We start from the raw sequence: 71,467 nt of genomic DNA, 5'->3' as shown, positions 1-71,467 counted from the left end.
GATAATTTAGTGAGAGATCATCTTATAATGCTACCGTCAATCAAAGCAAGATAAGATGCATAAAAGATAAACATCACATGCAATCAATATAAGTGATATGATATGGCCATCATCATCTTGTGCCTGTGATCTCCATCTCCGAAGCACCGTCATGATCACCATCGTCACCGGCGCGACACCTTGATCTCCATCGTAGCATCGTTGTCGTCTCGCCAATCTTATGCTTCCACGACTATCGCTACCGCTTAGTGATAAAGTAAAGCATTACATCGCGATTGCATTGCATACAATAAAGCGACAACCATATGGCTCCTGCCAGTTGCTGATAACTCGGTTACAAAACATGATCATCTCATACAATAAAATTCAGCATCATGTCTTGACCATATCACATCACAACATGCCCTGCAAAAACAAGTTAGACGTCCTCTACTTTGTTGTTGCAAGTTTTACGTGGCTGCTACGGGCTTAAGCAAGAACCAATCTCACCTACGCATCAAAACCACAACGATAGTTTGTCAATTTGACTCCGTTTTAACCTTCGCAAGGACCGGGCGTAGCCACACTCGGTTCAACTAAAGTTGGAGAGACTGTCGCCCGCAAGCCACCTATGTGCAAAGCACGTCGGGAGAACCGGTCTCGCGTAAGCGTACGCGTAATGTCGGTCCGGGTCGTCTCGTCCAACAATACCGCCGAACCAAAGTATGACATGCTGGTAGGCAGTATGACTTATATCGTCCACAACTCACTTGTGTTCTACTCGTGCATATAACATCAAACATAAAACCTAGGCTCGGATGCCACTGTTGGGTTTCATAGTAATTTCAAAAAATTGCCTACGCACACGCAAGATCATGGTGATGCATAGCAACGAGAGGGGAGAGTATGATCTACGTACCCTTGTAGATCGCAACGGAAGCGTTGACACAACGTAGAGGAAGTAGTCGTACGTCTTCTTCCCGATCCGACCGATCCAAGCACCGTTACTCCGGCACCTCCGAGTTCTTAGCACACGTACAGCTCGATGACGCTCCCCGGGCTCCGATCCAACAAAGCTTCGGGGATGAGTTCCGTCAGCACGACGGCGTGATGACGATGATGATGTTCTACCGACGCAGGGCTTCGCCTAAGCACTACAACGATATGATCGAGGTGGAATATGGTGGCAGGGGGCACCGCACACGGCTAAGGAACGATCACGAGGATCAACTTGTGTGTTCTAGGGTGCCCCCCTGCCTCCTAAGTCATGAAGAAAGCAATAGCAACATACTAAACGATCGGGTGCTAAGCTAATGGAATGGGTCATGTCAATCAGATCATTCAACTAATGATGTGACCTCATTAATCAAATAACAACTCTTTGTTCATGGTTAGGAAACATAACCATCTTTGATTAACGAGCTAGTCAAGTAGAGGCATACTAGCGACACTCTGTTTGTCTATGTATTCACACATGTATTATGTTTCCGGTTAATACAATTCTAGCATGAATAATAAACATTTATCATGATATAAGGAAATAAATAATGACTTTATTATTGCCTCTAGGGCATATTTCCTTCAGTTCGTAAGTACGGCAAGCACATGTTCTCACACAATACGAAGTTCTGCTGCGTCAAGCAGCCGCCTGGCGGTCAGAAGGATGCCTACTACGCCCTCCATCACATGCGGGCGATCGTAAGGGACCATCATCAACTTCTGCTACCAGATAATCTCAAAGATTGGGCCGCGAGCTTGTCGGCAGTCCAGGACGCGGACCTCAGACAAGAATTATTTCGCATCCAGTCGGAGTTTGCGGACATCATCCATCAAGATGTCCTTCATACCTCGGGGCAGTTCTTCCTCAGATATCAACCGTCCAATAGTGAGATAGATGAAATGCTACAAATGCATGGTGAGAACGACCGCGATTTCATGACCATCACGACAGACGGCGGCTTCATCCACGTTCCTGTCCAATGAGTCGAGTCGAAAGTAGTGATGTGTAGTTCTGAAACATTGATTGGCTCATGTTGTAATTATACTTTAATGAATTCGTATGTCTCTTTGGTTTGGACAGACGTTCAACTTAGATGTAATCGATGCTATTTATTAGTAGGACCATGAATCGTGCTATTAATGTCTTGCTTTTCTCTTCCAATCCTTTTGTTGCATACATACATATTGCTTATGTATTGTCTGTTGTTTGGCTTGTGCATAGAGATGCCGTCGTATGTCGTGTACAAGGGTAAGGTTCCCGGAGTCTATGACAACTGGGAGGAGTGCCGGAGACAGGTTCACCGTTTCAGCGGTAACAGTTACAAAGGGTACACCACTAGGGCGGAGGCCGAATGTAGATACGCCCGCTATCTAGAGGGAGAGAGGAGGGGGCGTTGGAGGAACCGGATGAAGACCAGTTTGATCGCGATGATGCTCATCGTGATGACCACAGCTCTCTTCTATGTGATGGTAGTTTAGATGATTGATATCGACTTGTAATGTGAAGGCGAACTCGATACTCATGGTCTTGAGACTTGTAATGTTTTATCTTTGTTCGGTCTTTTGAATTCGGAGACTAATATGATGAATTGTATTCGGAGACTAATCTTCTATTGTATTCGATGAATCTGATGTTGCTGTGTGCTGCTGTCTATATTCTGTCCAATAATATATTTTGTAACCTGTGCAAAAATCAAAAAAGCAAAAAATAAAAATAAAACCTAATATTCATACTAATGGCGCACCACACAAGACACTAATGGCGCACTGTGATCATCACACTAATGGCGCATTAACTGCTGGTGCGCCATTAGAATGCCAAAGCACATGGGTACATATGGCCCCCTGGGAGGCATTCTAATGGCGCACTGCAGGGTATACTAATGGTGCACTACGTGGTGCGCCATTAGAACACCAGATACTAATGGCGCACCGGTGGTGCGCCATTAGAATTTAATTCTAATGGCGTGATGCCAGTGGCGCACCGGTAGTGCGCCATTAGAAGGCAAATTCGGTGCGCCACTAGCATGCCTTTTCCTAGTAGTGTGCCCGTCTACACCGGCTTAGAACGCCACGGCCGGTTCATCTGTCTATGCCGCCTCTGATGTTACGGTCCTCTTTATCGTCCGTCTCTCGCGGCCTGGTCTACATCAACACACTAGGCCGCACCTGTCTGCATGAGCTGTTTATTGAGTATGAGCAAATCACTGCTTGGGAAACCATTTTTCTTCCAACAAATTGGAGGCAAATTATCATGTATTATCAGCCGCCGTCTGCACTGGATAGCTCAATGGGCAGGCGCACAAATCGCCGCCACTACAGTTTGGTTAAGCTTCAAAACAATCAGTTGGAGGGAACCATTGGCCGAGTTGCTGACACGGCTCATACGGGATCATTTATAACCCGCCGCAGTCACCTCAACCTTCTGTGGATTCACATCGCGTTATCAACGCCAATGATATACACCTTCTGCTATGGTCAAATATGGAGAATCTCAAGCCAACTCTTTGAGTCATCTTGAGACTCGGGGGCTACAATGGTATGGCTCGGCAAAATTAGCCGGTTTCAATGAATTCAAGAACTACGGGTCCTTGAAGGGAAGATAACCCGGCCCCGGAGGCTACTCTTTATTGGCGAATATTTAAAGGCCGTCAGAAAAATTTCTGGCTCAAAATGAAGATTCCAGTTTAAAATATAGCTCAAGAGACATCTCTCTCCCGCAAAGCTTTGAAGCTATCAAATCCGGTTCAAAATCCGGCTCAAGGTAAATTTGTCTTTCACAAAGTTTTGAAGTTTTTAAATCCGGTTTAAAGTTCCGGATTCAAAAAGATTTAAATCTCTCGCAAGTTCGAGTTCTCAGAAAAATTAAAGGTTGCCAAAAGAACTTGCTGCCATGATGCGCGGTTCAAACTTGGATATCCTGCCTTACGGCTTATCTTATTATGATCACTTGGGGGCTTCCTGCTCATCGAGCATAGCTATCAATACCCTCTTGATCGGCGCAATGCCAAAATTTATATGGTCACTTGGGGGCTTCCTGTTCAAACATAGGTCGTATTCGAACCAAAGAGAACATAGCTGTCGATACCCTTTTGATTGGCAAACTGCCGAACCTACTTGGGGGCTTCTTGATCGTATCCGAATCATAGCTCAACCCCTTTGGGAATCGACGTGGATCGTATTCGAATCAGCGTCGTTAAACAACTCTCAAGGTCATTTGGGGGCTTCCTGTTCAAACATAGGTCGTATTCGAACCAAAGAGAGCATAGCTGTCGATACCCTCTTGATCGGCATCGCCAAAGCCACTGGGGGCTATATGATCGTATTCGAATCTTAGCTTAACCCCTTTGGAACGGTTTACCGATCGTATCCGAATCGAAAGCCTCAAAAAGTTTTATTCTGTCTCTGGTAAAGTTTATTGCAACCACAATTACTTAACTTGAGACCTTTTTGGGATTATATCTCAAATATTTATAAGTGTTTTATGCTTAACCCGGCTTGACTTTTGACTATAAGTCGCCATTTTATGACAATCATCATCTATGTGGAAGCATTGGCTTCTAAGAATTGGATTATCACCCTTACTGCACAGGTTATGTAAGCCGGCAGTACAAATTCAATATCACAGTAGTTATATGTGAGATATTATGACCCGCCCTGGTTTTGACGCTAAGTCGCCAGGGCATATGTTGTTTAAACTCTCTGCAGGATTTGCAGAAATATGACATGTAAATGATTAAGTTCAAGCTCATTACCAAAGTTGATGCTTCAAAATGATTATCCGTTCTGGATTTTTCTCAAAAGGCTATAAGCCGCCGGGTCATGAAAATTCCGGTTTACAATGAAGGCGTATTGAATCGCCATCGGCCAAGAGCCGCCGGGTATTTAAAATCCGGATTTACTTGTCAACAGATAAGGTATTTGAATTCTTTAAATAGCCAACATGGCTGGATTTTCAATGATGATATTGAATGATTGAGGTTTTCATACCGGATTATATTATTCAAATTTTGAATAGCCAACATGGCTGGATTTCTATTATGATTATCAATAACCAATATTATGATTGAGGTTTTCAAAGTCGCTTTAGCGCCACAGCTATTATCTTTATCAATGGGCATGATTTATTTTACAATGGAGGAAATAGTCCCGAGTCGCTGCAGGCTTACGACCCGGCACTTGGGGGCTACATTATTCAAGTTGAGGTTACATCAAATATGCAAGTCTCATGTCGCTGCAAGCATGCACCATGACACTTGGGGGCTAATGCAAAGTCATTTTTATTGGCCTTATTGAAGACCCGACTCATCCCATTGTAATGAGCCGGCCCTTGGGGGCTACCAATTGCTCCTATTAAAATTCAAGATACACAAGCCTTATTCCATTATATATTGAAGGATCCACTGCTCAGTTGGTAAAGCATAAAGCTCTTAACCTTGTGGACGTGGGTTCAAGCCCCAGGATGGGGGTTACATCATATGATATTATTTTCAGTGAAAAGTCCCAGCTTAGTATTATCTTACTAAGCTGGCCCTTGGGGGCTACACGTTACTGCTCAAATTTACATCATCATATTTACAAAGTCCCTGCTCATTATTACATAATGACCCGACACTTGGGGGCTAATGCATATTGCTCTTTGCTTAAGACAATTCTAGGATGACCCGGCTACACTACTATGACTATAGCCGACTCATGGGGGCTACACAACTGGATTTCATTTAAAGCCATGGTGATAAGTCCCGGCTTATTCATGCTGATTAAACCGACCCTTGGGGGCTACAGGTATTATGGATATAAGGGAGAAATATCTTCAAATTTTCAGTTTGAGTAAATCAGATTGACCCGGTGTCTGCAAAAATCATAAACCGGCGTCGGCGACAATTATGACTCGGCATCATCTATTTATAACCCGGCAATTTTGGTAATCATAAACCGGCAAGTTTTATATCTCAAGTCGGCTGAATATAAGTTGAATATTTGAAGACCAATATTTTTGTCAAGTCAGAGCATTGAAGGCCAACTCAAATGGATGCTTTATTTACAATATTTCTTCTACAAGCAAATTGACTACGAAGTTGGTCCATTGACCCGGGTTTTCCAGAAGGAGGAGATGACAAGGACTTAAGGATGATCAAGTGCCGGCTTACAAGAATATTTAACCTGGAGTGCAACCTGTCAATTTGTTCTTGTGTTTATGTTGCAGATCAGTTTAACATGGATAAATCCAAATTAAACTTGGGGGCTAATGTCGGGGATATACCCCGCGGTATGACCGAGCCAGATGTATAACCCGGCCGGACTTGGCGACTCACTAATGACCCGCCCTGACTGGACGACTCACTAAGTGACCCGCCCGAGCCTGGCGACTTATGGGTGACCTGGCAAGCGGATCAAAGGAGCGACAAGACCCGGGGGCCCAAGAGGCTCAAGGCCCAGAAGGCCGGCTACGTTATGGTAGGCCGGCTTAAGAGGAAAGGCGTGAGGAATATCTCCTTTACGAGGAAGCAAGACTCGGACTTGTAATCAACTTGTAAGAGAAGATAGACTAATCCTAGTCCTACTAGGACTCCACATGTAACCCGCCCCTCTAACTTATATAAGGAGGGGCAGGGCTCCCCAAAGAGGGACAAGCAACAAGAAACAATATCTAGGGCTAGACACAAAGAGGAGAGCCGGCTTACGGCGACTCCCTCATGATCATAATGAGACCTAGCCACAAACAACACATAGGGTTATTACTGGATGATGTTTACCGGGGTCCGAAGCTGTCTAAATCCTCGTCTTGTGTGTTGTGTCTTTCGATTCCGCTCAACCCCTTCAAGCTACCACATAGATGTGTTGGCCTCGCGACTAAGTCCTTACACTAGGACATCTGCCGTGACAATTCCACGACAGTCTACGTACCCTCGTAGACCGGAAGCGGAAGCGTTAGCACAACGCGGTTGATGTAGTCGTACGTCTTCACGACCCGATCGATCAAGCACCGAAACTACGGCACCTCCGAGTTCTAGCACATGTTCAGCTCGATGACGATCCCCGGACTCCGATCCAGCAAAGTGTCGGGGAAGAGTTTCGTCAGCACGACGGCGTGGTGACGATCTTGATGTTCAACTGTCGCGGGGCTTCGCCTAAGCACTACTACAATATTATCGAGGTATATGGTGGAAGGGGGCACCGCACACGGCTAAGAAAACGATCACGAGGATCAACTTGTGTGTTTAGGGGTGCCCCCTGCCCCCGTATATAAAGGAGCAAGGGGAGGAGGCCGGCCGGCCCTATTGGCGCGCCAAGGAGGAGTCCTCCTCCTAGTAGGAGTAGGACTCCTACTAGGAGGGGGAAAGGAAGTGGGGAGGGAGAAGGAAAGGGGGGCGCCGCCCCCCCTCTCCTAGTCCAATTCGGACTAGGGGGGAGGAGGCGCGCGGCCCACCTTGGCTGCCCTTCTCTCTCTCCACTAAGGCCCATATGGCCCATTACTTCTCCCGGGGGGTTCCGGTAACCCTCCGGCACTCCGATTTTCTCCGAAATCACATGGAACACTTCCGGTGTCCGAATATAGCCGTCCAATATATCAATCTTTATGTCTCGACCATTTCGAGACTCCTCGTTATGTCCGTGATCACATCCGGGACTCCGAACTAACTTCGGTACATCAAAAACTCATAAACTTATATAACTGTCATCGAAACCTTAAACGTGCGGACCCTACGGGTTTGAGAACAATGTAGACATGACCGAGACATGTCTCTGGTCAATAACCAATAGCGGAACCTGGATGCTCATATTGGCTCCCACATATTCTACGAAGATCTTTATCGGTCAGACCGCATAACAACATACGTTGTTCCCTTTGTCATCGGTATGTTACTTGCCCGAGATTCGATCGTCGGTATCTAAATACCTAGTTCAATCTCGTTACCGGCAAGTCTCTTTACTCGTTACTTAATACATCATCTCGCAACTAACTCATTAGTTGCAATGCTTGCAAGGCTTGTGTGATGTGCATTACCGAGAGGGCCCAGAGATACCTCTCCGACAATCGGAGTGACAAATCCTAATCTCGAAATACGCCGACCCAACATTTACCTTTGGAGACACCTATAGAGCTCCTTTATAATCACCCAGTTACGTTGTGACGTTTGGTAGCACACAAAGTGTTCCTCCGGCAAACGGGAGTTGCATAATCTCATAGTCATAGGAACATGTATAAGTCATGAAGAAAGCAATAGCAACATACTAAACGATCGGGTGCTAAGCTATGGAATGGGTCATGTCAATCACATCATTCTCCTAATAATGTGCTCCCGTTAATCAAATGAAAACACATGTCTATGGTTAGGAAACAAAACCATCTTTAATTAACGAGCTAGTCAAGTAGAGGCATACTAGTGACGTTTAGTTTGTCTATGTATTCACACAAGTATTATGTTTCCGGATAATACAATTCTAGCATGAATAATAAACATTTATCATGAGATAAGGAAATAAAATAATAACATTATTATTGCCTCTAGGGCATATTTCCTTCAGATAGAGCCTATGGCTGAAGCATAGGGAACATCTTTCATTTTCTCTCTATCTTCTGCAGTGGTCGGGCGTTGAGTCTTACTCAATTTCACACCTTGTAACACAGGCAAGAATCCTTTCTTTGCTTGATCCATTTTGAACTTCATCAAAACTTTGTCAAGGTATGTGCTTTGTGAAATTCCAATTAAGCGTCTTGATCTATCTCTATAGATCTTAATGCCCAATATGTAAGCAGCTTCACCGAGGTCTTTCATTGAAAAACTCTTATTCAAGTATCCCTTTATGCTATCCAGAAATTCTATATCATTTCCAATCAGTAATATGTCATCCACATATAATATCAGAAATGCTACAGAGCTCCCACTCACTTTCTTGTAAATACAGGCTTCTCCGAAAGTCTGTATAAAACCAAATGCTTTGATCACACTATCAAATCGTTTATTCCAACTCCGAGAGGCTTGCACCAGTCCATAAATGGATCGCTGGAGCTTGCACACTTTGTTAGCTCCCTTTGGATCAACAAAACCTTCTGGTTGCATAATATACAACTCTTCTTCCAGAAATCCATTCAGGAATGCAGTTTCGACATCCATCTGCCAAATTTCATAATCATAAAATGCGGCAATTGCTAACATGATTCGGACAGACTTAAGCATCGCTACGGGTGAGAAGGTCTCATCGTAGTCAATCCCTTGAACTTGTCGAAAACCTTTTGTGACAAGTCGAGCTTTGTAGACAGTAACATTACCGTCAGCGTCAGTCTTCTTCTTGAAGATCCATTTATTCTCAATTGTTTGCTGATCATTGGGCAAGTCAACCAAAGTCCACACTTTGTTCTCATACATGGATCCCATCTCAGATTTCATGGCTTCAAGCCATTTTGCGGAATCTGGGCTCACCATCGCTTCTTCATAGTTCGTAGGTTCATCATGATCTAGTAGCATGACTTCCAGAACAGGATTACCGTACCACTCTGGTGCGGATCTTACTCTGGTTGATCTACGAGGTTCAGTAGTATCTTGTTCTGAAGTTTCATGATCATCATCATTAGCTTCTTCACTAATTGGTGTAGGTGTCACAGAAACCGATTTCTGTGATATACTACTTTCCAATAAGGGAGCAGGTACAGTTACCTCATCAAGTTCTACTTTCCTCCCACTCACTTCTTTCGAGAGAAACTTCTTCTCTAGAAAGTTTCCGAATTTAGCAACAAAAGTCTTGCCTTCGGATTTGTGATAGAAGGTGTATCCAATAGTTTCCTTTGGATATCCTATGAAGACACATTTCTCCGATTTGGGTTCGAACTTATCAGGTTGAAGCTTTTTCACATAAGCATCGCAACCCCAAACTTTCAGAAACGACAACTTTGGTTTCTTGCCAAACCATAGTTCATAAGGCGTCGTCTCAACGGATTTTTATGGTGTCCTATTTAACGTGAATGCGGCCATCTCTAAAGCATAACCCCAAAACGATAGCGGTAAATCAGTAAGAGACATCATAGATCGCACCATATCTAGTAAAGTACGATTACGACGTTCGGACACACCATTTCGCTGTGGTGTTCCGGGTGGCGTGAGTTGCGAAACTATTCCGCATTGTTTCAAATGTACATCAAACTCGTAACTCAAATATTCGCCTCCACGATCAGATCGTAACAATTTTATTTTCTTGTTACGATGATTTTCAACTTCACTCTGAAATTCTTTGAACTTTTCAAATATTTCAGACTTATGTTTCATTAAGTAGATATACCCATATCTGCTTAAGTCATCTGTGAAGGTGAGAAAATAACGATATCCGCCACGAGCCTCAACATTCATCGGACCACATACATCTGTATGTATGATTTCCAACAAATCTGTTGCTCTCTCCATATTACCGGAGAACGGTGTTTTGCTCATCTTGCCCATAAGGCACGGTTCACAAGTACCAAGTGATTCATAATCAAGTGGTTCCAAAAGTCCATCAGTATGGAGTTTCTTCATGCGCTTTACACCGATATGACCTAAACGGTAGTGCCACAAATAAGTTGCACTATCATTATCAACTCTGCATCTTTTGACTTCAACATTATGAATATGTGTATTACTACTATCGAGATTTAATAAGAATAGACCACTCCTTAAGGGTGCATGACCATAAAAGATATTACTCATATAAATAGAACAACCATTATTCTCTGATTTAAATGAATAACCGTCTCGCATCAAACAACATCCAGATATAATGTTCATGCTCAACGCTGGCACCAAATAACAATTATTTAGGTCTAATACTAATCCCGAAGGTAGATGTAGAGGTAGCGTGCCGACCGCGATCACATCGACTTTGGAACCATTTCCCACGCGCATCGTCGCTCGTCCTTAGCCAATCTTCGCTTAATCCGTAGTCCATGTTTTGAGTTGCAAATATTAGCAACAGAACCAGTATCAAATACCCAGGTGCTACTGCGAGCATTAGTAAGGTACACATCAATAACATGTATATCACATATACCTTTGTTCACCTTGCCATCCTTCTTATCCGCCAAATACTTGGGGCAGTTCCGCTTCCAGTGACCAGTCTGTTTGCAGTAGAAGCACTCAGTTTCAGTCTTAGGTCCAGATTTGGGTTTCTTCTCCTGAGCAGCAACTTGCTTACTATTCTTTTTGAAGTTCCCCTTCTTCTTCCCTTTGCCCTTTTTCTTGAAACTAGTGGTCTTGTTGACCATCAACACTTGATGCTCCTTTTTGATTTCTACCTCCGCAGCTTTCAGCATTGCGAAGAGCTCGGGAATTGTCTTATTCATCCCTTGCATATTATAGTTCATCACGAAGCTCTTATAGCTAGGTGGAAGTGATTGGAGAATTCTGTCAATGACGCAATCATATGGAAGATTAACTCCCAATTGAATCAAGTGATTATTATACCCAGACATTTTGAGTATATGATCACTGACAGAACTGTTCTCCTCCATCTTGCAGCTATAGAACTTATTGGAGACTTCATATCTCTCAATCCAGGCATTTGCTTGAAATATTAACTTCAACTCCTGGAACATCTCATATGCTCCATGACGTTCAAAACGTCGTTGAAGTCCCGATTCTAAGCCATAAAGCATGGCACACTGAACTATCGAGTAGTCATCAGCTTTGCTCTGCCAGACGTTCATAACATCTGGTGTTGCTCCAGCAGCAGGCCTGGCACCCAGCGGTGCTTCCAGGACGTAATTCTTCTGTGCAGCAATGAGGATAATCCTCAAGTTACGGACCCAGTCCGTGTAATTGCTACCATCATCTTTAAACTTTGCTTTCTCAAGGAACGCATTAAAATTCAACGAAACAACAGCACGGGCCATCTAGCTACAATCAAACATAAACAAGCAAGATACTATCAGGTACTAAGTTCATGATAATTTTAAGTTCAATTAATCACATTACTAAAGAACTCCCACTTAGATAAACATCCCTCTAATCCTCTAAGTGATCACGTGATCCAAATCAACTAAACCATGTCCGATCATCACGTGAGATGGAGTAGTTTCATTGGTGAACATCACTATGTTGATCATATCTACTATATGATTCACGCTCGACCTTTCGGTCTCCGTGTTCCGAGTCCATATCTGTATATGCTTGGCTCGTCAAGTATAACCTGAGTATTCCACGTGTGCAACTGTTTTGCACCCGTTGTATTTGAACGTAGAGCCTATCACACCCGATCATCACGTGGTGTCTCAACACGAAAAACTTTCGCAACGGTGCATACTCAGGGAGAACACTTCTTGATAATTAGTGAGAGATCATCTTAAAATGCTACCGTCAAACAAAGCAAGATAAGATGCATAAAAGATAAATATCACATGCAATCAATATAAGTGATATGATATGGCCATCATCATCTTGTGCTTGTGATCTCCATCTTCGAAGCACCGTCATGATCACCATCGTCACCGGCGCGACACCTTGATCACCATCGTAGCATCGTTGTCGTCTCGCCAATCTTATGCTTCCACGACTATCGCTACCGCTTAGTAATAAAGTAAAGCATTACAGCGCAATTGCATTGCATACAATAAAGCGACAACCATATGGCTCCTGCTAGTTGCCGATAGTTCGGTTACAAAACATGATCATCTCATACAATAAAATTTAGCATCATGTCTTGACTATATCACATCACAACATGCCCTGCAAAAAAAAGTTAGACGTCCTCTACTTTGTTGTTGCAAGTTTTACGTGGCTGCTACGGGCTTAAGCAATAACCAATCTTACCTACGCATCAAAACCACAACGATAGTTTGTCAAGTTGGTGCTGTTTTAACCTTCGCAAGGACCGGGCATAGCCACACTCGGTTCAACTAAAGTTGGAGAAACTGACACCCGCCAGCCATTTGTGTGCAAAGCACGTCGGTAGAACTAGTCTCGCGTAAGCCTACGCATAATGTCGGTCCGGGCCGCTTCATCCAACAATACCGTCGAACCAAAGTATGACATGCTGGTAAGCACTATGACTTATATCGCCCACAACTCATTTGTGTTCTACTCGTGCACAACATCAACACATAAAACCTAGGCTCGGATGCCACTGTTTGGGAACGTAGTAATTTCAAAAAATTTCCTACGCACACGCAAGATCATGGTGATGCATAGCAACGAGAGGGGAGAGTGTTGTCTATGTACCCTCGTAGACCGACAGCGGAAGCGTTATGACAACGCGGTTGATGTAGTCGTACGTGTTCACGGCCCGACCGATCAAGCACCGAAACTACGGCACCTCCGAGTTCTAGCACACGTTCAGCTCGATGACGATCCCCGGACTCCGATCCAGCAAAGTGTCGGGGAAGAGTTCCGTCAGCACGACGGCGTGGTGACGATCTTGATGTTCTACTGTCGTAGGGCTTCGCCTAAGCACCACTACAATATTATCGAGGACTATGGTGGAGGGGGGCACCGCACACGGCTAAGAGAACGATCTTGAAGATCAACTTGTGTGTCTAGAGGTGCCCCCTGCCCCCGTATATAAAGGAGCAAGGGGAGGGGTGCGGCCGGCCCTAGGAGGAGGCGCGCCGGAGGGGTCCTAGTTGGATTAGGACTTGGGGGAAGGAGGAGAGGGAAGAAAGGAAAGGGGGGGCGCCACCCCCCCTCCTTGTCCAATTCGGACTTTGGGGGGGGGGGGGGGAGGGGCGCGCGGCAGCCCCTAGGCCTCCTCTCCTCTTCCTCCACTAGGCCCATTAAGGTCCATTAGGTTACCGGGGGGTTCTGGTAACCTCCCGGTACTCCGGTAAAATGCCGATTTCACCCGGAACACTTTCGATGTCCAAACATAGGCTTCCAATATATCAATCTTTATGTCTCGACCATTTTGAGACTCCTCGTCATGTCTGTGATCACATCCGGGACTCCGAACAAACTTCGGTACATCAAAATATATAAACTCATAATGAAACTGTCATCGTAACATTAAGCGTGCGGACCCTACGGGTTCGAGAACAATGTAGACATGATCGAGACATTTCTCCGGTCAATAACCAATAGCGGAACCTGGATGCTCATATTGGCTCCTACATATTCTACGAAGATCTTTTATCGGCCAGACCGCATAACAACATACGTTGTTCCCTTTGTCATCGGTATGTTACTTGCCCGAGATTCGATCATCGGTATCTCAATACCTAGTTCAGTCTTGTTACCGGCAAGTCTCTTTACTCGTTTGGTAATACATCATCTCGCAACTAACTCATTAGTTGCAATGCTTGCAAGGCTTATGTGATGTGCATTACCGAGAGGGCCCAGAGATACCTCTCCGACAATCGGAGTGACAAATCCTAATCTCGAAATATGCCAACCCAACATGTACCTTTGGAGACACCTGTAGAGCTCCTTTATAATCACACAGTTACGTTGTGACGTTTGGTAGCACACAAAATGTTCCTCCGGCAAACGGGAGTTGCATAATCTCATAGTCATAGGAACATGTATAAGTCATGAAGAAAGCAATAGCAACATACTAAACGATCGGGTGCTAAGCTAATGGAATGGGTCATGTCAATCACATCATTCTCCTAATGATGTGATCCCGTTAATCAAATGACAACACATGTCTATGGTTAGGAAACATAACCATCTTCGATTAACGAGCTAGTCAAGTAGAGGCACACTAGTGACGTTTAGTTTATCTATGTATTCACACAAGTATTATGTTTCCGGATAATACAATTCTAGCATGAATAATAAACATTTATCATGATGTAAGGAAATAAATAATAACTTTATTATTGCCTCTAGGGCATATTTCCTTCAATTATATGGTTCAATACATGAGAACAAATAATTGGTGTTTTCATTCATCATCAATACCATTTTCTGTTGCACAATAGCACGTTGAACTTTGCTTTGGTACACCACCACTGAAAAAGTTCAGATATTTTGATACAAATTAAAGGTTGAGATAATAAAGTTCATATTTTTCCACTGAAAAAGTTATCCCTTTTCAATCAAAATGACAATCTAGTTTTTTGTATCTGAATTTTTGTTCAATATGTTTGATCTCCAGGCTATAGTGATAGCCTTTTTAAGTAACTTTAAGATTCTTGTAAATTTTTAGGGGGTGTATAATAGAAGCGAAACTCAAACATGTTTCCAATGGTGATTTTTTTTCATTTATAAAAAATGATTTTACAGGTTTATCTGTTGGAAAACGCCATAATTTACCAATATCGAACATTAACAGAGACTACCTTCCTCTCTGAAAGAAAGAGACTACTAATAACCCCTAAAAAAGGACTAACTAATTAGCACCAGATTAAAAAACAACTTTTTTTAGCATCGATTAAGAAACAACTTTTTTTTTGAGGGGGATTAAGAAACAACTAATTAGCACGCATATCGTACAGGCCGTGATTTCTTCAGTATAACTTTGGGCTGCTCTGTTTCGACTCCACCACATCTCGCATGCGCAGTGAGGAGGGCGAGATCCGAGATGAGTAGCCGCCGCCGCCACGCCCTCTCGCCGGCGGCGGCGCCCTTGGATGATGACGACCTGCTCTCCAAGATCCTCCTCCGCCTCCGCCCACAGCCATCCTCCCTCCCCCGCGCCTCTCTCGTCTGCAGGCGCTGGCACCTCCTCGACTCCGACCCTCGCTTCGCCCGCCGCTTCCGCCTCCACCACCGCCGCAACCCTCCCCTCCTCGGTTTCTTTGATGAAGGCCCTGAAGAGATCTCCTTCGTGCCTACTCTGGAGCCCCCCAATCGTGTCCCGCCCGGGCGCTTCTCTTTGAAGTTCGACGGCGGCGACCGCTACGTGCTCCTCGGATGCCGCCATGGCCTGGTACTGGTCTACCACCCATCTTGGAAACAGATCCTGGTGTGGGACCCTGTCACCGCGGACCAGCACCGCATTGCAGTCCCCCCAGGGTTTGCGAGAGATTATGGGTTCATCCGGATTCCTGCGGCGGTGCTTCGGGCTTCCGGAGACGTTCACTTCCAGGTAGCCTTGACAGTGATAGACAGAGAACACAGGCGAGCTCTCGCCTGTGTTTACTCGTCAGAGACTGGAGAATGGAGTGATATCATCTGGACACGGCTTCCATCCGATGCTTCTGCGAGCACGCTGGTTAATTGATACAGAGAAGCCCGCTGTGCTGTTTGGGAATTCTCTTTACTGGCTGCTTATTGGGAATATGGTTGGATTTCTGGAATTTCATTTGGAGAGGCAGAGCCTAACTATGGTATGGATACCGATGGATTTGTTTACCAAGGGCACTTTTGATATCTGTGCGATGCGGGCAGATGATGGTGGTTTTGGTTTCCTTTTTGTGCTGCACTCAGATGATCACAGTGCCCAATTATGGAAGAGGCAGACTGATTGTCATGGTGTTGCTTCATGGGTGCTAGGAAGAACTATTGAACTGGACAAGCTATTTCCCTTGAATTTAGTGGACAAATGGCCTTTTATTATACGGGGATTTGCTGAGGACAATAATGTGGTGTTTCTATGGACAAGTTGTTTCTTCTTTATGATCCATCTTGGGTCATTGCAGTTCAAGAAACTTAGTGAAGCCGAGTTCATTTTTTATTGTTACCCATTCGAAAGCGTCTACACTGCAGGTAATAACATGCCTTCACATAATGGGTTTAACAAAACCAAGTTAATGTTCAATAATTGGTTGATGGAATTCCGCTCACATCCTTTTGAGTTAGTAAAGTAGTGTCATATCACCAGTTTGTTTTGCTACTTAATGACCTCTTTTACATTATATATTCCTGGTCCGATTCTTGTATGTAATGATTATGATTTATTTTAGTGGTATCTAATTTATTTTATGCTCAGCCAGGCGGTGGGCTGCAATTGGTCTACTGTCAGCTTCATTTCTGTAATTCTTGTTGTTCAAGTCAGAACTAGCAAACTGCCTTTCTTAAGTTCATTATATGAATATTTATACAATAAACCAATGAACACCAAGACTGGCAAATGCTCTCTTTAAAGTTGAAACATGTTTCAATGTTCTATGCATATTAACATATATTCCCTCCATTCCTAAATATTTGTCTTTCTAGATATTTCAACAAGTGACTACATACGGAGCAAAATGAGTGAATCTACACTCTAAAATATGTCTATATACATCCGTATGTGGTAGTCCATTTGAAATATCTAGAAAGACAAATATTTAGGAACAGAGGGAGTAACTGTACTATGGTAGTTTTAGTGCATAGCTACAGCGCAGTTTTTTTTCTCAAGATAAGATGCATGGTAGTTGGAAGTTGAAGACAACTACTCGAGAGACTTGCTTGAACCAACTGAAATGTCAAATAGGTAGGTCAATTGGTACAGTTAGAAGCTTCAAGCTCATTCTATTTGCTTCAGTCAACATTTATTATCCCTGTTAATCTTGCTACTAAATTAAGCCCATATTGATGAATAACCTCTCATTTTATCACTTTTAGGAGATTCCTAGCACAAGTAGCAAATCCATTTGTACCAGGGAAAACAAATAAACTTAGATCATTTATTTTTGGGGGCTAAATTTATCTAAGATGATCTAAACCTGAATGGTCTTGATCACTTTTATTGCTAGTTTTTCAAGTATTGACTTAATTTTTTGAGGCTAAATTTACTTGAAGATAATCTAAATTTGAATAGTCTTGTTCACTTTTGTTGCTAGGATTTATCAGTATGCCTATATTTTATTTATTTCAATGTGGCGTGGAATGAGCTTAATTATACTGGATAACTTGTCTCTTCTGACCAGCTAATAGTCTCGAGTGTGCATCTTCTTCATTTTTAAGATAGTAATCAGCTTATACTTTTTTTTGGAATATTAATCAAATTTGACAGTAGGTGTGGTTTTGTTTATCCATTCCTAATCTGGTATAAAACTGATATTTTTTCCTAAACGACAACTGTGAGTTTTTCTAAACATCTTGTTGATGCCTCATCATATCTATTTGGTTTTTTGTTGGAATGCCATTGGTTGGTTGACCTGATTACTTCTTATGCTTGCAGAAATAGACATTGGTGGTGGACACAATGTGGTTGGTCTTTTGCAGAATACATAAGATGATTATCTGGTTAGGTATGCTGTCGTGGTGTACTGATTGAGCAGGTAAGCATATCTTCCGCATGTATGCTGAGGTATCTGGATTGTTTCATTAATTTATTGCTTCCCCTTTTATTGCCATTTCTCAAGTATCAAATTATAAGCGATTTTGGACTAAAGATTTTGTCGACAATTCTTTGCTTAGCGGTTTCCTGCCTGGCCACCTCCTATAACGTGTCATGGCAGGCTGCATTGTTGACCTTTTCTCTAGGCCCTGCTTTCTCATCCCCTCATGCCTTCATAGCAGCTCTCCATTCTCTTTCCCATAACTCCGCCCTTCTGCCTTCCCTGTTATTTGCTGATGTTCTACTGAATGTGCTCTTTCGTTTACCTTTGCCATCCATCTAGCTGCTTTGCTTTCAGTTACCTTCTCCCCTTCTCCTTAATACTCTCCTGGTTCCTTATGTTAGTGCAGTTTCTCTAGCTCCTCAGATGACTGATGACTTAGGGTCTTCCCCCCTTTTGTGTACATGTTAAGTGATGGCATAATCAAATGCACCCTCTTTCTGCATTTGATTTTTTACTATGAGCTGCTACATGCCTTCGGTTCGTCTTTTGGGATTATGCATCTATCAAGTGTTAGTGTGATGATGTTGTTGCCTTTATGCAAGTAGTTTATAACTGACAATACAGGAACGTTTGCTTCATACTTCCTTCATTTGAACAGTCTTACGATTATGCTGTTTCACATTGCTGCGGAAATGAGGTAGATAGAAGGGTTTGAGGAAGGGGAAAGACAACAGAGACAAGGGGAAAAAGCGTGTGAGTTCATTAATTCGAAGCTAGCTACAACGTTCGCCTCCAGCTTATAACATGAGCTTATAACATGCTGGTACATGGGTCTCAGCCCAACACACACTCAACTGGCCCACGGCCCACTAATTCAAACAGAACTAACAGAACACTAGAACTCTTCACTCTGAATTCCGTGCCTCTTCTTCAGCTTCCTCTTGCCGGGCACACTGCTCGTCAATGCCAGATTGAGGGTACCGACAGTGCCGCCACCCTGAGAACCAGCTTGCCCCAAAGCTGGTGTGTGTGGGAAACGTGGCTTGAGCCATTCATAGTCTTCCTATGTAGCAGCAGAGGCTGGCAGTGATGTCCATGGAAGCAGACAGGCAGCATTCCCTTTCTTGGCCAATCTTTGATCCAAGATCAGTTCTAGTGCCAAATCCTGAGAAAAGAAGTCCACAGTAGTTGGAAGGGAGGAGAATATCGACGTGTGATCAGGCACATGGCTCTTCAGCTGAGATACATGGAAGACCGGGTGTACCATGGCTGAAGTTTATATGTTGCAGGACCAATTCGTTCCTGCACTGTGAAAGGCCCAAAATACTTCAGAGCAAGCTTGTGACAAGGTCGATTAACTAATGTGTTTCGAGCATATACGGTTGTAGTTTTAAGAAAACTGAGTCTCCTACTTGAAATTCACGTTAGTACCTCTTCTGATATGCATAATGTTTCATTATGGTCTGAGCTCTAAGCAAATGCTCCTTCAGCAACTGACAGTGACTCTGATGTTCTGTCAGCCAAGCTTGCACACCAGTATTGGAGGAAGGAATCTCCATTATCCACTGGTAGTGTGCCATAGTTTGGTTCTGTTCCATAGAGTGCTTTGTACGGAGAGCATCCCAATGAGGTGTGATGGTTGGTATTGTACCAAAATTCAGCAAGGGCACTGCACACCTCAATTACATCTCTAGGCACTGGTTAATTCTCTCACTTTGCCTATCTGATTGAGGGCAGTATGTTTGAGGGTGGTAAGCAGTGCTTATATACAACCGAGTATCCCAAAGCTGGTTCTCTCCAAAAGGCACTTGTAAAAATCTTATCTCTGTCAGAAACAACTGTGTTAGGAGGGCCATGCAAACTCACCACATTGTTCAGAACTGCTCTGGCCACAATAGATGCAGTGAAAGGGTGTTTCAGAGGGATAAATTGTGAATACTTGTGAATCTGTTCACCACCACTAAAATGCAGTTATATCCTCAAGATTTTGGCAATCCTTATATGAAATCCATAGTAATGTCAATCCAGGGACTTTGTGGTACACGCAGTGGCTGTAACAGACTAGGAGGCTTACAGTGCTCATGCTTTGCTTGTTGACATATTGTACACTACTGAACAAAGTTTGTAACATCTTGCTTCAGTCTAGACCAAGCAAATAGTTTCTTGAGCCTCTGGTATGTTATTTGAATTCCAGGATGTCAACCAATAGCACTAGAATGAAAGGCTATAATGAGTTTGGTCATGAGTGCCGAGTTATTACCAATCGACATCCAGTCTTCAAAGAAAACTATACCATCCTTTTTTCGAGAAAACAAAGACCTTTGCGTTTCATTTCATTGAAAAGGAAGGGTTTGAGTTACAACCCTCTCAGGAGGCAAACATACAATGCAAAAGCGTGAAATCAGTGAACATCCTAGGTCTGGGGGGTGAGAGCTCTAAGTCCTAGCGGTCGGCTCTAGCTTGGAGGGCCGCCTCGCCCTTGATCTTCGTCATCAGGGTAGTGACCGAGGGGTGGGCTTTGTCAAAGACACAGTCGTTATGGTGCTTCCAAAGCATCCAGGGCATGAGCAGGGTCGTGGAGGTGAGGCCCTTGTGCATGGGCTTGGGCGTGAGTTGCCTCGCGGAGAGCCACCAGGCGTTGATCGAGGGCTTCCTGTCGAACGGGTTGCAGGGTACCATTATCTAGTTCAGTGCCTCGTACCATACCTGCCGAGAGAAGGGGCAGGCGAGGAGATGTTGTATGGTCTTCGGCGCCTGGTTGCAAAGTGGACATCGCGCGGGGTGCTGCAGGCCATGGCAGGCGAGACGATCTGCAGTCCAACACTGATCGAGATGGGCGAGCCGATAAAAGAACCTGACACGCGGCGGTGCCCAGCACTTTCAGGTAAGCTTGTCGCAGGTGGTGGAGCCGTGGAAAGTGGCGAGGTAGGCAGACTGCGCGGTGTAGGTGTCGCTCGAACTCCACATCTAGAGGAGGCAGTCTGGCTTTGTGAAGAGCATTGTATGCTCGATCATGTGCCATAGCTGTAGGTATTGACCTATCTCCTAGATGCCAATGGTGTTGTGAATGTCGTGCGCCCAGCGGTTAGCCTGAAGCCATCCATAGCTTGCGGCGGCGTTTTGGGATGCAGGAGTATAGGAGTGGCATGATCTCAAGGGCTGAACGACCCCCAATCCAATGGTCCTCCTAGAACATGGCATGCTGGCCGTTACCGATCTGCATGGTGGTGGAAGCAAAGAAGAAGGCGCGTTCTTCAGCGAAAAACTGCAGGTCAAGACCACTCCAAGCCCTGGTGTTGTAGGCGCGGCTTAGCCATAGCCAACGCGTGCGGAGCGCGAGGCCGGTGCGCTCAAGGTCGTAGACGCCGAGTACTCCAAGCGAGATTGGCCGTGAGACGCGCCGCCAGTTAACGTGGCAATTGCGACCATTGGCTTCCGTGCGTCCGACCCTGAGAAATCCTCTTTGAATATTTTTCAAGCGCCTTGATGATCTTCTTCGGAGGCGCTAAGAGAAGTAGCTAAAGGATGGGGATTGCGTTCAACATGGCCTTGACGAACGTGAGACGACCGGCCTTTTTCATGAGCTGTGCCTTCCATCGAGGGAGCATAACAGTAGTTTTGTCCACCATGGGTTGAAGTTGAGCTACTGAGGGGCGCCTGATCGTCAATGGAATGCCAAGGTAGGTGATGGGCAAGTCCACAATGAGGCACCCGAGTAGGCCGATTGCGGGCACGGCTTCGTCGGCATCACAGTGAATAAGGGTGTTCAAGCTTTCCAGGAAGTTCTCCTAGAGGCCCGAGGCATGTCCAAAGAGCTGCAGGATAGTAGGATACTCTTCACTGCCAAGATGTCGCCCTATGAGGGGTGGCAGAATAGGATCACGTCATCCACATAGCGAGGCGATGGGGATTAGTCACCAGGGATGTAGCTGTTGTAGGATGCCTAGTTTGGTGGCGCGGCACAGCAGGCAGCCAAGTGTGTCGACCACGGGGAAGAAGAGCTGGGTTGAGAGGGGATCGCCCTTTCTAAGCCTGAATCAGTGCCAAATGGCTGGGCCGGGCTTGTCGTTAAGGAGCACCTTGGTGCTGGCGGATGAGAGAAGAATGGCCAGCCAGTCCAGGAATCGATCACCAAATCCATATTGTCGCAAGACCTTGAAGAGGAATGGCCAATTGACCGAGTCGAAAGCGTATGCCAGGTTGAGCTTTACCAGCACGCGAGGGGTTCCAAGTTGGTGGAGTAGGCGTGCGGACTGCAGCACTAGGACGAAGTTGTCATGCAAGCTGCATCCTGGGATGAACGCGTTCTGGTTTGCACTGACAAGGGCGTTGAGCTTGGGAGCGAGTCGCAACGAAAGAACCTTCGCGAAGATGTTGGCGACGAGGTGGATAAGGCTTATGGGTTTGTAATCACTGAGGCTGCGAGCATCCACGGGCTTAAGCAGCAGCGTGAGGAACGCCTGATTCAGGTAGTTGAAACCCCTGTTGGCGTCAGTAAAACCATGGTATTACTAACCCTGTAAGAAGAGCCTTGACGGCGAAGGCATATATATTTCTCCACCCATGGGAACATCTTGTGAAGACCGTGACGCACCTGTTGGACTATGGACTGGGTCGTCAGGAGACAAGACATGGAAACGAGCTGCCTCATGGGGGCTCTTCACGGGGCCTTCCCGAGAGCCCACGTTGACTCCCCGCTTACTCATTTAGAAGAAGCGGGTCTCAACGTCGGAGGTGGCGCAATGGCCCATACCAAGGGACATTGCTGCCTACGCCAGGAAGGGGACGAAGGGTCAATGACTAGCCCTTGCGCATGGGCTCCAGGAGGATCCGTGCGACCCAAGTTATCCACAACAACTACAGTAAGATTCACCTACCGCTTACGCCGCTATAGTGGCGGTACCTCGCATCGCCTGATGAATACCAAAGGAGGCAGAAAGTATCCAGGGGTGACACACTGCCCCGGAAGGACGTCATCATCACTCGTACGAGCATGCCACGGTCGACCATGCCACCATGGTACAAGCTACACTAGCTACTCCAATGTATATTCAACCAATCAGAACCTCCGACAAGGGCTCCCTCGACACTATAAATAGTGGAGACCAAGGCCTCATAGGAGGTTTTGATCTTTTCACCTTGCAACAGACACATTGTAGCTCTCTACCATTGCAATACAAAACTAAGCAGGAGTAGGTTATTACATCAATAAGGTGGCCCAAACTTGGGTAGTTTTTCGTGTTCATCTGCAGTTCATCCACCGCATTTCATCCATGACTTAAGATTGATGGACGTGTTCAGTCCCTGGCCAAACTCTCAAAGAGTTGTTGCTCACAACTCATATGTAGGTTTTAGAAACCGACAACCCCGACCTCGAAGCGCGAAGAGTTGCTAGAATACGTCAACGGGGTCTTGTTTGACAGTTGGCTAACATGCGTGTAGGAATTCAGCAGTGAAGCCGTCGGAACCTGGCGCCTTGCGTGCGGGCAGCCGCTTGACGGCCTGCCAGATTTCCACGACATCAAAGGGCGCATCGAGGTCGTCTAGGTTTGTAGGCGTGATGAGGGTTGAGAGGTCCAGGGTGCACTCAAGGGGCATGGCGTAGCCAAGCAGGGCGTCGAAGTGCGCGTACGCCGTCGCAACCATGTCGCTTGGGTCTGTGATACCTAATCTTGAACCATTAGGTTGTGCACCATGTTCTTTTGCCGCCAATAGGAGCATTGCCGGTGGTAGAAGGATGTGTTGGCGTCCCATCCTTAAGGGTCGCTAGGCGGGCACGTTGGAGGGTGATGGTGCGCTCCAAGGAAGCAAGGCCCATATAGGAGGCCTTGATCTGACGACGTAGCCAGTCCTCGTGCAGGGATAGATCCTTGCTCTCTTGCTCGGTGTTGAGCCTAAGGAGAAGCTCTCGACAGATCGCCAACATGAATTTTTTGGGATTATGCATCTATCAAGTGTTAGTGTGATGATGTTGTTGCCTTTATGCAAGTAGTTTATAACTAAAAATACATAAATGTTTGCTTCATACTTTCTTCATTTGAACAATCTTATGATTATGTTGTTTCACATTGTTGCGGAAATGGGGTAGGTAGAAGGGTTTGAGGAAGGGGAAAGACAACAGAGACAAGGGAAAAAAGCTTGTGAGTTCATTCATTCAATGCCAGCTACAACGTTCGCCTCTAGCTTATAACATGCTGGTACATGGGTCTCGGCCTAACACTCACTCAACTGGCCCACAGCCCACTAATTCATACAGAACTAACAGAACACTAGAACGCTTCACTCTGAATTCCACGCCTCTTCTTCAGCTTCCTCTTGCCGGGCACATTGCTCGTCAATGCCAGATTGAGGTATTGACATTGCTGCCCCCTTGAGAACCAGCTTGCCCCTGAGCTGGTGTGTGTGGGAAACGCAGCTTGAGCCATTCATAGTCTTCCTATGTAGCAGCAGAGGCTGGCAGTGATGTCCATGGAATAAACACCCGCAGACAGGCAACATTCCCTTTCTTGACCAACATTTGATCCAAGATCAGTTCTAGTGCCAAGTCCTGAGAAGAGAAGTCCACAGTAGTTGGAAGGGAGGAGAATACTGGCGCGTGATCAGGCACATGGCTCTTCAGCTGTGAAGAGATACATGGAAGACCACGTGTACCATGGCTGAAGTTTATATGCTGCAGGACCAATTCGTTCCTCAACTGTGAAAGGCCCAAAATACTTCAAGCAAGCTTGTGACAAGGTCGATTAACTATTGTGTTTTGAGCATATGGTTGTAGTTTTAAGAAACCGAGTCTATACTTGAAATTCACGTTCGGACCTCTCTGATATGCATAATGTTTCATCCTGGTCTGAGCTCTAAGTGAATGCTCCTTCAGCAACTGACAGTGGCTGATTTTCTCTCAGCCAAGCTGCACACAAGCATTGGAGGAAGGTGTAGTCCCTCGCCGTATGCATCATATCCATCGTCGCCCCACTGCCCATATCGAGTGTATCGAGGACCGTCTCTGCCGTATCCGCCGTATGCCTGACCTTCCCGATTCTGATTCTGATTCGACCCGACCCCCCGTCCCAGCGCCCGCGCCTTGGCCGCTGGCAGCTGTGTCGGCTCGTCCGGGGGCCGCACATTGGCCTGACCGGTAACAGGCGCGCCCCGGCCGACTCCAGCGGCGGGTGGCGTAGCCACTGGTGGCGGCTGCCTTGCCACGGAAGGAACGCCGCGGCCAGCCCCAGCGGCGGCGGTCGGGCCATGCTTGGCGGGCGGTGGCTGCCTCGCGGGAGGTGGATGAGCACCACGACCGGTCCCAGCGGCAGGAGGCAGGGCTCCGCGTCCGGCCATCGTGCCGGCGACAGAAACCCTAGTCGCTCTCCCCGCTCCGATCAAAGGAAACCCAGGCGAACGAGAAACCCTAGTCGATACACAGCGAATCGGCTCGGGCCTCAGCGTCACATGCATGCACGTAGAGGGATCAAAAGACCCGGCTTGGGCCTCTGGCTTGGCGGCATGCCTCAAGTCTAGAGAGCCCACGACCGGTGTCGGTTCCGAGTCCACATCTCGGCCCAGCAACGAGTTCAAACGCGCCTTCCTGGCCGCTCGAATCACGCCATCCGAGATCGCCACCGGCGATCGTTGCGGTGCCGGCCTCAGTGGATGCCCTCTCTTGCTTTTCTTTTTTCTAGTAACTAACGTCCAAGAATCCGGGATATAATCTCACAAAGTAATTGGTGCACGAGATACCATAGGAATCGGACCGATCCAAGGTTTAATCATCTTCTTCAGCGTCGGAGCTTTGGATCGAAGCCGTTCCATTGAATGTTTAGAATCCGGTGGCGGTTCCGGCGTAAACACTGGCAAAGGAGCCTGCATGACCTGCTCGATCTCACCCTCATTTTCTTCATCGCTCTCGATTAGAACCCAGAAGCGTCCTCCCGGTCGATCCCGACTTGTGGTCGTTGTGTTCGTCAGATCAACCAGGTCAGCCGCCGTGATCTGATCAACCTGCACACACTGACCAACAACCACGTCATAGTCATCCAAAGAAAATCTAAGACCTACCTCGATCTGATCGCTGTCCGGGAGGTAGTCTCCGGCCAACATGTCGTTCTCCAAATCCAATAAAGCCATCCACCATGAGGATACAGTGAATCGGAGGCGCCCCATGATCCAATCATCCGGAGCCGTCGCATCTGCAAATTGTGCCTACCACTGCCTCCACCTCGGCAGCCCTCCCACGATCTTGCTGTCCGACTTGCCGCCGGGATTTGCTCCCGCCGTGGCCGCTTGATCCGCCCTTCCCCTAGAAGTCATCGCCGCCGCGCGTGTGGGAGAGGACAAATCCGCCCCCTTAGACCCCCGCGATGGTTCGGAGACCGCACCGAGAGCAGCCTCATCGGCGCCGGTCTTGGCGGTGGAGGCGCCGGCCTTGAAGGCGGTGGCCGGAACGACCGCTCGCGGCCGCAAGTCGTCAGGTGGTCGCATGGGAGCAGGCTACTATTCTATACCCTGAATGAGCAGTGTCAAGACGATGAACAACCTAAAAACCTAAGCAACTAGGGCCTAAAAACAATCCACACGCGTGGATCCGGCGACCCCCCTTTCCTGGTGGCTAGGCGGATCTCCTTTCCTTTCTACGAGAGGAAGAAAGAAAAGCGATATTATTATATCATATTCCCCTAGCTATAAAACTTTCACACTGTACTGGATGGCTGGCCCTGAATCCACCAACACAGGTCAGGCACTTCAGATTGATAGACTATTTTGTCACTGTTCGAAACTTTAACTGCGAGAGGAACATCCACTGAAGCGGGCACCATGTTGATGCGATCAAGCAAAGCAGAGTAAATAAAAAACTATGAGAACTTCTAGAGTCTAGAAGAATCAGGAAAACTTGATTGCCAATCATAGCATGCAGGCGAATAGTTTTGGATGATTAGCGCCTGACAGCGCATTGACTGACAGCAGTGACTCTTCTTCCAGCCTCCGTTGATTTAGTCAAAGCAGGCCTGGAGAAAATAATGGGACCGCTTTTCAATTGGAATGATATCAAGCACTATGTCTCAGATGAGCACATCTGCACTTTCCACTGTTTCCATTGCCTGAACTTGAGCTGGTACCGCTTTAACACAGACATGGGCAGGACTCTATTTTCGCCACAACTGAAGCACAGGCCATTAGTGCGACTGTACTTCTTCAGTTGTCTCGCATGCCGTAGCTTCCCTGATGGCGCAGTCTGATGATTGTCCTGCCGCCCAACTGTAGGGAATGCTATCCAGTCGGTCTTGGCTCTATTGAGAGTTTCTTCCTGAACTGGCACATGTTGCTGTCGCTGGAAACTGAATCTTAACAGCGCCCTTTAACTCATCCTTCAGTCCCAAAATGAATCGGGTGACCAGATAAGTATCACGTACAGCCAGCTCATACAGAAGGATTTGGTATGCCAATTGGCTGAGCTGATCGCTCGGTTGTACCTCTCCACCGTACCCTCATGTTTCACCAGCAACAGCGCATCATGTCATGGTGAGTATTGAAGTCAAATTCCTGAAGCACAACACTGAAATTCTTCCTAATCCAGCCATCCCACCATACTCTTGTACGTGTGATACCAGTTTGTTGCGTCACCCCACAGATGCAGAGTAGCTGAAGTAACTTTGAACCCCTCAGGAATGTCACAGAGGAGGAAGAATGCGTCGAACCTGTCCAAACATCAGTTCCATCAAATCTGGGAAACTCCATCTTTGGCATCCACAGGCGACAATCATGTTATTTGTCAGGCAGCCGCCCGCCATCAGGTTGTTGTTCAGACGTGTTCTATCCTGTCAGCGGCGGCATCTGCAGTGGCGGCGGTGGGCTGGGAGGTGGGGAGGGAAGCAATCCATCTCCTACCGATGCCAGGGAGGTCGGCTGTGGTGGTGCCTTCTGTGTCCTAATTGCTGTAACCTGCTCCTGACGCACATCCCTGATGGAGGACGTTGTGAGGTTTACCTTGGTCTGTATCTTGTTGGTCTGACCTGCCTGACCCTCAAGCGCTGATCAATGCCATCTAGGCGCTTGGTGACCTCGTCCATCCTCTCGAACTTCTCACGGACCAGCTTCAGATTCTCGAGCTCCTTCATGACCCTCTCCTCGAACTGCTCCATGGCCGAAATAACATGCCGAGTCTGTGCGGTTGGCTTCGACGGCGCCGTTGCTACTCCCACTCCGAATCGGCCAATCCTGTTTCGGAATTACACCGATCAAGCCCGAGGGGCGTTAGGTAACCTTCCCAAGAAATTACGAGCTAGATCAAGAGAGTATGGGAGTCACTCTACTGGCCCACAACCCGCTAATTCAAAAATATGTAAAAATAGTTTAATAAACAGAATTTAATAAACATTGACATTTATTTTGGTCGAAAGGAAGTGTGTCTATTAATAAGATGCTGCACGCCACCTGTACTGCACGAGCTAATCAAATTCGATCTGTTACTGACTAGCTAGCTCGTCCATTTCTAATAAGTATGTCTATGAGCTAGCAACCAGATGGTTCCGTGAACCCCTTATATGCCCATGATAATAAGCTACTTTTTGATAATCTAGGATGTCCATGAGTTAATGTTTACCGTTTGAGTCATCCTTATACATAAATTTAACGGCCTTTCCATGAGTTAGTATACAAATTGGTTTGACTGATGAAATTTGTTGACCCGCAGGTATCTAGGATTGCATTCCGGTTGGCGAAGATGTAGAAATGGGTTGTGTGCTGTAGGTTCCTTTTGTATAATGTGCTCTGTGCTCAGAAATTGGCCCTCTGTAATGGCCGGTTGTGAAGTATGTAAACTGTGGAAACGAATCGCTTCATTTGCCAGCTTACCTTCTGCGTATTATCTAAGTTCTGTATGAGGACCCACTGACTTTCTTGGATTAATGAATGATCAGTGTCGGCGCTGTCGGTTTACTCGTGCGGTTCATTTGCCTGATGCCTTCCAAGCAAGAACCGCCGAGGCCAGCTCACCTGTTAGTTGCGTGTGCAGGCTTCTTTTCAGTATCCTTTGCCTGTCCCATGTTGTGTGGGATTCAGTTTTCCTTTTTTTTTCGAGGAAGAGTTACAAACTCATCAGATAGAACTACATTCAGAGAGCACAGAACTGACTGATGGGAAGCGAAGCAAGCAAGCAACCTCTTATGTCTCTGACGAAAGGAAAACAAACTCATCTGCTACTCGCTGGCTCAATCAGTTCTCTGGCAATAAAAATGTTGTCAGCCTTCAGGATTACAGGTTCCTTGTACACCTTCAGGAGGGCCGACAAGCCAATCAGAGCTGCACTCGCCTCTGCTTCCTCAGCGCTGTTGCACGTGTCCGTTCGGCGACAGACCGAGATGAAGACAATGCCTTTTATGGATCAATCAACAGAATTTTACATCTCATCTCTTCAGTAACTGCAACCAGTCCACCCCTGTATACCGGAAACTTCCGGACTCGTCATGGATGTCCCAGATATCCCTCATTGCATGAGGAAGGGCTTTGCTCTTGGTGCATGTAACAACTGCATGGTATTCGTCGTCCACAGCATTCCCGCATTATGCATATTTCTTCAGCATCGAAGGGGTGAAAAATCTGTTTAATTAGCTCGGTATTCCATGTATTAGTTGCCTGAACCATAAGGTGATTAACACATCTAAATCTCGATCTTCTTTTGAACCATAGGCCCTCTCTTCTGGAGATCCAGTTATCTCTTTGAATCCGAATATTTCTATCATTCCCCACACGTCATATTAGTCCTTTCCTAATCAATTCCTGACCAAACTCAATGCCTCTGCACGTCTGAGATGCCTCCAACCCAGATACTACACCATTTTTTTTTTTTTGTGAAAGGAGGTTCAAACTCTCGGCCTCTGCATCATTATGATGCACACAACCAGCTTGCTTCTTCCACCGTGGCAATCTAGCATCGCCTCCCCATGGCTACGACCAAGCTAATCCTGTCTGTTGCCCTCGTCGTCCTCCTAAGCATAGGGCTGTCCAACACCATTAGGGTACTGAACCACTGCCACCGCCGACGGCCAAGGCAGTGGAGGCGGAGGCGGCAGCAGGACTGGAACCAGTCAGGCCTCCGGCGACGGGACCGCCGAGGCGTACGACCAGGACAACTACGCCTATGGCTCCGGAGGCGGTGGCGGCAGTGGTCGTTGGCGAGGCCGTGACAAGTCCGCGGCTGGTTCCGCTGGCGGTGCGTCCGGCTCGGGCCACGGAGACTCGAGTACCACGGAAACCGGCGGGTCTTCTATGAACGCGAATGGCCAAGGCGGCGTCAGTGGCGCTGGGGGAGCGATGGCAATGGCAGCGGACCCGGCTCCGGCGATGGAAGCGGGTCGGGGATAGGCGAGAACTATGCACCGTATGGTTCGAGCTACGCGAGCAGCGGAGGGGGCGGCGGCGGCGACGGCGACGGGGTTTACCGCTGGTTCTCGAGGTGGATCAGGGAGTAGCAGCGGTGAATCAACCCCTTAACGAGAGACGAGCTCATTTCACTTGGCTCCAAATAATACGGCTGGCCAGCTAGCTCTGGCCACTGCCTAATATTGTTTCATTATGTCTTGTGTGTCAACGTGTGAGTGTGACACGTACCGTATGTTTCTTGGAATGTTTAAGCTCTAATATTTGGCTTTTCTAGTACTGAAAGTCAGGCCATTGGCCTTGTTTCTGAATGGCATAATGGTATATTGCACTAGTGAAGAAACTCATAGCAAACCCTCGAGTCATTTCGAAACTCGATTAGGAATAATAGAAATCTAATTGTGTTTTGAAAATAATAACCAGAAATGACTTTTCGTCCGACATGAATGGGATTCAGCTCATACAAGGCCCGTCTTTGGATCTCCCCACCCTCCCAATCGTGTCATGTAAAAATGCCTAAGAAATCCGATCTGATCCCACCCGACATGTTTCATATACCCTTTCAGAAACTTCCAACATCTTTCTCTCCCCCACCCCTCTTCTGATCCCCATCAAAAACCATGTTATGTTTAACACCACTAGCATGAGAAAGTGTTTGTAATATTTTTAAAGATCTCTCCAATGGTATTGGTAAGCCCTCATTTTAAGTTGAGCAAGGCTACCAACCATTCCATGCAGGTTTTTAAGGATGGTATTTGGCCAAAAACAATGCATAAGATGCCTCTATACAATTTGTGCCCCTGGATGGAAGATTATAGAACCCGTTCTTAGAATTTCATTCCGGTGAAAAAACATTAACTTGAGCATCAGAAAAACATAGGTGATGTCTTTCTTAGAGAGAAAAATTTCTCCTCAATCATACCAATATGAGCAAAATTATTCTTATATTATTTTCCAAAAGAATTACCCCCACCCACACCCACACCCCCACACACAAAGACCCACACCCACCTAATAAGCTCCCCAACTTTATTAGAAGAAGAAGAGTACTAGATTTCCTATTTCTCGGTTCACCCAGGGAAAAAAATCAAGACAACATATCAACTTTTTAACAAAAACATATGCCAATCCCCCGCCATTAAACCTAATTCTCCTATACCGCCACCTTGACCCTCTAGAACTCTATTAAGCTAATGCGACATAAAATCAAAGAAAAACTCCATGAAGCTACTAACTTACAAAGCAAAACCAGGAAAAAAATTAAGGCTCCCTACGTTGCACATTCTGCATATATGGATCAATATTGTATGTAACATTGGCACATTCCGCACATTATTGCTTCTTTCATTCAACTTTAGTCAGTGTGTGCTTCATCATTTCTCGTAGATGTATATGTTGAAGTGAGAAGGACCAGCTGGGAACAGCAGCACCAGTAGCAGCAGAACACAAGCAGCAGCAGTGGCAGTAGGCAACGCATCAACATAACTTATGAAAAATGGCTAGGCAATCCACATATACACTTCAACAATATCTATTTTACAGACATTTTGCTTTGCTTGATTGAGGTCGTGCTTCTTTGTTTCCCGCACATGCCTATGACGTTTCCAATATCGTCCTACAATGTCCCATGACCCCATGCACTCTCTTTGTTTGCCATAGCACTGACGAGGAGCTAGCTTCCTAAGGCGTGGAACTCGTCCATGATTAGTCCCTTCGACAAGATTCGTCGTCTTTTAGGTGTTTATGTTGCATAAAGGGTCGTAAAATGTTGGTCACATCCAATGAATTTGTTTTACTGTATGTGCTTCTTGTTATGCCTTTTTCTCTTGTGAAGAAATGTACTTTATTTCCATTGTACCAACAAATTATTGCAAAGCACAAAAATATACTTCCTCCGCCCGAAATTACTTCTTGTAGAAATAGATAAAAATTGATGTATCTAGAACTAAAAATACGTCTAGATACATCCATTTCTCCAACAAGTTTTTTGGGACGGAGTGAGTATTACAATGGGATGTTTTTTTTACCGATCCCAACAACCATTTCCATCATGAGAATTGCGAACACGAGCAATATGATTATATACATGAGAAAAAAATAATTGATGCTTCCATCCATCATCAATACCGCTTCTGTTGCATAAAAGCATGTTGAACTTTGCTTTGGTACACCCCCATTGGAAACGTTTATATATTTCAATACAAATTCAATCAAAAAGGGTAATCTAGTCTTTTGTATCCAAATATCTATATGGTGATAGCCTTCTGAAGTAACTTTAAGATTCGTGTAAACTTTTAGGGGGTGTACCGAAACAAAATTCAAACATGTTTCCACTGGTGATTTTTTTTTATTTTACAGGTTTATCTGTTGGAAAACCCCATAAATTGCGAAAAATCGAACATTAACAGAGACTACCTTCCTTTTTTCTGAAAAAAGAGACTAACTAATTAGCACTTTGGGCCGTGATTTCTTCAGTATAACTTTGGGCCGTGATTTCTTCAGTATAACTTTGGGCTGCCTGCCTCCTGCTTCGACTCCACCACATCAAGCAAAGGAACCCGGCTAGCTATGGGGCGATCCTACATGAAATAATAGATCAGAGCTCTTCTATAAGTAGATGTAGCTTTGTGCATGAGTTTAGGAGCTCGAACTTCGAGACTCACAATCTAGCGAAGCATTGTTTAGAGTTAGGGGTGGACCGCCATATTTGGTTAGGGCACCCTGGTAATCTCTCTTTTGTACCTTTGAACATCGTTTTGGTCTAAATAAAGCTTCGGGAGATTGTCTAAAAAAAACCCACATCCCCGCATCCGCAGTGAGGAGGGCGAGATGAGTAGCCGCCGCCGCCACCCTCACCCCCTCTCGCCGGCGGCGGCGCCGCTGGACGATGACGACCTGCTCTCCGAGATCCTCCTCCGCCTCCCCCCACAGCCATCCTCCCTCCCCCGACCCTCGCTTCGCCCGCCGCTTCCGCCTCCACCACCGCCGCAACCCTCCCCTCCTCGGCCTCCTTCACATAGGCTTTCGAACTCGCGAGCTCTCCTTCGTGCCTACTCTGGAGCCCCCCAATCGTGTCCCGCCGGGCGCTTCTCTTTGAAGTTCGACGGCGTCGTGCTCCTCGGATGTCGCCATGGCCTGGTACTCGTCTACCACGCGTCTTGGAAACACATCCTGGTGTGGGATCCTGTCACCGCCGACCAGCACCGGATTGCCGTCCCCCCTGGGTTTGCGAGACATGAGGGGCGCCCCCTGATCAGTGGGTCGGTGCTTCGTGCTGCCGGAGATGCCCAACACTTTCATGTAGCCTTGACAGTGGTGGACTACGAGGACAAACAACACAGACAAGCTCTCGCATGTGTGTAGTACTCGTCAGAGACCGGAGTATGGGGTGATGTCGTCTCGACACCGCTTCCATCCGAGGCTTCTGTGCGCACGCTTGTTATTACAAAGAAGCCCGCTGTGCTGGTTGGCAATTCTCTTTACTGGCTGCTTTTGGGGAATTTGGGCGGATTGCTGGAGTTTGATTTGGAGAGGCGGGTCCTAGCTGTGATACGGATGCCAACGGATTTGGTTGCCAAGGGAAGTTATGATATCTGCGTGATGCAGGCAGAGGATGGTGGTCTTGGTCTCTTCTGTGTGCTGCAGTTGGACTACATTGCCCAATTATGGAAGAGGAAGACTGATTGTCATGGTGTTGCTTCATGGGTGCTAGGAAGAACTATTGAACTGGACAAGCTAATTCCCATGAATTTAGCTGAGAAAATGCCCGTTGTGGTACTGGGGTTTGCTGAGTACAATAATGTGGTGTGCCTGTGGACACCATCTGTCTTCTTTATGGTCCATCTCGAGTCATTGCAGTCCAAGAAACTTTTTGAAGCCAACTTCATTTTTGATTGTCACCCATTCGAAAGTGTCTACACTGCAGGTAATATCATGCTTTCACATATTGGGTTTAACAAAACCAAGTTAATGTTCAATAATTGGTTGGCGGAGTTCGCTCACATCCTTTTGCCTTAAGTTAGCAATTTTAAGTAGTGTCTCATACCACCTGTTTCTTTTACTACTTGATGGCCTTTTTTACATTAAGTGATTTTGTTTATGTAATATTCCTGTTCTGATTCTTGTGTGGTGGCGTTTTAATGAATAATTATGATCTTGATTTTTTTGTTAGTGTTATCTAATTTATTTTATGCTCTGTAGCCAGGCAGCAGGCTGCAATTGGTCTACTGTCAGCTTCATTTCTGCAATTCTTGTGGTTCAAGGCAGAACTAACAAACTGTCTTTATTAAGTTCATTATATGAATGTTTATACAATAAAACAATGAATGCCAAGATTGGCAAATGATTTCTTTAAAGTTGAACTATGTTTCAATGTTCTATGCCTATTAACATATACTGTACAATGGTAGTTTTAGTGCATAGCTACAGAGCAGTTTTTTTCTTGAGATAAGAATAAGATACATGGTAGTTGGAGGTTGAAGCCAACTACTTGAGAAACTTGCTTGAACCAACTGAAATGTCAAATAGGTAGCTCAAATTGGTACAGTTAGAAGCTTCAAGCTCACCCTATTTCCTTCATTCAATATTTATTATCCTTGTTAATCTCGCTACTAAATTCAGCCCATATTGCTGAATAACTTTTCATTTTATCACTTAAGGAGAGTCCCTAGCACGAGTAGCAAATCCATTTGTACCAGGGCTAAATTTATTCTAAGATGATCTAAGTCTGAATAGTCTTGATCACTTCTATTGCTATGGTTTTCTAGTATGATTTAATTTTTTAAGGCTAAATTTATTTGAAGATAATCTAAATTTGAATAGTCTTGTTCACTTTTATTGCTAGGATTTATTAGTATGCCTATATTTTATTTATTCCGATGTGCAGTGCAATGAGCTTAATTATTCTTGATAACTTGCCTCTTCTGACCAGCTAATAGTCTCGAGCGTGCATCTGCTTCATTTTTAAGATAGTAATCGGCTTATACTTTTTTCGAAATATTCATTAAATTTGACAGTAGGCTTGGTTTTCTTTATCCATTCCTAATCTGGTATAAAACTGATATTGTTTTCCAAACAATTACTGTGAGTTTATCTAAACATATTGTTGATGCCTCCTCGTATCTATTTTGTTTTTTGTTGGAATGTCATTGATTGCTTGACTTGATTACTTCTTATGCTTGTAGAAACAGACATTGGTGGTGGACACGATGGGGCTGGTCTTTTGCAGAATACATAAGATGATTATCTGGCTAGATATGCTGTCGTGGTGTACTGATTGAGCAGGTAAGCATATCTTCTCCATGTATATTGAGGTATCTGGACTGTTTTATTAATGTATTGCTTTTCTTTTTACTGCCATTTCTCAAGTATCCAATTATAAGCGAGGACTAAGACGTTTCCTGCTTGGTCACCTCCTATCCCGCTTTCATGGCAGGCCGCATTTTTTATCTTTCCTCCAGGCCCTGCTTCCTCATCCTTTCATGCCTTCATCAGCAACGCTATATTCCCTTTCACATGCCTTCACCCACCTACCTTCTCTTTTATTTTGTGATGTTGTACGCCCTCACTATTGGATGTTTGCCTTCGATGTTCATCCAGTTGCCTTGCTTTCAGTTACCACCTTAATTCTCAGCTGGTTCCTTCTGTTAGTGTAGTTTCTTCTCCCTCTGGCTCCTCAGATGAACTGATGACCTGGGACCCTTCCGCTTTTTGTGCATATGTTAAATGTTAGCATAATGTGCATATGTTAAATGTTAGCATAATGAAATGCATCCTCTTTCGTGTTCTGCATTTGATTTCCTTTTTTTTACTACCCGTCGCTACATGCCTTTGGTTAGTTTTTGGGGGTTATGCATCTATCAAGTCCTAGTGTTATTTTTATGTTGTTTCCTTTGTGCAAGTAACTTATAACTGACATTACATGAACATTTGCTTCACACTTTGTTTAAATTGGCTTATGACTGTCATTTCACATTGCTGCTTATCTTGGATCATTATGGTACCTAGTGAACTAATAACTGCCAAAATACTTGTAGAACATGCTTTCTTTAAACTTTATATTACCAATTAGTATCTTTTTGCTTACAGCTATTGAAATTTTATTGGATCATAATTCTTGTGATGGTCGGTTTGCTTAAACGATCAGCATCTCTCACCGTCTATCTAATTTGCATATGTAATGGCCACTATCCACTAACATATCTTGTCTGGTCCAAGGTATATGTAGCTATGCTCTGTGGGCAGTGTATGTTCTCCACTTTCTGCCACGTTAGATGTTTAACACTTTATACTGATGAACACATGATCAAAATGGCATGGCTAGATTCTACCATAATGTCACGACCCGATCGTAAGATCTGAAAGGGGGAGAGGGGATCAAAGAGGAGGAAGGACGAGGGTAGGTGAGAGCGAGAGAGAGAGAGAGAGACGACATGAAGGAAATAGTTCATTCAATTCTCGATGCCCTCAGCGTCCACACACACATGCATACAATTAAGCCAAGCCCACAACTGGCACACACACGCATTTACCTGACAGTGGGCTTGGCCCGGTCCCGCTGACTAGGTCGTCGTTGTTGCAGGTTCAGAACTCTGAACTGCAATTCTTCAGTCCGTTGTAGATTGATCTGCAAGCATGACATTTGCCCCCTCTCGAGCAGCAGCTTCTTCATCTTCCCAGAGTTGTGTGTCGGGGTAGCGCTGCCGAAGGACAGTGTAGTCTTCCCAGGTAGCAGCTGACGGCGGCATGGAGTTCCATTGCACTTGTATTTGCACCACTGGAGTGTTCCCCTTCTTCATCATGCGATGGTCCAGGATGGCCACTAGAACACGCTCGGCGGAGGTGAGGTCCGGTATCTTGGGCAGCTCAGCGAAGACGGGTGTGTAGTCAGGGACGAACGACTTGAGCTGGGAGACGTGGAAGACAAGATGGATGCAGCTGTCTAGAGGTAATTGCAGACGGTACGCCAGGTTGTCGACGCGCTCTGTCACAGTGAACGGGCTGAAGAACTTGTATTCCAGCTTGCGGCACGGATGGTTGGCGACGGAGGATTGCGCGTAGGGTTGGAGCTTGAGGAGGACCTGCTCGCCCACGTCCACGTCGAAGGCGCGCTCGGCCCGGTGACGATCGGCCTGCTTCTTGAAACACGCCTGGGCGCGTTCGAGCTAGGCGCGAAGCAGCTCGGTGTGGGTCGCCCAATCGATCTCGTCGAGGGGCGCGTCCGCGGGAATGGTGGTGCTCATCGCGGGAAGACCACCCAAGTTGGGTTCCTGCCCGTACAGAGCTTTGAATGGGGAGCCATTGAGCGAGGCGTGGTGTGAGTTGTACCAGAGTTCCGCCGTGGAGAGCCACCAGCGCCATTGCTTGGGCGTGTTGTGGACGGCGCATCGGAGATACATCTCCAAGCACTGATTCACGCGCTCCGTCTGGCCATTGGTCTGGGGGTGGTACGTCATGGAGTACAGCAGCTTGGTGCCTGCGTCGGCGAGAATTTCTCGTCACATCGCGCTGGTGAACACCTTGTCGTGGTTGGAGACGATGGAGTGCGACACGTTGTGGAGTCTGATGATGTTGTCCCAGAAGGCGCGGGCAACTTGAGCGGCGTTGAAAGGGTGCCGGAGGGGTACGAAATGAGCGTACTTGGTGAGGCGATCGACGACCACCATGATCGCATCGTGGCCATCTGACTTTGGTAGCCCTTCGATGAAATCCATGGTTATGTCCTGCCATGGCTCTTGAGGAATCGGAAGCAGTTGGAGCTTGCCCGCGGGGTAGGTTTGCTCGTGCTTCGCGTGCTGGCAAATGCTGCATTGCTTGAAAAAATCTTCGACGGCGCGCTTCAAGCCTGGCCAGGCGAAGAGCTTGCGTACGCGCTGGTAGGTGGCTGTGGTGTCTGAGTGTCCTCCCACCGCGCCGTGGTGCAGCGCGGCGATCAGCTTGGTTTGGAGCGCGGTGTTGGCGCCGATCCACAATTGCTCACGTTGTCGGATCACTCCTTGCTGCAGAGTGTGGTCTTGGTCGTCGGTGTCGCAGAGGGCAAGCTTGGCGAGGAGCTCCTGTGCGTCCGCGTCCGTCTCGTATGAATTTGCCACCTCCTCCAACCACTGGGGCTAGCACACAGAGAGCGCGTCCAGCGACAGTAGGTGCCCCACCCTGGAGAGCGCGTAGGCTGCGCCGTTGTTTGCCCCCTTCTTGTAGCGAAATGTGAACTGCAGGCCCACCATCTTGGACATGGCCTTGCGCTGGAGATCCGTGACGAGCTGCTGATCACCCAAGGAATACAAGCTCTTGTGGTCGATGACGATCTCAAACGGTGCACGCTGGAGGTAAGGGCGCCACTTGTCGATCGCCATCATCACGACGAGAAACTCCTTCTCGTACGCAGAAAGCTTTTGGTTCGGCATGCCCAGCGCCTTGCTCAGGTACGCGACGGGGTGGCCGTCCTGAACCAGCACCGCGCCCACGCCGGTTCGCACGCGTCGGTCTCGATGGCGAACTGGCGCTTGAAGTTTGGAAGCGCAAGCACGGGCGTGCTCACCATCGCCTTCTTGAGCATCTCGAACGCGGTCTGGGCCTTGTCCCAGAGGAATCCTTTCTTCGTGAGAAGGCCCGTCAGGGGCTTCGCGATAATGCCATAGTGTGGCACGAACTTGCGGTAATAGCCCGTAAGGCCGAGGAAACCGCGGAGTTTCGTGGGCGTCGTGGGCACGGGCCAGGCACTCATGGCGCTGGTCTTGCTCGAATTGGTGGCGACGCCGTCTTTGGAGATGACGTGTCCCTGGTACTCGATCTTTTGTTGGGCGAACGAGCATTTAGAGGCCTTGGCGTACAGCTGGTGCGCCCGTAGGAGGTCGAGGACAGTGCGCAGGTGTTCTTCATGTTCGTGTAAATCAACACTGAAGACCAGAATGTCATCGAGGAAGATGATGATGAATTTGCGAATGTGGCGACCGAACACCGAGTTCATTAGACACTGGAATGTGGCCGGCGCGTTGCAGAGGCCGAACGGCATCACCCTGAAATAGTAATGGCCATGTTGTGTTTTGAAAGCCGTCTTCTCTTCGTCCTCCTCGTGCATGCGGATCTGATGATAGCCGGCGCGTAGGTCGATCTTGGAGAAATATGCTGCTCCACCCAGCTCGTCGAGCAGTTCGTCCACCACTGGCAATGGGAATTTGTTTTTGACCGTGGCTGTGTACAGACGTCGGTAATCGACACAAAAGTGCCAAGTACCTTCCTTCTTGACCAACAGGACCGGCACGGCGTACGGGCTCAGGCTGTGCGCGATGACCCCAGATTGCAGCATGTCCTGCACTTGCTTTTCGATTTCATCCTTTTGGGCTGGTGAGTAGCGGTAGAGCCTGATGTTGATAGGTGTTGTGCCCGGCTCCAGGTTGATCGCGCGATCATACTGCCGTTTGGGAGGCAGCGTTTTTGGTTTAGAGAACACATCTTCATATTCAGACAGAAGTTTCTGAATATTGGGAGGTGCGGGTTCAGGTTTGTCAGTTCTCTCCACTATAACCAAAGCCGCGGTCCAGATGTCGTTGGCTATTTCCATTCGGTGCAATTCATAAGCATCCAGTTCTGCGATGGGGGTAGATCAGATGTACGAACACCTTGCAGATGCACTTGTTTGCCCTCGGTTTCAAATGAAATGGTTTTGTGTTGCCAGTGGCAATTCATGGGGCTGTGAGCTGATAGCCAGTCAATTCCTAGCACGCTGTCGTAGGCAATTAACGGTAGCACTCGGAGATCAGTGTGGAAGGTGTGGCCGGGCACTTGCCATTCCAATCCTTGCACAAGTTGATTGCACAGCAGCCCCTGCCCATTGGTAACCCGTACTGACACCGACGGAAGTTTTTCTGTCTGAACTTTCAGACGCGAAAGAAAAAATTCACTGATGAAACTGTGTGTACTCCCGTAATCAACCAAGAGGAGCATGATCTGATCGCCAACTTGGGCACGGAGGTGAATCGTTGACGGTGTTTCCTCCCCCGAAATTGCCTGCTGCGAACAGTGAGCAGCATTCTGGTTCTTGTGCTTGAGGAGCATCGAGCAACTGTAGGGCGTGGACTGTATCGTCCGACAGGATCTCCCCAAAGTTGCCTACCTCGATCATCAGGATTTGGCCGGTGCGTCTGCACTGATACTCTCTTGAATATTGGTCCCCGCAGCGAAAACAGAGGCCATTGGCCCTTCTGAACTCGCTCAGTTGGTGCTCTCGTGCATAGTCATCGCCCCCCTTGCCGCCGCGCGGCTGCTGCATGAGCTGGTACGGTGGCCGCTGGTGGTATAGGTGGTGGTGGCCGTCCCACCGGTGCGATGCGCGGACGCGCGATGCGTTGCTTCTCAATCTCTTCCTCTTGAATATGGGTGAACACGGCGGCGCGAGTGATGCTGGTTGGTGCCTGCAGTCAAACTCCTGGTCTCAATTCGTCCTTGAGGCCGATCAGGAACTGGGATATGAAGAATTTGGAGCTCAGAGTTGGGTCCAAGGCAAGCAAGTGGTACATTGCTGTCTTAAATTGCTGTCGATATTTCTGGACACTGCCTGTCTATCGTAACTGAACAAAGTGATGCATCTGAACCTCGAACTCTTCCGGACCAAACTCCTCTTGCACTGCTGCTTTGAATGTTTGCCAAGTGACCCCTAGGTGTGTCTGTCGATAGGCCTGGAGCCACATCGCAGCCAGGCCATCCATGTACAGCGCCGCGGTGGTGACCCATCTGTGCTGTGGCACTCGATACAGCTCGAAGTGGTGCAGCGATCCAACCAGATGCAAGGAGCGCTGCCGTCAAACCTTGGGAAATCATGCCTGGCGGCTTGATGCAATGGTCGCCGTGGCGATCGACTCCGAGGACGAGGGTGACCGCGCGGTGAGCAACGGCGCGGTGAGCAACGGTGGTCCGTGGTTGACGAGTCGGGCGAAAGCCAGCTGTGCTGCGCCATCCGTGTAGAGTGGCAGCGACGGAGGACGGATTGGCGAGGGTGGAGGCGGGGGCGATGGTCGGTGCGCAGAGGAGTCCGCGGTTGCTGTGACGCCCGATAGGGATGTGACACCAAGAGCGGTCGCCGCGGGATCGACCGTCGGGGCGGGCTTGCGGGCCTCGTCCACATCTGCTTGCGTGAGGTCGATCTGCTTGGCGAGCAACTTGAGCTCGGCGGCGACCTGGTCGTTGTAGGAGATTTGTGCTTGATGGCGCTTGTCGGCGGTTTTCTAATTCGCGTCAAGGCGGCAGATGACAGTCTCGAGCAAGCTCTGCAGCTTGTTCGTGGTCTCCGACATGGCGTCGAGCACGCGGCGAGTCTGCGCCGAGGGCTTGGATGAAGGTGACGTGGTCTCGTTCGGGATTAGATCGAACCCCGAGCAGGATTTTGGGCAAGCTCACCGGAGTGGCTCGCACCTGACCCGGTGGATTTTACCGATCGATCGAGAGCAGAGATGGCAGCGGTGGCGGCGGGGAAATTTTTTAGGGCTCTGAATACGAGATTGTCACGACCCGATTGTAAGATCTGAAGGGAAAGAGGGGATCGAAGAGGAGGAAGGACGAGGGTAGGTGAGAGCGAGCGAGAGGGAGAGAGATAGACGACAGGAAGGAAATGGTTCATTCAATTCTCGATGCCCTCAGCGTCCGCACACACGCATACAAGTAAGCCAAGCCCACAGCTGGCACACACACGCATTTCCCTGACAGTGGGCCTGGCCCGGACCCGCTGACCAGGTCGTCGTTGTTGCAGGTTTAGAACTCTGAACTGCATTTCTTCACTCTGCTGTGATTGATCTGCAGGCGTGACACATAAATATTGCTTTGGTCATGAATTGCATTTTAAGTAGCATGTTAAATACTCCGACCAGAAATACTTGTTGGAGAAATGGATGTATCTAAACGTATTTTAGTTCTAGATACGTCCATTTCTATCCATTTCTTCGACAAGTATTTCCGGATGGAGTGAATATTAGAGATGCTATAGAAATAGTCGAAGTATGTATTTTGATGTTATGGAGAGTAAATAAAGATGGCATCTATTTTGTCTGAAGGAGGAGAGTATTAGTAGGATCATGCAGGACCACTCACTTGAGGTTTACTGCCTAAGTGTAACTAAATTTGTTCTGTTAGCGACTGGCTAGCTCATATCTATTTCTGAAAAGTATTTCTATAAGCTAGAAACGAGATGGTTCAGCTTTGCTACTCCACGAGCCCCTCATATGCCATTATAACAAGGTTCGATAAGCTAGGATGTCCAGTATTTCCCTATAATGGGTTATTTGAAACACTTATCTTTTAGCCTTTACTGAGACCAGAATACCAGATGTGGCCAAAAACTTGAGAATATGCCAGCAACAAGAGTTGAAGATGTAACACATAATTTTTTATTAACAGTTCTCCTATAGCTGCTCTCTGTTTGTAATGTTGGTTCTGTCCAATAATGCTGAGACGATTCAGTTTCTGAATTTTTTCGCACAATTTCCTCAATAGCAGCGAAGTTAATGTTTACTGTTTGTGTCATCCTGATACATAACTTTGGCTGCTTTTCCATGAATAAATTGTACAAATTGGTTTGACTGATGAGATTGATTGCCCCGCAGGGCTGCAGGTATTTAGGATTACGTTCTGGGGACTGAGATGCAGAAATGGGTTGTGTGGTGTAGATTCTTCCATTGTGTATGCTGCTATGCAAGGGGTCTGTGATGTCCTCCACTCAGAAATTGGCTCTCTGTACCGGTCAGTTATGAAGTATGACTGTTTAGGAACTTGCTGGATATTACCGGTGACTCGCTTGAATTAATGATTAGTGTTGCTTCCAGTTGAGTTTTCGACTTCTTTACATCTCTGCTGATGTTATATGCCCCATGTTGCTGTTGTATTAGATTGAAATTTTGTTTCTCAAAAGATGATGGTGATCATGAAGGTGACCGAATCCAGACGAAGATACGCCCCTGTTTGTACCAGGATGTGAGTTCCGTTGATCTGTTTGTTTGTCTACGCAGAGTTTCACCTTGTGATTTGTAGTATGCCCAAGTTTGTACTCTGTCCTGACATGAATTGTTCCAGTGGAAATACATCCAGAAGGTTGTAAGTTGCTTGGAAGTATTTTCACCCCCACTAGTCATTATTTTCTATCTGCATCTCTGTAGCTAAGCAGAGGTTGGTAAACAGAAAAGGAGACAACAACCTTCACTGTCAGAACTGTCATATCAGGCAGCTTCTTAAGATCTTGTCGTCTAGGGAGTGGTGACCGATCAGTAATATGTTTCTCTTCATTACTGAATGGCACAGTTCCTCATACCGTGGCCATTTGGGAGTAATGGCAATGGATGAGTGCTGCTATGTTGAACACGCTAAATATAGCCTTCTTCTTTCTTGAAGGTGCGGCGAAAAGCTTTGCTGAGTTGGGTTGCTTTATTAACATAAAATGGTGCAGTGAAGGTGTGGCGAAAAGCTTTGCTGAGTTTGGTGCATAATATGTTTCTCCCTTCAGTCAGCCGCCATTGATCTTCCTCCGCCCACTCCGGACCACCTTCCCCAGCTCTGTAGCGCCATCCCATAACTCCCAGCTGTCGTCCGTCATCGTGGAAGTCATGTAAGCGCCAACCCCTCAAGTAGATCTAATCTCCGGCCGTGTCGCGGCGTCGCTGTTCAAGCCTCCACCGCTCATCCCCGCAAGCGCCAGGGCAACTTCGTCGTCCAGAGCGGCACTCCTGCAGCCACCGTCGGGAAGGCATGCATGCCCGCCGCCGCTGCCGCTGCGAATCAGGTCTAGGCCGACCTCATCCCGCGGGTGAAGATGTGCACGGTGGCGGGGGTGAAACGCAAGAAGGTGGCCAAAAAAGGTACTGTGAGCACCACACCACCACATCCTTCGATCGCCACCGCAAGCGCTTCCTCGAGGACGCCCGCCGACGACGACGCCGCCGCCGCCCCCGAGGTGTTCGACGGAATGGGCGCAAGGTATGGAACTTTGATTTTCTTCTAGTTGTTTTCACTTTTCGCCATTGCGATTGTTCGTGACTTGTGGAGTGAAATTGTAGCGCCAGTTTGCATGATGGGACTGCTGAGTTTGTGCACATGTTGGACGACAACGCCGCCGACATTGATCAAGCCCCGACCGGTGATTACGGCTACAATGAGATGGATGGTGGTGTGGACGCTCACGGTGAGAAAGAAGATGAGGTGGAGGAGATTGGAGAGGGGGTGTTCGACCAAGCGCAATCAAAAGTGTGCATGAGATCGAAGAACTACACACAATTGGAAGATCAAGGCTTGGGAATCTGTGTCTCTTGATGTTGCACCGGCACTGACCAAACCAGCAAGCAATATTGGCAAAGGATAGAGGACCAGTTCTTCCGAATGATGGCAAAGTATCCCTCGAGGACGCCATGCACCTGTAGGTCACTCCAAGGTCTTTGGGATGTGATCAAACCGATTTGTAGCCGTTGCAGTGGTTGCTTGGAGCAAGTTCGCAATGACCTCCAAGTAGTACCGCTGAAGCCGGTTATGTGAGGTTGCTTTCACATCCCAAGTAGTGCAAATGATTTGTAGCCGTTGGAGTGGTTGCATGTGACATACTTTGACATTGTTTTCATTTTGTAGGACAAAATTGCACAAGAAAGGTACAAGGACATGGAAGCTTCCAATGGCAAGTCATTTACACGTTGGAAATTGCTTCAGAATAGCGAGAAGTGGAAATTGATTGACAAAGAATCCCCAGCGAAGAGAGGTTCACTCACCAAGATGGATGATGATGAAGAAGAAGATGATGGCCCAAGAAACAAGAACAAGCCCGCTGGAAACAAGAAGGCCAAGGACAAGATCAAGAGGGAAGTGGAAGCATCAAGCTTGCGGGACAAGATAGATGCCATGGTGCAATCAAATGAGTTGATGGTGGCCAAGACATTGGAGGCAAAGGAGTTGGCCGACAAGAAGGCACAAGAGAAGCAAGAAAAGTGACAATTACTCAAGGAAGAGGGGTTGCGCAAGGCCGCCATTGAGGAGAGAAGAACCCTTGTCGAGGTGAACAAGGCCTTGGCCAAGCTTCTTCAAGAGGAGAACAAGATCATGACGATGAACCGCGATGACATGGATGACAACACCAAAGAATGACATGACATTGCAAGGAGGGAGATCTTGGAGAGAATGTCATGGAGGTGGTGGTGGCTTTGGTGCCAGTGGTGGATGATGATGATGATGATGATGATGATGATGATGATGATGATGATCATGGAGGTGGTGGTGGCTTTGGTGCCAGTGGTGGAGAGTGATGATGATGATGATGATGATGATGATGATGATGGTCATGGAGGTGGTGGTGGCTTTGGTGGCGGTGGTGGAGAGTGATGATAATGATGATAGTCATGAAGGTGGTGGTGGCTTTTGCATGAGGTTCTTTTGGGTCAGGGATGAAAACTATGTTTAATTTCCGCGCAAACTATGTTTGATTGTTCGAATTTGTAGCCATTTATCGAAATTGCGGTGAAATTGTTTAATTTGTTTTTTCGGTTCGAGGACTTGTCGAACAGACCCCGTAAGGCCAAACGATAAAACAAAATTCATAGAATATTCTGTTTTACCGTTCGGCCTTGCAGGGTCTATTCGGCCATAGCCAGCACCAACCCTCAAAACATGTTTCCCTTGGCCCCAGGGGCGGAGCTACGTGAGGGCCAAACTGGGCCTTGGCCCACCCAGCCCAGGAGAAAATAGGGAAGGAAGACAGAAAAAATGGGCCTAAAACTCAAGTGTTAAGTGTAGTTTCTGTGTCTGGCCCGCCCAACAATCGGCCCATAGCTCCGCTGCTACTTGGCCCTTATACTCACTTTAAAGGTTCGCGCAATAAAGGGTCCGCTAGAGATGCTCTAAAGGTTTCAAAAATTGGAGCAAACAATTTTACAGAGCATGTACAGTGGTGACCATAATTTCAGCCAACTGATAATTGCTCGACTTGCATATATGGAGCACTCAAACATGAAGGCAGCAACCAGGACTGCCACCGCCAAGTGAATAAGGATTCGCTCAATTAGAAAGACAAGTCGAACGATGCCTCGCCCCACGTTCTCCCAGCCAAATCACACTGTGGGCTGCTGCCGTTTCGGAGAAATGGGCCTTAAGCCCACCACATGCAGCCCATCTTCATTTCCGCGAGAGAAGCTGGCAGTGACTACGAGAAGCTGGAATCGAGGATTTGGAGAACATAGAGGAGTTCCAAACGGGGAATTAGTCTACTCTTGACCGGAGGTAACATAGCAATGGTAGCAGAACAGAGCTCACTACATTCTTGTCCCATCTAGGGACTGAAATGTTGATGTCTGCAAAGCAAACGGAGAGAGCCGCCCAAACCAATAGAACATGGAGCATGGGAAACGAAATTCACTTACCGCGGGTCACCAGGCGTACCCCTCATTCTCCAGAACCTCCTCAAGGTGTATGCCCATCCATTTCCAAATTCCAGATATTTCAAGATGCAAACCATTTTCTTGGTTGTTGCAACAACAATGTCAACATATCCTTCCAGACTTCAATAATTTGCTCTATTTGTTTCTGCATTACAAAATAACAAATGTTCAGGATTTCATGCATGAGATCAACGGTGTTTATTCATGTGTTTAGGGATACTGTTTACTCGACGGCAATCTAGACAGGTAAGAATAGTAGGAACAGAACTGCATCAAGTGTTACCTTCTGGAAAGATCTGGCATGCATGCCTAAAGATATCCAATTAACTAAATTCTTAGAACTTGCAAAGAAGAAATCTAACAGGATGAGAAAAGTTCAACTTTCATGAGTAAAACTCAACCTGACGACAGAATTCTGTATGTGCCGTGAAACTACATCAATCTATATTGGTTATTACAGGCAAAGCAATCTGGTAAAATGCTCCATCTCACCTTTAACTTGTCTCGCCTTTATAGCAGCTAAAGCAGCAGTGATCGCCCCAACCTCTGCAGCAGATGCTTCAACCAAGTAATCAACAGATTTGCTCGATCTTCTGCACACACACAAAAGTTAAGTTCGAAACACACATCTCAGTACACTGTAGATCACATTTATTATGAACAGAAGACCGTGCAAAGAAAGATGGTAGCATAAGTCTAGGATAGAAATGATGCAAACCTCTGTCCCTGGACCACAGCATTCTCAGGGCTGATATCAGTATGCACATACCCATTAACAGGAGAAAAAACTGGGGTTCCAACTTCCAAGAACCACATGTGCATCAGCAGTTGTTTCTGTAGTCAGGGTATTTGCCCTGTTTGTTCATCACTGTAAGCAAATATGCCAGGTGCTCCTCCAGCTTGCATGTTAGCAGCAGCTGCAGCTGCTTGTTGTTTCAGCAGCAAGAAGGTCATCTAGCAGCAAACCTGGGGTAGCAATTACATATGAATTTTTGCATCAATAAAAAGAAAAATAATGAACCTATGTATTTCAAAACTAAAGGAAATGTAAAAATAATAATATTACTAGCTACTCCACAAACAAAATCAACAAAAGTAAAAAAAAAGGATAAATTATAAGATAGCTACACCGCACTCTTATTGATACGCACTGCACAAAGAATAGCAATTATGCATGTGGTCGCTTCTGAGCAGGATTCGAAACCAATTTTGGACATAGTTTCAAGGATCTGCTTGTACCAACTTCTGCCAAATTCTAATTAGTCAGAAGCAGAACTTCTACGGACCCTCCAAACAAATGGCCAACACCAATTTATTTTCATAACACACATGGTGAAAAGCACGCTTCATTGAAATTATGCTCCCCAATGTGGCCAGAATTGGTGAGATTCAGCCATAATAAGGTGTACCAGTCCGAAATGGGGTCTTCTAACTCTGTAACTCAGATGTCAACTCTCTAGAAGAAATGTGGGTGCCAAAGTTAACAGTTCGCACGTAATTTACATCGACAGGCTTTAATCATATTAATCTAAACAAAGGATCATTAAGGTTGAATATCAAACCCTTGCACACCTTTTTTGAGAGAGGGCAAAATAATTCGCAAGGTGCTACCTGCTGGTCGCCGGAGGGAACTGGGCTCGTTGGCATCTGCGAATAGGGGAGGCGTTGAGAGCCATCACTCGCTCCACACCCACCTTGCCGTCAGCGCTGGCGAATAGGGGAAGTAGCAAGAAACCCAGGAAAGAGTGGGAAGCAGTGCAGATGTAATCGCCTCACCCTCGATACCGCCTCTGCTGTACCGCCTCACTGTGCACTCTGCAGCGGGGCGAAGAAAACCAGACCAGCCGGAACAAATCGAAGGTAGCCCAAACGCGCAAAAATTCAGCTGACCGGATCGATCGGAGACAATGTGAGAATCATCAATGTATAATATACTGAATATCACAAACTCCCAGATCGCATGAAAACTTCCATGGATGGAGTGTTAACTGATACTAAAATCTATTTTAACACAACAGTTCCTCAATTCAAGGAGTTTACCGAAATGGCGACCAAATTATGATCCAGTCATAACAAGACGAGTAAAATCATAGCATGAATTCCTGACTAGTTTGCAGCAAGGTACAACAATTATTCAACCAAGATCACGCATTGCCCACACCAAGTGCAGCTCACACGAGATTAGATATAGAAAGAAAAAAAGATGTACTGTAACACTTTTGCGGTAGCGAAGCGAGGAGAAATGGCGCCTCCTGCTACTACAGCTTGTACTTGTAGCGCGCGACCTCGGACTCGTTGGGGAAGAACCCCATGAGGCGTCCGGCGGAGTTCTGGTAGGCGTACATGAACCCGCCCAAGACGCCGATGAGGCCCCCCGTCACCATCGACGGCCCGCGGATCCCCGGCTTGATCCCTGCGAGCACCGCCCGAGGACGCCGATCTGAGCCTCGGTGGAGAGGATATTCGTGACTCGTGAGGGGAGAAGGCTGGGAGCTAGGAGGGCGGACCGGAGAGGTAGCCGACGGTGACGGATACGGCGGAGATGGTGGAGAGACGGAGGTAGTCGAGCATGGAGAAGTTGCCGACGACTTTGGTGAAGGGAGGGTTCCGGTCCACCACCGGGTACTCCGGCTTCACCGACGCGGTGATGTCGGTGTTCATCGCGCGCCGCGGGGCTCTCTTCCTTCCTTCCGGCGGCGGCGGCGGCGGCGCGGCGGCGGATTTGGTCGCTGGGAGGAGGTGTGTCCGGTGTGGTTCTCACAGTGGGTGGGAGAGAGAGAGTAGTGGGCGCGCTGTGGGCCGGGCTTGTTACAGCCCAAGTTCTGAAAGACGGGTCCGGTTGTTTACACTTCTCAGAGCATCTCCAACAGGCTCGCGCCGCGCAACGCTGGCTCCAGCGGCCGCGCTAAAATGCAGCACGCGCATCGCTCCAACAGCGCGCTAAAATACGGCGCGCGCGACTTGCCAGTGCATTGCATATGGCATATTTCAACACAAAATGATGCATATTTTCAACACAATAAAAATTTCACACAAACAAGTTGATGAAGTTCATGTGCACAAGTTTAAAATCATGCCCACAAGTTAAATCAAGTTCAATACACAAAGAAAAGACACATCATTCCTCGTCCTCGTCCTCGTCTTTGTCCTCGTCCTCATCTTCGGAAGACGATTCTTCCGCCTTCGAAGATGAATCTTCCTCCCTCTCCTCATCGCGCACCGCATCACGTGAAGCTCCGACGGTGTTGGCAAGATCTTCAACGGCATCTTTATAAAAATGTGTGCGAGGAGGCTCATCAAAAGACATTCCGCCCATGGCGGCCGGAGGTGCACCCATGCCTCCCATGAGAGAAGCAAAACTCATGCCTCCCATCGTGGCCATAACGTCGGGGGTGCTCCAAAGCCACCCATGCCACCCATGGCGCCGAAGCCACCGCCACCCAAGCCACCCATGCCACCCATGGCGCCGAGGCCACCGCCACCCATGGTGCCGATGCCACCGCCACCCATGGCGTCGATGCCACTGCCACCCATTGTGCCGAGGGCACCGCCACCCATTGCACGAACCATGACTCTTTTTTGGATCAAGACTTCTTGTTGGGCAAGATTGACATACTCCTTTTGCGCCGCATTGAGGTTAGTTGTGTCCAAGAAGAACAAGTGCTTCTTCCATTCCAACAATCTAGTTCGCTCCTCATTGCTCACCTTCCTCTCCTCCAAAGCTACCTTCCTCTCCTCGGCCGCCACACTCCTCTCCTCGGCCGCCAACCTTCTCTCCTCGGCCGCGGCATCTTGGGTCCTTGCCATTTTCCTCACCTCGTTGGCTTCTTTTCTTGCCTTCACAATAGCTCCCATAGCATTTTTGAGCTCATCATCTTTCTTTCCTCTTCTTCTTTTCGGTTTTGTCTTTCTTGCACCCATCCGGCCGCTTTGGCTTCGAGTATGAAACCGAGTTGAGTATGGGGCTTCTCTTGCCGTCATCACTTGATGCATCATCCTCCTCATCATCATCATCCAACTTAATTGTTCGCTTCCGTTTGTCGCTCAAATGCAAATCATCCAAATCTTCGCGCTTCTTCCATTTCTCATCATCCTTCAACACATCATAGCAATGAGGCAAAGTAAAGACCCTTCCTTTCTTGATCTTTCCCTTCTTGGTTTTCCTCTCCTCTTCTTTGAACAAGTTTTGCGCAATGTTGTACTACATGAAAACAAAGCAAGTTAGCACCAACAACAAGCAAAACAAAGCAAGTTTAGCACCAACATGTAAGATGAAATGGCACTTACTGTATCGTCCTCATTTGTGTCACTTGGGTTCAACTTGTCAACCGCCTTTTGACAAGCCGCCCACCTTTGACAATCCGAGTTGATTGTCGACCACCGGGACCTAAGTGATCGGTTGGAGCGGTCAATTCCACTCACGTTGCGAGCATCAAAGTGTTCCTTCATCCGGTTCCAATAAGCATCTCTACTTTGATCACCTCCAACGGATGGATCCCTCGACACTTGCAACCAAGTATTGCATAGTAAGATGTCATCGATGTTGGTGTAATTGCCCGCTCTTCCTTTCGGTGCGTCGACAATGCCCTCACCCTCCTCGTCCACCTCGAACTCATGGTCTTGAAAATGCATGTCATTTGTTTGAGACCAATGCGAATTGTTGGAGCCAACACCCATCTTTGACATGTATGCATCATCATTGAGACTACAAATTTTTTTGCACAATGCAAATAAGCTATCTATATGTGACGAATGCATTCAAAAAATAACAAAAAAATGAAAAGTTAGAATTTTTTTACCTTGGAGGCATTTCGTCGAACATGTTGTGCGCACTGGCCGCCGGCTCAACGAGTGAGCTTGCCGGCGCTTTGGCAGCCGCCGCGCCCGTCGCACGCCCCGCAAGCTTCTTCCTCTTCGCCTTGGAGGTGCCGGAGCCGTCCGCCGGCTTGTTTTTCTTCGCCGATGTCTTGCCCTTCTTTGGCCGCGCCGCATTGGGGAGCTTTGAGGAGGAGGGGGCGGCGGCTCGGGCCGGCGCCGACGCGACGCCACCCGCCGCCGAGGTCATCCGCGACGGCATGAAGAGGCCGCGCGCGAGGCCGCGCGTCGGAGGAGCTCCGGCAGAGGCGAGGCCAACGCCACCCGGGCTAGGGTTTGTGGCGGCGGCGGCGGGGGCGGGGGGCCGCGGCTATAGGACGGGGTGAGCGGGGTGCCGGCGCGTGCGTCCATGGGTGCGGGTCGCCGGCGCTGGCGCGCGGGGGGCTTTGGAGGGGGAGAAGAAGAGCGCAGCGCGAGCGTGGTGTGTGCCGCGCGCGGAAGCGGGCGCCGCAAATACACCGCGCGACGTACCGCTTCCTAGCGCGCGCCCAACTGCTTATACCGCGCGCGCGGTTATTGCGCGCCCGCTGGAGCCATCCGCCGGGTTGCGCGCCCGCTGGAGCCATCCGCCGGGTTGCGCGCGCGCTAAAACGGGGGATTTTGCGGCGCGGCGTCTGTTTAGCGCGCCTGTTGGAGATGCTCTTACTTCTTTGTAAGTATTTCTCAAAACAAAAAAAAAACTTCTTTGTAAGTGACACCCCTTAAAAAGAAAAAACTTCTTTGTAAGTTACGAAGTTCGACCCTGCCAAGATAACTGAATATGTCATGCGGAGTTATAAAAAAAGGAACACTTTAATTCACATATCATCGGATTTTACACTAAGTATATATTATTTTAAGACTGCAACGTCATCTGGATCCTCCTCCTCCTCATCCATGTTGAGATAGATAACAAAAATTCTAGGTCTTCTTACTTTTAAGGAGAAGCTAGATCACCCCAGTGAGACGACTATGGGTGAGGAAACGATCCGATCCATCTCTTCCCATTCTTGGTCCTTTCTCGAGCTCCATAGTATTGAGGCCCTAGGAGCCTCAAAGGTTACATTGTCATTGGTAAGCTCATTGAAGTCGAACCTCATGTCACATTGGGCAATCTGACAAAACACACAAAATACAATAATGGGAATAGCAAAAAAAAACAAAATATACATATTCTGTTAGAGAAGAAGGTTTGTTACCTCTGTTAGAGCCACGTCATCTGTATTCCTTAAGCAACCTGAGATGTACCGAAAGTAGCCAGCTACACAAATAGAAGGCATCGACCATGTATCAGACTATAAAAGCTCAACCCAAAAAACAATCAAGAGCTAAATCAGTCAGGTCCTACAAATTTATCGGTGAATATCGGCAAATATCAATGATATATCGGTTGTTAGACCAATATATGGGCCAAACTGATAAATGATAGTGATATTCACTCATCTTATCGGTCTGACCCCGATAAGCGATAAGTCGGTTGAGATATTGGTATATTAGACGATACTTTGAGCAGTGCATAAAATCAACACAAAAAGACTATCATTTGATCCTACACTAAAGCATATTCAACAATAAAAAAGTTCTAGTATAAAATCGAATATACACTATTTAATCGAATTCTACTAAGTATAATCACATTCTACACTACTAGATCCAGTTGCATAGCTACTAATATTGTACACAAACCAACTGAATCCACGGATAACATGGTGTCCATGGACGAAGGATGTGTGAGGGAGAGGAAGAAGAGGCGCGAGGGGAGGGGATCTGACCTACAGCTGAGGTGCCCCTCTTCGACGGTGTGGCGATGTGTGTCTTGGTCCGACGACAAGGTCTGGAGGTGACGGCGGTGGCGTTGGCTGAGAGAGAGAGGGAGAGTGAAAGAAATAGAAGAGGATCGAAATGGCTAGGTTTTTTTTACTAAAAAGGAGTAGTGATAGAAGATGGACCAGTACTGGCGTGGGCCTAACAGGCCATGTCATAATAAAGTAAAGCCCCCCCAAAAAAAACCAGATAACACAAATGGCGTGCGGAAAAATTCCAACGCAAGTGGGAAGGGTTGGTGTACCAAATAGTTTAACATCATCACTATAGTGGTGCCGTTGATTGGAAATGACGCGCCATCAACTAAAGTTGTGCCTAGCCATTTTTCTACTAGTGTGTAGCCAATACAAACAGATAAAAAGCAGAGTAAGTTTGTGTTTGTTGCGTCCATGCATTGGAGTTGGCTTTACATATTGTGACCACATGGTTCATGTTGAGAGATATATGTTAATAAAGATCATCTGTTTTAGTTATATGTAGAATTTACGTGTGATCCACTGGCCACTAAATTCATTGCCACAAACTATTGGATCACGGAAACTATATTTATTTTTCCTTATTTTAACGCATTTTATTTTCCACGGGACCTGTGTGCAAAACAGGAACTGCTAAGGGACCAAACCGCCCTCAAAGTTTCGATATAAATAGCCGTGAAACCTTCTCCCATTTTCCATCCGGCACCCTGTACACGTTTCTTCTCCACGCCCTCGCAAGTCAGCGGAATAGCCACGAGAGCCCTCCAAGTTTCTCCCGCCGCGACCGCGATGGAACCATCCGGTTCAGGAGCAGCACAACCGGGCGAGGACGACCACATCCAAGAACCGGCCCACGAGCGCCCTTGCGCCTCCTCCAATGGCGCCCCGGGTGCTGCTGCGCCGCCACCTCCCCGCGCGACGCCCCTCCACCTCGAGCAGGCCCGAGGCGGCGCCGACGGGTCGAGCTCCGCCGTGGCGGGGGCCGACCGGAAGGGCACGGGGACGCCGCCGCCCAAGGTCATTCCTTTTCCTCCGTGCTCCGCGGGGAGCGGCAGCTCCTCCGCCCCCTCCCTCGACCACGCCGCGGCATTGAGAGCCGGGGCCTTCGGAGGTGGGGGAGTCGAGCTCCGCGGCGGGAAGCCGCCAGGCGCGGGTGACGTGGGACGACCCCTTGGTGGCGGAGACGAGGGAGGTGCCCAACGCGGCGGCGCATCCGCTCGACCCCAAGCTGGCGTCCAGGCGGTCGGCGGAAAGGAGAACAGGCGATGGGGACAGCAGGTGATGATTGGCCTCTGGGACGTGCTGCTGTTGTTGTTTCTTGGAGTTCTTGGAGTCTCTGTCTCTGCAGTGCGTTCCTGAGCGTTTCTTGGTTTCCTCTTGAGCAGTTCAACTCGCTGCGCGCGGAAGGGGCGATGTGTAGGAAGGAACAGGTATGGTCTTATTGCTTGCTCGCGATTTGTTGGCCAGTCTTTCTGTTCGGAATGTGGAATTGTGATCTCTAAGTCTTAAAATCTTGGGGTTGGGCGTGATTTAGTAGTCGAAACGGAATCAAATTTAGGCAAATGTCGGGGACAGTTTGACGATTAGGCATGTCCTGATTATTACTCGACTTCTTCTTGCGGCGCGTTATCAAATTTAGAGGTAGGCAAGGATCTTGGTATGGTTATTCACAACTGTTCAAGATTTAGGTGTCCAGGCTTGCACTTTTGCTGCAAGTGAAAAATGTGGGGATCATGTCTTGGCAGTGGTTGCTGTCATATTTTGGCAAGAAATCTTGATGCCAAAATGTACCAGTTTCCAGTGTAGATGAATGCGTTATAGGGGAAGTTAAGCTGAATGTTTGCTCGGGGTTATTTGACTTGACGTACATTATCTGGATCCTTTTGCCTTTGGTTTTCTGTAGCCTGAAAGGCCGAAACAGCCTCCAAAGCCTCAAAACTCAATTCATATGAATAATTGGCAAGAGTAGAAAGGTTTTGGATAACTCAATATTTCAATCTTGTTAGCTCTTTCACCTTTGCTAATCCAAAATGTTTGATTTTGATGCTAATTCTGTTGAGCAGGAGAAACTATCACAAGTAAAGGCTGTGGTAAAGGTGAGACCCAAGCAGGACAAACTTTTTTCGAAAAAAGGTGCCAAGCTGGACAAACTACTGCTAGTAAAGGGGAAATCGGTCCCGAGTCAGCTTAAGAGCAAGGTATGGCCTGAATCTTGTCCACTCTTCTCACTTGTGATTCGTGGGTGGTATGACCATATGAGCATTCTTGCACTTACCTATTTTTTGTGCATAGAAAGTAGAACTGGGATTTTTTGGTTTTCTTGGTTTCTGTTTGTTCATGTTAAATTTAGGACCTGTTAGTGTAATCAACGCATGAAATCTTGGTTAGAGTGATAAGCGGCATCCTAGAATATAGGAGGAACCTTGGGCAAATGTTGGCAGCAGTACCCACGTCCTTGTTGCTCGTGGGTCTTTCCACAATCTGGTATTGTATTTTGAAGCAAATGGCTATCTTGTTGGAACTGTTGTCTGTAAAATGTGGGGAAATCATGAGGTCATGTCCCGATTACTGCAATATTTTGGTAACAGAGCCTGAAGTTGAATGTATGAGCTTCCTTTGTAAACAGATGCTGTTATCAGAATCTTTAATCTAGACATTAGTTCAAGACTGCATAACTGAGCATAATTCCTGTAAATCATTTGCCATTTACATGCAAAATCGGCGAGCACTTTAGGACTTGGTCGAGAGGTTTCGCCATTTGGTTGATTGGTACCTGAAACTGGTTCAGAAGTCTCAGAATGTAATTTCATGTAAATAGTTGCCAAAAATAAAGAAGCTTTGGATGCACACGTTTTGTGGTCTTGCTATACATTATTGTTTTTTTCCTTTTGACCGGGAAAAGGAAAAAGGACTGGTTGTTTGTTAATTCCATTCGTTTTTCATTCCCCTATTTCTTCTTTTGAAATACTCGATCTTCTTGTTGATTCTGTACAATTGTAAGACTGGCAGGATGTATGATATTTAACTTCGTTTTCTTCATTTCCTGTCAAATAGAATTTTCGTAGAAAAGGAAGGGGAATATGGCCGGAACATGTGAAGCACCAGGTTCGTCTCCGTTTTGCCTAATGTCATGCACAAAATGGAGGTGCAAGAAAAATCAGGATCAAAGCCCTATATCACAAGATACTGTGATTAGTGGTTCCTGTACAATCAACTATTCAGAAGGATTATGTTCTCTTTTATAAATACTAAATTGTATGTTAACTCTTGGTTGTGATAGTCTGATGGGACCTGAATCATACTTTTACTCTTGTTAAGTTTATCACATGCTAATAAATATCTTCTTGTTTTCTTACTGAATAACAACCAATCAGTATCAGTGATGGGATTATATACTAGTGGTTTCAAACATTTCCAAAGAACATGGAAACCCAAAAATTTGAATAAAAACAAAATTTCCATCACATTTTTAGATATGTTGTTTCCATGTTTAACTCAGCATAATTGGAATTCTTATATTTGTGTGTTTGTTGCAGACACTTCGCATATCTGAAGTCAGAAGGCACTATAAGCTTACTTCTGACGAGGCGAACCATCTTGATGCTTATTCAGAATGTAGACCGGTGATTGGAGATGGGGAGTGTTTCTACAGGAGCTTCATATTTTCGTACCTTGTAATCGTCCTCCCCTCTTTTCCTTATCATAGGATGTAGGTTTAGTTATTTAACTTTCTCTGTTTTTGCGAATGTACAACAGGAGCAAGTTATTGATAGGCAGGACGCACATGAGGAACGCCGTCTCCTTAGAAGAGTGTCTACACAACGTGCAAATCTTCAATGGAACTCTGAGTTTTCCCGGAGCAGAAGAGTAAGTTCTCGCCTTCTCCATACTTGTTCTTTCTTGTATAAACATGCTTGCAAGGGATGATGATTCTATTCAGGTTACATTACACTTCAAGCAGCATCTGGCATCTCACTATCTTTGTTTGTCATTTGCAGGAGATGCACAATTGCTTAACAGTAGTGGCATACCGTCACAGTTTTACACAATGTTGGCACAAACTCAAATTTGAAGCTTATTGTGAAGCTAACAACCCGATTGTAACAATGACCTTAAGAGAAATTTACTTGCAAAGGAACAACGGCAATATAACAGGGAAATAACATAATTTTATGCTTGTTTGAGCACTGCAACAATGGACACCTGCTGGTTATTATTGTATAGTCACCTCACCATTCTCGTTCTGTTACTATGCTATAGTATATGCTTAATGACTGAAGCTTCTCAGGGAGCTGTCTTAGCTGTGTTCCTTTATATCTTGCAATTGATCAATATTGTGCATGTATTATTGTAACCTATGGTATGTAATGATTATCAACTGTGAATAATTGAGTTGCTGATTCTTTCAGGCATTTAAGGAGCTGATTGAGAACGTAATGAAATGGAAGAGAACGGAATCAACTAGCAGGTTTTTGATTCTCTTGGTTTTCTGAAATTCCATCAAAGTAATGTAGCTGAATGCATGCCATCTCACTGACATGCTATGTGCCATTTTTAGTCGCCGTAAAGAGAAACTTCTGAAGTTCTTCAGCACGTATGATACGACACAAGACAGTGAGAAAAAACACCCTTGATGTTACATTTCCTTCTGTTCATCGTAATTCATGTTTCTGACACATTTTATTGGTTAGTTTTTGTTTTCCTCAGATTACTAGTAGCTATCCAGATATGCTCGCACAGGGAGGTGTATGAACCGATTATACAAGGGCCCGGAGGAAATTACAGTCTGGAAGTTGTCAGTATCAGCATCTCCTGCCTTACATTACCTCGTGCTGAATTTCCATTGTTGGATACACGACACTCATTTCACCTGACTTGTTGCACAAACAGTGGTGCTTGCAGCACGTCATTCCAGCTCGTGTGTACGCGGACCATGTTATGATGGTGGCTTTGGCCAGAGCGCTTGAGGTCCCCCTCAGAGTGGAATCACTCCAACGAGGATATGCTCCAGATATCTACACTGGTCCTGGAGTTCCCCGTCCGAGTGTGACCCTCCTGTACACAGGTGATCACTACGACATCATCTACCCACGCGCTCCTTCTGCTGAGGTTTCAAGTCACCGGGCTTCCCAGAGAGAACATCCTGGTGGTCAGAGTTCAAGTCATCAGGCTTCCCAGAGAAAACATCCTGGTGATCAGAGTTCAAGTCAACAGACTTTCTAGAGAGTGGTCAGAGTTCAAGTCATCAGGCTTCCCAGAGAAAACATCCTGGTGATCAGAGTTCAAGTCAACAGACTTTCTAGAGAGAACATCCTGCTGATTAGAGTTCAAGTCAACAGATTCCGCTGGATTAAAGTTGAGTTGGGCTGTTGCAGTTGAATGAGAGTATTTTTGAGTTTAGTGGTAGAGTAGATGCACCGATGAAGTTGGGGTAGGCATAGCATATAGTTACTTGTGCATTCTTCTTCTGTTGGCATTCTGTGATCACATTCGAATTTCTTAATTGTGTTTTCGAAATTTGAACATGGGCATGATATCGGTTGATTTTTTGGGTATGTTCTGGAAGACACAAATATTGCACTTGTTTGGACATGTCTCTTTGGTGGCTTGCCATTTTATTTACAGCAATGTGGATGATGCCATTATCGTAGTTTTCACATTTATATTAGTCACTTAAACAAGGCTGGGTTTGTAAATCCTTTTGCCACGAGTCGTGCTTTATACTTTTCTATGTTACCTTTAGAGTCATACTTAATTTTATAGACCCATTTACAGCCTACTGTTTTGGCTCCTTTAGGAATTTCCTCTAAGTCCCAAACATTTTTGGAACTCATCGATTTCATCTCGTCTTCCATTGCCTTCATCCACATCGATGAATGAGGGCTTCTCATGGCTTCTTCATATGAGGTGGGATCTTTTTTCATATGAACCGTTTCTGTGTTATAAACTTTAAAGTCAGTAGAAATAGCTGACTTTCTTGGTCTTGTAGACCTTCTTAGGGCCTCATTTTCTGGCATGTTCTGTGCCTCAACTTCTGGCACTTCTTCTAAAATTTGCTGTTGCACCTCCCTTTCATGCTCAACAACGGGTTCAGTTGGCTCCTGACGGACAGGTTCCGGGTCTACCCCCAAGGTTGTCATGGGTGGAGTTGCAACTGGTAGTGAGAAAAATGGCTCCTGAATCATCGGATTAGGTGCATGCACCCTCTTCTCCTCAAGATCAATTTTCCGAGCTACCAAGCTCCCCCTCATCATTTCGTCCTCAAAGAAGACTGCATGTCTCGTTTCTACAAACTTTGTATATCTGTCTGGGCAGTAGAAACGAAAACCTTTTGATCTGTCTGGATAGCCAACGAAGTGGCAACTTACTGTTTTGGGATCTAACTTTGCAATGTTTGGATTAAACATTTTGGCCTCAGCAGGGCACCCCCACACCCTGAAGTGTTGTAGGGAGGGTACCCTTCCTGTCCATAGCTCGTACGGTGTTTTGGGCACCGACTTGCTTGGTACTCTATTGAGAATGTGAATGGCGGTTTTAAGCGCCTCCATCCATAATCCCAATGGCAAGTTGGAATAACTCATCATGCTGCGCACCATATCCATAAGTGTACGGTTGCGCCTTTCAGCTACTCCATTTTGCTGAGGTTCACCCGGCATTGAATACTGGGCAACTATGCCAGTCTCCTGTAAGAACTTTGCAAAAGGTCCAGGGACTTGGCCATATGGAGTGTGCCGACCGTAGTACTCTCCCCCACGGTCGGACCTTACTATCTTTATTCTTTTATCATGCCGATTTTCAACTTAAGCTTTGAATATTTTAAATTTATCCAACGCTTCAGATCTTTCTTTGATTGGATAAATATAACCATAGCGAGAGTAATCATCTGTGAATGTTATGAACGAGTCATATCCATCTACACTTTTCACCGGAAATGGTCCACAAATGTCGGTGTGGATGATTTCTAGTGTGCTTGAGCTATGGATTGCACCTTTTTTGATTTGTTTTATATAATTTCCTTTAATGCAATCTACACATTGTTCTAAGTCTGAGAATTCTAACTGTGAAAGAATTTCACTTTTGACTAATCTTTCTATTCGCCCCTTCGAAATATGGCCCAAGCGACAGTGCCATAATTTCGATGAGTCGAATGTTCTCTTTCTTTTCTTTTGTTCTTTATTCGACGCGGAAACATGTTCATTCACATTGCATACAAAATGCACTTTTTCACGAAGTGATAACAGATAAAGCTCATCATGTAGTAAAGCATTACCAACATAAGCATTATTATACCAGATGGCACACTTGCCATGTCCAAAATAACACTCATAATTTTCTTTGTCCAAACATGAAACGCTAATTAAGTTTCTATTACATGAAGGAACATAAAGAACATCTCTAAGTAGAAGCTTGAATCCATCAGCTAACTCCAAGGAGATGTCGCCAACAGCTTCAACTTCTGCTTTTATTCCATTGGCTACTTCAATGCCTCCTTCTCTTCTTAGCGTAGTCCGGGTCGAATGGAATCCCTGTAAACAATTTGCAACATGAACAGTTGCCCCTGAGTCAATCCACCAAGTAGATTTCGAAAACTGTGTGTACAAGGATTCATTTACTAAGGAAACAATGTTGTTACCTTGCTTTTCCATTAAGGACTTCAGCCAAACAGGGCAGTCTTTCTTGTAATGCCCGGTCTGCTTACAGTGGAGACAAGTGTCTTTGTCCATTGGGAAAGACGGTTGCTGATGCTGATGCTGATAGGGAGCTTTTCCTTGTGGCTTTGAAGGAGAACTTTTGTTGTTTTGATTGTAGTTCTTTTTCTTATGGTCCTTCACATAGTTGAGTGTTCCACCATGCGAAGCTTTTAGTCTGTCCTCTTCTTGGACACACATAGCAATTGTCTTTTCTATGTCTCATGTTCCAGGTGACATATTATAATTTACAATAAAAGTTTCAAATTCCTTTGGCAGTGAAGCCATGACAAGGTGGACCAGGAGCTTTGGTTTGATCTCCAAATCCTCATCCATAGGCTTTAACTTTGCTGCCATATTGCTCATCCTCAAGATGTGCTCTCTTATTCCACCACCCGTGTATTGTTCCGTCACAAGTTGTTTTAACACCTGGGTGGCATATATCTTTGAAGAGCCAGTCAACTGGCTCTTTATCTTTGTCAGCAACTCCGCAGCTGAAGCGCACTCTGCAATGGAGCCCACAATGGTGCTCTCAATTGTATTCTTTATAAAGGCCATGCATTTTTTATTTGCATTGACCCACTTTTGGTTGGCTATGATGTAGGACATCTCCAAAGGAGCATAATCCCCTTTCCTTTTAGCCCATGCAGCATCATCCTCAGTAGTCTCTCTTACTGGCTCTGTAGGTCTGACCGGCTGTGGTTCTTCCAGAACCCAGTCCAGATCAGCACAAACAAATGCCAGTTCAACTTTCTTCCTCCACTCAGTGTGGTTGTCACCTCTGAGTGTCAGAACTTCTTTTAGGCAACTCATCAAGTGAAAGCCTCCTGAAATCATAATTTAAGTGACATCAATATAACAATCATATGCATTAATATAACGTTGGTCAAATTAAACATATAATTGTCTATGCAATTAAATCTATATTACCGTTGGGCAAAATACTAGAAATAAATGCACCTTTAAATTTCAATAATAAAACATGATCATGTTATTAACAATGTTGGTTATAAAAATAACATAATCATATTAATTCGAATAATCACTTTAATGTGCTCTATAAAAAATAATTCTCTCTAAACTTTATCTCTTTATAAAAGCACACTATTAAATATTTACGCAGCGGAAAACATGAAAATAAATTCATGAAATTTTAATTCTTTTCTGAAAATTTCAATTTTATTTTCAGAGACTTCTGTTGGGGAACGTAGTAATTTCAAAAAATTTCCTACGCACACGCAAGATCATGGTGATGCATAGCAACGAGAGGGGAGAGTGTTGTCTACGTACCAACGCAGACCGACTGCGGAAGCGATCACACAACGTAGAGGAAGTAGTCGTATGTTTTCCCGATCCGACCGATCCAAGCACCGTTACTCCGGTACCTCCGAGTTCTTAGCACACGTACAGCTCGATGACGATCCCCGGGCTCCGATCCAGCAAAGCGTCGGGGAAGAGTTCCGTCAGCACGACGGCGTGGTGACGATCTTGATTTTCTACCATCGCAGGGCTTCGCCTAAGCACCGCTACAATATGATCGAGGTGGAATATGGTGGCAGGGGGCACCGCACACGGCTATGGAACGATCACGGGGATCAATTGTGTGTCTAGAGGTGCCCCCTGCCCCTGTATATAAAGGAGCAAAGGGGGAGAGGTGCGGCCAGCCTTGGGGCGCGCCAGGAGGAGTCCTACTCCTACCGGGAGTAGGACTCCCCCCCCTAGTTGGAATAGGAATCCTCAAGTGGGGAGAGAGAGAAGGGGGGCCGGCCACCTCTCCTAGTCCTAATAGGACTAGGGGAGGGGGGAGGCGCGCAGCCACCTTGGGCTGCCCCTTTCACCTTTCCACTAAAGCCCACTAAGGCCCATATGGTTCCCGGGGGGTTCCGGTAACCTCCTGGTACTCCGGTAAAATCCTGATTTCACCCGGAACACTTTCGATACCCAAACATAGGCTTCCAATATATCAATCTTTATGTCTCGACCATTTCGAGACTCCTCGTCATGTACGTGATCACATCCGGGACTCCGAACAACCTTCGGTACATCAAAATGCATAAACTCATAATAACTGTCATCGTAACGTTAAGCGTGCGGACCCTGCGGTTCGAGAACAATGTAGACATGACCGAGACACATCTACGGTCAATAACCAATAGCGGGACCTAGATGCCCATATTGGCTCCTACATATTCTACGAAGATCTTTATCGGTCAGACCGCATAACAACATACGTTGTTCCCTTTGTCATCGGTATGTTACTTGCCCGAGATTCGATCGTCGGTATCCAATACCTAGTTCAATCTCGTTACTGGCAAGTCTCTTTACTCGTTCCGTAATACATCATCCCGCAACTAACTCATTAGTTGCAATGCTTGCAATGCTTATGTGATGTGCATTACCGAGAGGGCCCAGAGATACCTCTCCGACAATCGGAGTGACAAATCCTAATCTCAAAATACGCCAACCCAACATCTACCATTGGAGACACCTGTAGAGCTCCTTTATAATCACCCAGTTACGTTGTGACGTTTGGTAGCACACAAAGTGTTCCTCCAGCAAATGGGAGTTGTATAATCTCATAGTCATAGGAACATGTATAAGTCATGAAGAAAGCAATAGCAACATACTAAACGATCGGGTGCTAAGCTAATGGAATGGGTCATGTCAATCAGATCATTCAACTAATGATGTGACCTCGTTAATCAAATAACAACTCTTTGTTCATGGTTAGGAAACATAACCATCTTTGATTAACGAGCTAGTCAAGTAGAGGCATACTAGTGACACTCTGTTTGTCTATGTATTCACACATGTATTATGTTTCCGGTTAATACAATTCTAGCATGAATAATAAACATTTATCATGATATAAGGAAATAAATAATAACTTTATTATTGCCTCTAGGGCATATTTCCTTCAGTCTCCCACTTGCACTAGAGTCAATAATCTAGATTACACAGTAATGATTCTAACACCCATGGAGCCTTGGTGCTGATCATGTTTTGCTCGTGGAAGAGGCTTAGTCAACGGGTCTGCAACATTCAAATCCGTATGTATCTTGCAAATCTCTATGTCTCCCACCTGGACTAGATCCCGGATGGAATTGAAGCGTCTCTTGATGTGTTTGGTCCTCTTGTGAAATCTGGATTCCTTTGCCAAGGCAATTGCACCAGTATTGTCACAAAAGATTTTCATTGGACCCGATGCACTAGGTATGACACCTAGATCGGATATGAACTCCTTCATCCAGACTCCTTCGTTCGCTGCTTCCGAAGCAGCTATGTACTCCGCTTCACATGTAGATCCCGCTACGACGCTTTGTTTAGAACTGCACCAACTGACAGCTCCACCGTTTAAAGTAAACACGTATCCGGTTTGCGATTTAGAATCGTCCGGATCAGTGTCAAAGCTTGCATCAACGTAACCTCTTACGGTGAGCTCTTTGTCACCTCCATATACGAGAAACATATCCTTAGTCCTTTTCAGGTATTTCAGGATGTTCTTGACCGCTGTCTAGTGATCCACTCCTGGATTACTTTGGTACCTCCTTGCTAAACTTATAGCAAGGCACACATCAGGTCTGGTACACAGCATTGCATACATGATAGAGCCTATGGCTGAAGCATAGGGAACATCTTTCATTTTCTCTCTATCTTCTGCAGTGGTCGGGCATTGAGTCTGACTCAACTTCACACCTTGTAACACAGGCAAGAACCCTTTATTTGCTTGATCCATTTTGAACTTCTTCAAAATCTTGTCAAGGTATGTGCTTTGTGAAAGTCCAATTAAGCGTCTTGATCTATCTCTATAGATCTTTATGCCTAATATGTAAGCAGCTTCACCGAGGTCTTTCATTGAAAAACTCTTATTCAAGTATCCCTTTATGCTATCCAGAAATTCTATATCATTTCCAATCAGTAATATGTCATCCACATATAATATCAGAAATGCTACAGAGCTCCCACTCACTTTCTTGTAAATACAGGCTTCTCCGAAAGTCTGTATAAAACCAAATGCTTTGATCACACTATCAAATCGTTTATTCCAACTCCGAGAGGCTTGCACCAGTCCATAAATGGATCCCTGGAGCTTGCACACTTTGTTAGCTCCCTTTGGATCAACAAAACCTTCTGGTTGCATCATATACAACTCTTCTTCCAGAAATCCATTCAGGAATGCAGTTTCGACATCCATCTGCCAAATTTCATAATCATAAAATGCGGCAATTGCTAACATGATTCGGACAGACTTAAGCATCGCTACGGGTGAGAAGGTCTCATCGTAGTTAACCCCTTGAACTTGTCGAAAACCTTTTGCGACAAGTCGAGCTTTGTAGACAGTAATATTACCGTCAGCGTCAGTCTTCTTATTGAAGATTCATTTATTCTCAATTGCTTGCCGATCATCAGGCAAGTCAACCAAAGTCCATACTTTGTTCTCATACATGGATCCCACCTCAGATTTCATGGCTTCAAGCCACTTTGCGGAATCTGGGCTCACCATCGCTTCTTCATAGTTCGTAGCATGATCTCCAGAACAGGATTACCGTACCACTCTGGTGCGGATCTCGCTCTGGTTGATCTACGAGGTTCAGTAGTATCTTGTCCTGAAGTTTCATGATCATCATCATTAGCTTCCTCACTTATTGGTATAGGTGTCGCAGAAACAGTTTTCTGTGATGTACTACTTTCTAATAAGGGAGCAGGTACAGTTACCTCGTCAAGTTCTACTTTCCTCCCACTCACTTCTTTCGAGAGAAACTCCTTCTCTAGAAAGGATCCATTCTTAGCAACGAATATCTTGCCTTCGGATCTGTGATAGAAGGTGTACCCAACAGTCTCCTTTGGGTATCCTATGAAGACACATTTCTCCGATTTGGGTTCGAGCTTATCAGGTTGAAGCTTTTTCACATAAGCATCGCAACCCCAAACTTTAAGAAATGACAACTTTGGTTTCTTGCCAAACCACAGTTCATAAGGCGTCGTCTCAACGGATTTTGATGGTGCCCTATTTAACGTGAATGCGGCCGTCTCTAAAGCATAACCCCAAAACGATAGCGGTAAATCAGTAAGAGACATCATAGATCGCACCATATCTAGTAAAGTACGATTGCGACGTTCGGACACACCATTACGCTGTGGTGTTCCGGGTGGCGTGAGTTGTGAAACTATTCCACAATTTTTCAAATGTACACCAAACTCGTAACTCAAATATTCTCCTCCACGATCAGATCGTAGAAACTTTATTTTCTTGTTACGATGATTTTCAACTTCACCCTGAAATTCTTTGAACTTTTCAAATGTTTCAGACTTATGTTTCATTAAGTAGATATACCCATATCTGCTTAAGTCATCTGTGAAAGTGAGAAAATAACGATATCCGCCACGAGCTTCAATATTCATCGGACCACATACATCGGTATGTACGATTTCCAACAAATCTGTTGCTCTCTCCATAGTATCGGAGAACGGCGTTTTAGTCATCTTGCCCATGAGGCACGGTTCGCAAGTACCAAGTGATTCATAATCAAGTGGTTCCAAAAGTCCATCAGTATGGAGTTTCTTCATGCGCTTTATACCGATATGACCTAAACGGCAGTGTCACAAATAAGTTGCACTATCATTATCAACTCTACATCTTTTGGCTTCAACATTATGAATATGTGTGTTACTACTATCGAGATTCATTAAAAATAGACCACTCTTCAAAAGTGCATGACCATAAAAGATATTACTCATATAAATAGAACAACCATTATTCTCTGATTTAAATGAATAACCGTCTCGCATTAAACAAGATCCAGATATAATGTTCATGCTTAACGCTGGCACCAAATAATAATTATTTAGGTCTAATATTAATCCCGAAGGTAGATGTAGAGGTAGCGTGCCGACCGCGATCACATCGACTTTGGAACCGTTTCCCACGCGCATCGTCACCTCGTCCTTTGCCAGTGTTCGCTTAATCCGTAGTCCCTGTTTCGAGTTGCAAATATTAGCAACAGAACCAATATCAAATACCCAGATGCTACTGCGAGCTCTAGTAAGGTACACATCAATAACATGTATATCACATATACCTTTGTTCACCTTGCCATCCTTCTTATCCGCCAAATACTTGGGGCAGTTCCGCTTCCAGTGACCAGTCTGCTTGCAGTAGAAGCACTCAGTTTCAGGCTTAGGTCCAGACTTGGGTTTCTTCTCCTGAGCAGCAACTTGCTTGCTGTTCTTCTTGAAGTTCCCCTTCTTCTTCCCTTTGCCCTTTTTCTTGAAACTAGTGGTCTTGTTGACCATCAACACTTGATGCTCCTTCTTGATTTCTACCTCCGCAGCTTTCAGCATTGCGAAGAGCTCGGGAATAGTCTTGTTCATCCCTTGCATATTATAGTTCATCACGAAGCTCTTGTAGCTTGGTGGTAGTGATTGGAGAATTCTGTCAATGACGCAATCATCTGGAAGATTAACTCCCATCTGAATCAAGTGATTATTATACCCAGACATTTTGAGTATATGCTCACTGACAGAACTGTTCTCCTCCATCTTGCAGCTATAGAACTTATTGGAGACTTCATATCTCTCAATCCGGGCATTTGCTTAAAATATTAACTTCAACTCCTGGAACCTCTCATATGCTCCATGACGTTCAAAACGTCGTTGAAGTCCCGATTCTAAGCCGTAAAGCATGGCACACTGAACTATCGAGTAGTCATCAGCTTTGCTCTGCCAGACGTTCATAACATCTGGTGTTGCTCCAGCAGCAGGCCTGGCACCCAGCGGTGCTTCCAGGACGTAATTCTTCTGAGCAGCAATGAGGATAATCCTCAAGTTACGGACCCAGTCCGTGTAATTGCTACCAACATCTTTCAACTTTGCTTTCTCAAGGAACGCATTAAAATTCAACGGAACAATAGCACGAGCCATCTATCTACAATCAACATAAACAAGCAAGATACTATCAGGTACTAAGTTCATGATAAGTTTAAGTTCAGTTAATCAAATTACTTAAGAACTCCCACTTAGATAGACATCCCTCTAATCCTCTAAGTGATCACGTGATCCAAATCAACTAAACCATAACCGATCATCACGTGAGATGGAGTAGTTTTCAATGGTGAACATCGTTATGTTGATCATATCTACTATATGATTCACGCTCGACCTTTCGGTCTCCGTGTTCCGAGGCCATATCTGCATATGCTAGGCTCGTCAAGTTTAACCTGAGTATTCTGCATGTGCAAAACTGGCTTGCACCCGTTGTAGATGGACGTAGAGCTTATCACACCCGATCATCACGTGGTGTCTGGGCACGACGAACTTTGGCAACAGTGCATACTCAGGGAGAACACTTCTTGATAATTTAGTGAGAGATCATCTTATAATGCTACCGTCAATCAAAGCAAGATAAGATGCATAAAAAGATAAACATCACATGCAATCAATATAAGTGATATGATATGGCCTTCATCATCTTGTGCTTGTGATCTCCATCTCCGAAGCACCGTCATGATCACCATCGTCACCGGCGCGACACCTTGATCTCCATCGTAGCATCGTTGTCGTCTCGCCAATCTTATGCTTCCACGACTATCGCTACCGCTTAGTGATAAAGTAAAGCATTACATCGCGATTGCATTGCATACAATAAAGCGACAACCATATGGCTCCCGCCAGTTGCCGATAACTCGGAATCATAAGGCTTTCCCTTAAACCCATGCCGGCTATACGTTATGATTCCTGGATAGGCCCAAAAGGAACAGAATTTGCTCTGATCATAACGTATGTTGTAGCTGTATGATTCTAACGGCAATTAAGCTGTGACGATGAAACATGCTCTATGTACCAATATGTGATGAAACAAATAAACTAGAAAGTATAAGGTTAAAAGTAAAAGTTGAGATCAAGGGGGAGAATGTTAGGTTGATCTCTCCACCGAGTGGGCTCAACGGTCCATCGGGCCCTGATCTATTCGCGCCCTAATCGGGGGCACCCAACCGTTCTATGGTTGGTGGCCCCCTGTGACCTGCGATATATAAAGAGGTGGGGGGGCCGGGGCGCACGGTACGAGGTTCACCGCGCCGCCAGACTCCCCACCGATATCCCCTTCCGATCTAGGGCAATCGCAGTGCTCACGGGAAGCACCACTGCCACCTCTCCATCTCGATCTCTCTGCTACCACCGCCTCTACTTCACCATGGCCGGGTCTGGATCGAGCTCATCCGCACCCAAGGAAGGTAGGTGACCGGAAAGATCTAAGCCTACACCGATCCAGTGGATCTAACAGGGTTAAGTTGGGTTGTTCTGCTGCTGATGGCAATACAAGCCAATAGATCTCACATGCAAAAATTCAACAGATTTTGCTAGGTTAATGTTGAGTTGGGGCTGCTGCCTACATATGAATGAATACAGCAATGAAGCAGAGATACTTGTGCATTCTTTCTTGTGTTCGCAAAGATACATACTGCTGATGCCACTGGATTGATCAGTTGACATATTTACAGGGATGAATACAACCGTTTAATTAGTTTCTATGATTGGTTTATTTGTGATTCTTTCTATCTCTGCTGGTTCTGAACCTGTATGATTTCCAGGAATGGCTTGGGAACCTGTCTGAGTCACAACCTGGTGCTTTGTTCGTCTTATCTTTTGCAGTACTTTCGGTTGGCTTGTAATAACTCGTATGTTGTGTGACTTGTGTTCGCTTTATTAATGTAAAGCAGGGCGCGGCTTGTGCCTTTCTCTAAAAAAAACTAGTTCTTTTTTTGAGGAGGCCAAATTTTTAAAGATTCAAAATTCGAAAATCTCAGTTTAAAAAAACTGAAAAAAATTGTACAAGTAAGTAAGGATGTGAGGCGTATGTGTGTAAAATTTCAGGATGAAATATGTTGAACTGCGACCTGTACAAAAAAGACAAATTCATGGTCTTGGGGGATGAATAGTATCATGTGTTAGAAAGCTCCAGATTTGTCTTTTTTGCATAGCCCTCATTTCAACGTATTTCATCCTGAAAGCCTTCATCTATCTCTGTATTTTTTTCTAGAACCTTTTGAAATGTAAAAATATGAATTTTCATGAATTTTGAATTTTGCATTTGGAGGCCTCCATGGAGCTCAGCCTCCAAAAGCAATTTCTGTTTTTTTTTGCTTTATATTGCGATGTACTACTAGTAACTACTGTATTCCAATAGTAGAGCGTAGGATTGTACATGTCGTGCACCTTTGGACTGTTCCAGTCATATGAAGAAGATGAACATTTATACCCTTTCGCTTACATCGTCACAAGTTGCAGAAGCCACAAGCTTTAGTAGTGTCATCCATGGAAGGATCCAGCTCTGGAAGGACGTTGCAGACATCAACATTCAGACAACGACGAAGGAGAAGAAAAAAAAAATGGAACAACTGTGTATTGGTACCAGACATCAACATCTGGAGGCTTCAGAAGTGCTGCAGTCCTGAGATATGGAGTATGTATAATTCATCTTCAGATTGGATTGGATCCAAGTGAAAGTATTCGAGATATCATTTACAGAGTAAGTCATTAGTAGTTGATGATGCAGCATGCAATAGAAGGTCAAAGTTTATTTGGTTGTCAATATGCAAACATTCAGAGAAGTTTCGGATGAATGATTCAATTGATACTTTGGTATATTCTGAATCAAAACTTGGTGGATAACTATGAGGAACAGGAAAATCAATGAAATCAATTGAAGACAGGAATGAGTGCAAGTCTGGATGATTTTCCTCCTCTATGCCATTTTGAAATTATAGCTAGTTGAATTGCATTTAAATAATTTCAAATTAAGATGCAGTCATTCTCTGCTCTATCCCCAGGTATGTTGGGGTTTTCCTCTTGCAAATTCTCAAAACCTACCGCGGAATGGGAGTTTTAGGGTTCTCAACTGCAAGTTCTTGTTCTCATTACCATTTTTGTCCTAGACATTAGAAATACCATAGAAACAAAAAGTGAAACCCCACAAAAACTAAGCGTTGCATACAGGTGGATTTGCAAGCTCCGCGTGAAATTTTCTTGTATGAGATAGAACATATAGCAACAGTGAGGTTCAATTACCTATAGTGAGGAACTTCCTTGAAGATCATGTCAATTTTAAATCCTCTCCATTCTTTCTGTTGCTAAACTCTCTATTTATATTTTTCATGAAAAAGTTTATTATAAGGCATTTTTCATGTTCTAAAGCTGATTATTTGATGAATTTCTGTTTTGCAGGGATTTCAGTCATTCAAATGAACGTTTAGTGCCATCACAAATCCCGAATTCATA

The 71,467-nt window shown here is 45.9% G+C and overlaps 3 protein-coding genes, 1 long non-coding RNA gene and 2 pseudogenes across 6 annotated transcripts; 3 read left to right on the top strand and 3 right to left on the bottom strand.

Moving 5' to 3' along the window:
* The first annotated feature begins 15,396 nt into the window (after positions 1-15,396).
* Positions 15,397-28,976, top strand: LOC125516275 (uncharacterized; annotated as a pseudogene). Its single transcript, XR_015609534.1, has 3 exons — positions 15,397-16,592; positions 17,992-18,091; positions 28,776-28,976. The product of XR_015609534.1 is annotated as an uncharacterized LOC125516275 (transcript).
* Positions 28,977-33,289: 4,313 nt separating this feature from the next.
* Positions 33,290-34,819, top strand: LOC147963889 (uncharacterized). Its single transcript, XM_087529745.1, has 2 exons — positions 33,290-33,716; positions 33,834-34,819. The coding sequence occupies exons 1-2, from the start codon at positions 33,290-33,292 to the stop codon at positions 34,475-34,477; spliced, it is 1,071 nt and encodes a 356-aa protein (XP_087385871.1). The 3' UTR covers positions 34,478-34,819.
* Positions 34,820-47,343: 12,524 nt separating this feature from the next.
* LOC125514876 (NADH-ubiquinone oxidoreductase 20.9 kDa subunit) lies at positions 47,344-49,677 on the bottom strand. Its single transcript, XM_048680245.2, has 4 exons — positions 49,359-49,677; positions 48,463-49,264; positions 47,570-47,817; positions 47,344-47,444 (listed from the first exon to the last, which is right to left on the bottom strand). Exons 1-2 carry the CDS (start codon positions 49,510-49,512, stop codon positions 49,110-49,112), a joined length of 309 nt encoding a protein of 102 aa, XP_048536202.1. The 5' UTR covers positions 49,513-49,677; the 3' UTR covers positions 47,344-47,444; positions 47,570-47,817; positions 48,463-49,109.
* Positions 49,678-52,573: 2,896 nt separating this feature from the next.
* LOC147963888 (uncharacterized) lies at positions 52,574-53,564 on the bottom strand. The gene is made up of 3 exons (XR_015607437.1): positions 53,478-53,564; positions 52,905-52,966; positions 52,574-52,820 (listed from the first exon to the last, which is right to left on the bottom strand). It is a non-coding gene; the product is annotated as an uncharacterized LOC147963888 (long non-coding RNA).
* Positions 53,565-54,240: 676 nt separating this feature from the next.
* Positions 54,241-59,096, top strand: LOC125513392 (uncharacterized). 2 transcript variants are annotated; one of them, XM_048678500.2, is made up of 10 exons: positions 54,244-54,782; positions 54,890-54,934; positions 55,568-55,702; positions 56,559-56,609; positions 57,041-57,178; positions 57,261-57,371; positions 57,914-57,972; positions 58,063-58,118; positions 58,196-58,299; positions 58,395-59,096. In XM_048678500.2, the coding sequence occupies exons 1-10, from the start codon at positions 54,294-54,296 to the stop codon at positions 58,725-58,727; spliced, it is 1,521 nt and encodes a 506-aa protein (XP_048534457.1). In that variant the 5' UTR covers positions 54,244-54,293; the 3' UTR covers positions 58,728-59,096. The 2 variants fall into 2 exon arrangements, with proteins under 2 accessions (XP_048534461.1, XP_048534457.1); XM_048678504.2 differs by lacking the exon at positions 58,063-58,118 and having other exon boundaries at positions 54,241-54,782; positions 58,212-58,299.
* Positions 59,097-60,740: 1,644 nt separating this feature from the next.
* Positions 60,741-62,014, bottom strand: LOC147963887 (uncharacterized; annotated as a pseudogene).
* Positions 62,015-71,467: the final 9,453 nt, after the last annotated feature.

Source organism: Triticum urartu, chromosome 6A (assembly GCF_056163025.1).
Source record: "Triticum urartu cultivar PI428250 chromosome 6A, HENAU_Tu73, whole genome shotgun sequence".
NCBI lineage: Eukaryota > Viridiplantae > Streptophyta > Magnoliopsida > Poales > Poaceae > Triticum > Triticum urartu.
This window is presented reverse-complemented; position numbering and strand designations above follow the sequence as displayed.

Excerpts from the sequence above, each read along its gene's own strand:
- LOC147963889 (XM_087529745.1), top strand. The coding sequence starts at position 33,290 with ATGAGTAGCCGCCGCCGCCACCCTCACCCCCTCTCGCCGGCGGCGGCG. Across the intron at positions 33,717-33,833 it reads TGAGGGGCGCCCCCTGATCA|AGACCGGAGTATGGGGTGAT; the intron begins GTGGGTCGGTGC and ends AGTACTCGTCAG.
- LOC125514876 (XM_048680245.2), bottom strand. The coding sequence starts at position 49,512 with ATGAACACCGACATCACCGCGTCGGTGAAGCCGGAGTACCCGGTGGTG. Across the intron at positions 49,265-49,358 it reads CACCGTCGGCTACCTCTCCG|GGATCAAGCCGGGGATCCGC; the intron begins GTCCGCCCTCCT and ends CGGTGCTCGCAG.
- LOC125513392 (XM_048678500.2), top strand. The coding sequence starts at position 54,294 with ATGGAACCATCCGGTTCAGGAGCAGCACAACCGGGCGAGGACGACCAC. Across the intron at positions 54,935-55,567 it reads CGATGTGTAGGAAGGAACAG|GAGAAACTATCACAAGTAAA; the intron begins GTATGGTCTTAT and ends TCTGTTGAGCAG. Across the intron at positions 58,119-58,195 it reads GTATGATACGACACAAGACA|TTTTTGTTTTCCTCAGATTA; the intron begins GTGAGAAAAAAC and ends TTTATTGGTTAG.